At 38.0% G+C, this 72,089-nt stretch overlaps 1 protein-coding gene across 1 annotated transcript; it reads right to left on the bottom strand.

Moving 5' to 3' along the window:
* Positions 1-41,668: 41,668 nt before the first annotated feature.
* Positions 41,669-71,172, bottom strand: kctd8 (potassium channel tetramerization domain containing 8). Its single transcript, XM_084431217.1, has 2 exons — positions 70,037-71,172; positions 41,669-43,108 (listed from the first exon to the last, which is right to left on the bottom strand). The coding sequence occupies exons 1-2, from the start codon at positions 70,869-70,871 to the stop codon at positions 42,582-42,584; spliced, it is 1,362 nt and encodes a 453-aa protein (XP_084287343.1). The 5' UTR covers positions 70,872-71,172; the 3' UTR covers positions 41,669-42,581.
* Positions 71,173-72,089: the final 917 nt, after the last annotated feature.

Genomic DNA, 72,089 nt, shown 5'->3' with positions numbered 1-72,089 from the left:
CACGAACTAACAATGAACAAAACATTTGTTCAAGTTGTTCAAGTTTGTTCAATGTTAACTAATACAACCAATAAATGCTGAAGAAGTATTGTTCATTCTTAGTTCATGTTAACTAAGGTACTGTAGTTAACTAATGTTAACTAATGAACCTTATTGTAAAGTGTTCAATATGAAATCAGTTTCATGGGGAAAATATAGAGACAAAAAATTAGCATTTAAAAATGATTTGCACAATTGTTACATTTTTACACACACATACGCACATGCACACACACATGCACGCACGCACACACACACACACACACACACATGTCTGGTTTACTATCTTTGTTTAGGGACCCTAAACATGTCCATCACAGAAAACTTTTTCTATTTTCAAATTTAGTCTGATTTATATGCTGTTTTCCTCATGGGGACCAACATTTTTTTATCCCCATGAGGTCAACATTTACTAGTATTACTATACTTGTGGGGACACGTATGATAACTTCAATGCCACAAACTTGCAGAAACTTTTCCCAGCTGCATTTTTGACTAAACAGCCAGAAATGGCAGCATGTAACACAACACATTATCCAGTAAGTTGTCAAAAACTCTTTCTAAGTCTGTCTACCTGTATGCCAGTTGTTTTTTAAACATCTATAATAACCCCCAAAAAAGCTTTTTAGCATTCAAACTGTAACCTGAGAATGGGGGACAAAAAGTAAAAAAAGAAAAAAAAACCTACCTCACTGTTTGTGGATTGTATTCTGAAAGTAAAAGAGACTGTTAAACTGCATGATGCGACACCTCAGAGACGGTGGTGACACTCATGTCTCAATCTGATGCAAATAACAGCTGATTCTCCAGGCAATTGCAGACCCATCCTGCTAATTATCTGAATGCTCCTTAATGACCATGAAACGGCCCCCAAATCAGACAAGATGGCACTCGCTCCGTTCCTATAATCACAGGTCACAATCAACTTAAGAGTGTGTAATTATAGCACTCCGAGCATGCTCAAATTCAGCTGTCTCAATCACATACTGTCTCTAAGTTATTTATACGAGACGATTTCCACCTGTCTCTGTGACGAGCACAACAACATGAGCAATATATTTGGCAACATCCAAAATTCTGAGAACATTTTGAGATTCATTATTTAAAGAGTTATAACATTCAAAACACATTTTATCATTTAAAATAAAATTAAAGAGAAATATTTCAACATTATAAGTTTGTCCATTTAAGCTGAATAACATGTCCGAATAATGCTGGAGAACATGATCATGTAACAATTCACAATCAGGTCTCATTTGTTAACATTAACTTACTATGAGTATATATATATTTTACAGCGTTTATTATCCTTTGATTATGCTATAAAAATATATTTATTCGTTGTTTGTTCCTTTTTTTTAACAGTGAAATAAATAATGTTAACAGATACAACTTTAGGTTTTAATAATGTGTTAGTAAATGTAGAAATTAACATTAAATAAGATTAATAAATGCTGTAGAAGTATTGTTCATGGAGTTAGTTAATGTTAAAGTTGTCATGAAATGGAAGTTGTAACGTATATCCGAGTGAAACAGCTCCTTGAACAAGAAAAATAGTAGGGCGGGACTTGATTTTGTCCATGGAGAATTGATTGGATGGTTGTGGTTTGCTATTGGTGGATCTCATGTGAGTGACAGGTTGCCCCGCCCTCACGCCAGTAAACACATCATCAGAGAAGAGAAGAGATGTCGCTAAGTTATTTTGATTAAAGATTACGAGGGCACATGAATTTGAAACAAAAATTAAACGCACTGAAACAAATGAATGTTACAAATGAAACCGTGTTGTAAAGTGTTACCTTGTTTGATTCACGTCAGTTCCAGTGATGATGTCATCAAAGCAGAAAAGGAGAATAAAAATACTGAGACATTCTGATGATGATTTGTAAAGTTTACTATATTAGAAAAATAGAAGCATGTTTACTATAGTGGTCTCAGACCTTTGGACCCCACAGTTTATAAGAACTGTGTCTTTGGACTCCGAAGAGCAACATGACTATTGCACCAGGACTGTCTCTCTTTCTTATCAGAGATGGTTTGTCTACCTACGATGCTAAAGAGTTTCAATCTGCATTTGCCACACATTTTCCCATCCATAAAGCCTGAGGGGTGCTCTAAACAGGATGACAAACGACGGCGGGGCGGGCGGCCCATGTGTCCCGCTGTAGACTGCAAATGCCAGCTTCATTAGAAAGGGTTTTCAAGCATCCTGCTATCCCAGCTGCCAGGCCCTTTGTAGTCCCCCACCAATCGATACTTAACATTTTCACGCTCAGTGTGCGGCCCCTCTAAGCACTGCAAAAATGTTAAAGGGCAGAGAGTTTGGGGAGCAGAGATTACGGCTCTGGGAGACTGTAGATGCCACGCATGGAAAGGCCCGTGTGTATGTTTATTTACTCTTTCAGAGCCCGGGATGAATGGAAAAGCCACTGCTGGCATGTCTCTCCGAGGCACAAGACCTCAAAAGAACGGTGCAAAACATGCAAACTGTGCCGCTAATTGATTCTGGTTTTTTGCTTACGGTGTAAAATTCTATGTGGGCCCATTGTCACCGCATTACTATTGGCTTCTGGGAAACACAATCCACACACACTCATTTCGAGGCGTTTAGAAGCACTCCAGATGTGAAGGCTGTTCTAAAATGTATGCAACTTAATTATGCTGCCTTCTAAGATACCTCATTTTGACTTCTATAAATCTCTCTCATAAATGTGAGAGAGGTTATACTCATTCAGTACTGAAAAGTATCAATAAGGAAGAATTTTAAGTAATTATTACAATTTGGAATTTCAATTTGAAAAGGGTTTTGAATAAGTTAGCATGCGGCCTGTAATGTCCGTAGGCAGCAATGCAGAAAGTTGTGAACTTTAATTATACCTTATTTTTTAGCTGAGCTGATGCATCTATATATATACGCAATAAGGTGAAAGAAGTGCATCTCTGCTAGTGCCCTTGAACACTCAGCAGTGTCCTCCCTTCTCTCTCTCTCTCTCTCTCTCTCTCTCTCTCTCTGTCTCTCTCTCTCTCGCTCTCGCGCGCTGGAGTCAGGCCAGAGCAGGAATGGCAGCTTGCCCGTATAGGAAATGAAGCTGTGTCCATGTCTCTCTTCTTTCAAGATGAAAGGCTGAAAAGATACTTTAGGCCTATAACTGAAGAAGTTCAGAAAGCAATGGAGAAAATTCTCATTTGAGAATATGTTGAACGCAACATGTTGTGTTTTTATGATTTATGGGGACTTTCTGTACAAACTGTATATTCTATCCCCTTACACTAACCATACCCCTAAACCTACCCATCACACAAAACTTTCTGCATTTTTACATTTTCCAAAAGCATCACTATGGGATCAAATTCCCACCAAATATATAGCGGTCGCATATCAAAAAATAATAAGCGTCAATCAAAATTTTAAAAACACGTGGAAATATAACGCAAAAAAAATTAAAAATCAATGCAAAGTTAACCAGAATCTCAAAACAACGCGGTCACGGAAATAAAAATAATAAGCGTGAATCAAACATTTAAACAAGTTTAAAATGATATTGCTCAAAACTGAAACATGCATTCAAAATGATCTGAATCGCACACAAAATCATGGTTTCTGCTCTTATTTTCATTTTTTGTATGCCTGTGCTCTTTTCTCCTTTGCTCTTGTTTCCACATTCTGCGCTTGCGTTTCCAAAAGTTGCCGTTAGAGTTTCATGTAAATCAGGGGCGGTAAGTGGTTTTACGCACAAGGAACAAAAAGGGTTAAGACACACACACACACACACTCACTCACACTCACATTCACACTCACACACATTGATTGTACAAAATATATACAATTATTGTAGGTGTAATTAGTACAATTATTGGTAACATTTTACAATACGGTTGCACTAATATGCATTAATTCATGCTTAACTAATGCACAGATAATCATGTGTTAATCTATGACTCATGAAGAACTAAACCATTAATTAATGATTACTGCATCAGCAACTAATACAGATTCAATATGGTTAATATATTAAGTATTATATGAATTGTTATTAATTAAATGTGTCATAATGTATTCATTTCTTAATAACATATTTTATTAATTAATAGTGTCAATTAATGTGTTAATTACCACAATGGGTTGAAGTCATGTACTTCAACTTGTCTGCTTTAATTAAAGGGATAGTTCACCCAAAAATGAAAACGCTGTCATCATTTACTCTCCCTCAAGTTGTTCCAAACCTGTATGACTTTCTTTCTTCTGCTGAACACAAAAGAAGATATTTTGAAGAAAGTCGGTAACCAAACGACTGATGGACCCCATTGACTTCCATAGTAGGAAAAAAAAAAAATACTATGGAAGTCAATGGGGACCAGCAACTGTTTAATTACCAACCTTCTTTAAAATATCTTCTTTTGTGTTCAGCAGAAGAAAGGAAATCATACAGGTTTGGAACAACATGAGGGTGAGTAAATGAGGACAGCATTTTCATTTTTGGGTGAACTATCCCTTTAATCATTAGATAAAGATTTGCAAAATATCATTATGTTATGACTTTACTTGTTGAGGCACATGACTATTAACTAATTGTTAAGTAATATGCCATTTATGGGTTAGTGCACCCGTATCGTAAAGTGTTACCCAATTATTGTACTAATTTTCACATCTTCACCAAGGTATCTACAGTATAATCCATTTTATATCATTCTTTTTTATTCTAAGAAAACTATATACAAAAGCACAAAGATTTCAGTTGTCCCAGAGGCCGTAACAGAACGGAGAGACAATGCAGAAGAGCTGAAACCAGAGTGACAGGACATGTGGAAGAGTGGCCGTCTCATATCATTGAAACGTGAATTCAAATGTGAGTGATAGTTGAGCTATAGGGATCAACACTGACATGTGGTGTGCGTGTGTGTCTGCATGTGTTATGCTTATGGGGAGTTAATGATTGACTGAGTTATTACAGAGTGCGCCGGGCCATGCAGTAGGTGTGATTTTGAGACACCATTTTCCATTTCGCAGCCTTGTGTTCTATTGTTATTGACCATAAAATGATGGATGGTGAGAAATTGCTCTGTTTGTGCAATGATCAATGAGACTCAGGAGAGATAGAACAAAAAATAGAACAGAGAGAGAAAATAGACAGCAGAAAGCATCTAGTTGTCTTTGCGAAGCAAGAATAGTCAGGCCGCTGAGTGCAGAAGATACATTTTTTTTCCCCAGCACAGCTTTCTCGTCATATTGTAACAGTCTGCAATTGTCGACTTGTGTGGTAAAATACAGCCATTTTCGCAGTAAACTTATGTTTTAGACTTTTGAGAGCAGACTTCAATGCAGCAGTCGCAAAACTGACCTATAAATGAATTACCTGCAACATGAGCATCAAGTACAGAAAGAAAGACAACAGGCACTCTGGAAAACATGATAGATTTCAGAGAAAGTAATGCAACAGTCTGTCTGGAAAAAAACTTTTTCCGTTTTTCACCATACATCATCAGTTGACTAATTTTAAACTCCCAAAAACATTTTACCCTCCCATAAAATGTTTTTATAATATATATGTGTGTGTGTATATATATCACAAAACCATAATTTTTAACTCTATTACAGTAAACACACTGTCCAATTTTTTCACCATATTTCGTGGTATTTCTACATCCTTTTATAATTCCAATTAACAAATTTTTTTTAAACATTTAAACCGCAAGTTTAAAAGAGAGAACTTGAATCTGGCAGGATAATTGGTAAAGGCAAAGAACCAGTAAATGAGATGAGAAGAAGTGGAAGTAAGGAGGAAAGAAGAAGACAGTAAGTCTTGGAGCACATTTTCAGAAATCCTCACTTTCATGCCAAAAGTGTTGTCCAGCACTCAAGCTGCTGTCAATCATGACTTCCTAATCCTGAGCACATATACTGAGCTCTCTTTGGACCACAGGCCTGTGAAATCACTTTGGGAATACATGTATTTACTCACCCCTTGCTGGGTCAAAACTTCCAGAGAGAGAGAGACACAGAGAGAGAGAGAGAGAGAGAGAGAGAGAGAGAGAGAGAGAGAGATTGAGAAGAGTGAAAAGTTGAAATGTTTAGAAAGTCAGATTCTAAAATGCAAAAAAAAAAAAATTGTCGTTGTTGATGAATAAGCTGCCAAAACATAACCACATGACATTATGCACATTCAATTCAATTGGTTCTGAATTGATTGTCATAAGTTTAATAAATAAATAAAACAAAAAAAATATATATATTTAAAGTCCCCCTGTAGTCAATAATTGTATCCCTGAAAACTTATCTTTGATCACCAAAATGACATATTTAAAAGTTTTTTCCTTGAAAAAAATGCTTTAAAATAGCTTGAATGTACACCATTGCCTCATTTAGCATGCGCGGTTCTATGAATATGCAAATAAGCCCCACCTCCACTCACTCACTCAGCTCAGAGATCCACTTGTTGATGATCACACATTGACGTGATTGGTTACGTCAGAAACACCAGGGATTTCTAACCGCAATTTTGAGACTGTGTTCACTGCAGTTTTAAGGAGAAAATAATCAGCAATGGTGTTGATTTATGAATTTGCTCATGGTTTGTCTCAAAGCATATTAAAAACACCACAAAGACATATAAACAACATTAAAAACTTGATTTTCACCACAGGGGGACTTTAAAATGAAAGAAATATAAACTGTATAGCAGTTCATATAATTAACTAACCCCAAAATATCAAAACCTACAACTGCTTGGAGGATAGTTCACCCCAGTAATCTTCTTTAAACCCCCCACTGGAATGAGAATCACTCCAACGAGAATCACTGTAATATATCAATCATTAAATAGAGAGTGTAGTAATCTCAAGTGTGTCTCCTCTCTTTGGTTAAGATCTAAACATTGTCTCAAACAGCACCACTCACGGTTCAGAAGACTCTCCATAGGGTTCAATTCAACTACTGAAACGTGCCATCGGGGAAAAAAGAAACATTTTCACCTCAGATGTTCAATACCTGAATGGGTCTGTGACGTCCAATTATGATGTACTGTAACAAACACTGGATTATTAACAAACACTGTGATCTGTGAGACTGACAAAAGCATATTTGACGGTTCTGTAAATAGTCCCTGACTTCTGCTAATGTCCACAAAATGACAGATGGGGAAAAATTACTTAATGACTCTAAACAGGAGGCTTGTGAAGAAGATAAAAACACTGTTTTATTTTTAATTAACCATAATAAACCCGGCAACATCAGAATATTGAAACGTCAATTCATTCTGAACATTAACATTTCCAAAAGTAATTTGAGAGTGAAGACCGCAATGGTCATTTCAACGGGTGGTTTAACATAAATGAGTTTGGTAAAGAGGAACAAATTAGCACAGCAGTTTGACACAAAATGTCAGTCCAGCCTTTCTCCCTAATCACAACATACCAGAGGTGGACAAAGTACACAACTTCCTTACTTGAGTGAAAGTACAGATACTACTGGTCAAATATTACTCCGTCACAAGTAAAATTTGTAAAGACCGATTTTTACTAAAGTAAAAGTAAAGAAGTACTCGTTTTTTAAAAGTACTTAGGTATCAAAAGTAAAAAGGTTCTGACGTCAATCCAACTTTCATTTCCAACCAAAACCCAACGTCTGTCTGACGTCGGATGTTGACGTCAATCCAACGTCGGGTTCTGACGTCAATCCGACTTTCATTTCCAACCAAAATCTTTGATATCAATCCGACATCGGGTTCTGACGTCAACCCGACTTTAATTTCCAACCAAAATGCAACCCCATCCACTGACTGACTTTACTACTGTCACAGTGTCTGGTTTGTGTTCCCTGGGTAAACACTAGAGGTCCCCTTCCTTCCCTCACGGTGTCACTCACTCATGAACTGCAATTCCCACAATCCTGTCTGTACTCATCACTGTTCATTGCACCCAGCTGTTCCCCATTATCATTGTTAGTTTCTGTGTGTATAAAAACCCTGTCTGTGCTAGTGTTTGTTACGGAGTCCTTGTTTAGTTCACACCGCTTCCTGAGGTCAGTCTTGCGTGTTCCTGTTTGTTTCTTGTTTTTAGATTACTTATATGGCTATTGACCTATTGCCTGGACTGGATGTACGAATACGGATTACCCTAATAAAAGCTGCATTATTGGATCTACTTTTGTCTTCGTGTGTGCGATCGTGACAACTACTTTCTACTCGAGGACCTTGACAGAAATGTAGTGGAGTAAAAAGTACGATATTTGTCTTTCAAATGTAGTGAAGTTAAAGTAAAAAGTTTCCAGAAAAAATAATACTCAAGTAAAGTACATATACTCAAAAAGTGTACTTAAATACAATACTCAAATAAATGTACTTTGTTACTGTCCACCTCTGCAACATACATAAACTTTAATAAGCTACATACAGAATTGTTTGTAAAGTGATGTGTTTAAGAACTTCATGAACCTATCAGGAATGTCCAAAATGCACTGAAGTTGTATTGCATGTGTCCGTCCACTGTATTAGTATGGCTAGTCAGGACTTTCACATACTGCAGTGACACCCCGCCACATTCATTGTCACTGCAGATCCTTTGGTAAGATCACTTGTATATCATCCCACATGTCGATTAGTAGGGGTGTGCATTGGCACTGCCCTCACGATTCGATTCGATTACAATTCACCAGGTAACGATTCGATTCAATTCGATTCTACGATGCATTGCGATGCATCAAAATTCTACTGCACACAACAAGGCAAAATTTTCATCAGTCATGAGGCAATACAAGCAGTCAGATATTGAACAACAGATTTTATTGGCTGCTATGTGTGTATTATCACTCTCCTGTATCTTTGACATAAATGTCATTAAATAAAATAAAATTGATTGGTACAGGGTATTGGATATGGCATTTTCAAACCTGAAAAAGAAAGCATAAATCACTGCTTTCAGTGCTTTGAATGAGAAATGTTTCTCTTCTCTCTGCTTGAGAACCATTTGAAATTAAATTTCAACTTTATTGTCCAACTCAAGGCCAGAAAATAAACAGTGTAGGGTGTAACGGTTCACAAAATTCATGGTTCGGTTCAATACGATACACTTGTGTCACGGTTCGGTACGTTTTCGATACAGCACAAAGAAAGAAATGCCAGAGAAATTTCCCTGATTTTTTTTTTGTATTCTTTTTTTATTAGAACTAACATCATAAAGTATGACTTTTTTTTTTTCTTTGAGCAATGATGGAGCTATAATTGACTCTTCTTAGGAGCATATAAAACAAAACAGCTCCTTGGAAAAAATTAAATGTAATATTTTGTGCTTATAAACAAATGTTTATTTTAGTTCAGATTAACATTTGAGGGCAGCAATGTTATTCATAATGTCGAAATAAATCCGACATAACGTTACTTGAAAGCATTATAGCCTACTATTCCTGCCAAACTTCCAAAGTTGCAGTTAGTGTTACTACAGTAAATCCATGGTGAATGTTGCTGATCGGTGGACACTGGATAGTTCATTCATGTCACAATGTTTCTTCCTGGTTTCCACGTCAGCGCTGTTTGATCCGTTAATAACGGAGAAATGTGAATGTTTCTAACTAGATCTCGCAGCGATGTTATTACTTTAGTGGCGAGTTCAAATGCTTTCTTTACTGGATCTCTTAGCGTTGTGTAGTATAAGATCGGCTCGCGCTGCGTTGGTCCAAACTGATAAACAGTCCGTCACGAGTAGCTCAGTTTCGTTCCGCTTACATTGCGTTTGCCATTTGATGTTGTGGTCGCGCCAGCGTCTACATTATGAGCACGCTCGCGACACGCTTACATTTGAAATAACCGTTCGGTTTGAAAATGCGTGCCTTGTACCGAACGGTTTAGTACGAATACGCGTACCGTTACACCCCTAAAACAGTGACATAATCGATTATGGCACTTTGCCGCATCGATGCTGAATCGTGCATGCCCCGCATTGCGATGCATCGCCGAATCGATTATTGTTGACACCACTATCGATTAGCCTACACACACACAGCACACTTTAGACCAATTAGACCACGACTGGTATTCGCAGTAACATATCTGGCACACTAAAATGATGCAGCAACCATGTTTGGCCGTCAATGCCTGTTTCGACTCATTCTAATTATACGTTTGTATTGGGGAGGAACATTCAGTGTTCAATTGTGACATCACAACGTGTTCCAGGATGTTCTTCTGGCAGACAAAGTAAAGTGTTATCAAGGCAGAGCAGGTGTTTCGTGACTAATTCCCGTCATGCCCTTCAGAAGTACTGATTCCCCGAGTCATCTTGTTCCCCTGTGGTGAAGATGAGGATATGGATGTTAGCACAGCAGCCATATCAAATATTTAATCACTCGCTCCAGTTACATAAAGCATAGTGAAACCTGTATTGCTGGCCTGCCTGAGATATATACTGTATGTGCCCAGATTAATGATAACAATGGGAAACAAATATCTGTAATATAATTAAAGTGATTATATAGCGTGCTCATTTGTTCAAATGAGCGTGTGTAGTGGCTTGTAAACTTGTGATGTGCATAATTAGGACTATTTGTAATTCAAAACACATTTGCCAAGAGCAACCTGCCAAAATGTGTTAAAAGGGTTCATTATAATGGCAAGTTGTCTCACCTTGTTCTCGGTCTGAAAAGAATACTAAATTGTGTGGTGTGTTATGGAGGAAGGGGACAGCAGCTCAAACACCCAATGAGAAGTTGAGAAAAAAAAAGAAAAAAAAAATCACATCAACAAGATGCACTGAAGTCACTCAGCAATTGTCCTCAGACTACTTATTTTTGTTTGTGCACTAAATGTAAAAGGTCCCCTTCAGCCTGTTCTTATTCAGCCAATTCCCAATTAGCATTTAAAGGAAACTTTTGGAGGATTTGTCCTGTTGATTTATCCACATGCACAGACACAACGAAAGAGGTGGCATTATGAAAGACTTGTGCTTGCTTCTCAGGGATGCATCTTACATGAAAATGCTATTTAAAGGAACATTACACAAATAAGCTCAATTGACAGCATTCATGGGCAAAAAAACGGGCCATGCCCAAAATGGTTCCACGCTGAGCTTTTACTTGGCTTAAAGGTGCATTGTGTAATATTCAGGAGGATCTGTTGACAGAAATGCAATATCATATACATAACTATGTTTTCGGTGGTGTATAAAGACCTTACTTAATGAACACCGCGGGTCCCCTTACAGTGAAATGCGCCGACATGTTTCTACAGTAGCCCTAAACGGACAAACGTGTTTCGTCACTATGTTGTTCTTCGTGCAAAGAAGCTATAGCTAAAGTCAGCGAATAAAACATTTCGTTTTACTGAATAAAGTAAACCTAATTTCTTAATTTATCTTTGTACAGAAACCTACTCTCTGCTGTCTCAGACGACCACATCTTTTCCTGTCGGCCACCGTAACTTCTGTTGGTCGCAATTCGCAACCTCACCACTAGATACCGCAAAAAATTACACAGTGCACCTTTAACCAGAGATTATTAGTCAGGAAATTAGCAACATTTCAGCAAATGCACTACTTAAAAAGCCGTTGCTGTCTCAGAAAAACATCAAAGACAGAACTGAGTGTTTGGAAGAATATGGAAAGTTGTGTGTGGAGTGATGAATATCAATGAATGATGAATCAAGGGGTAATGCTTCAGAGGCGTGTCTTCAAAAAATCTGGTGAGAAATATGATAATAAATCCATCTCTAGCACAGTGAAGCATAGAGGAAGAGCCTAACCCTAACCCTAACCCTAACTGGGAGACGTTTTTCAACTGCTTATGAACTATATGAAGCCATCGACATTGAGTGGAACAACACTGACTCTTCTTCCTGTAAAAAGCTGTCTGCAAGTTTACCACACGGCTTAAATGTTTAAAGAAAATAAAGGGGAAGGCCATAATTTCCTGAACAGTGATTTGTGATTCAAATTGTTAAGAGTTAAGGCCATTAAAAGACCACTAAATATTTAGCCATTTATGGCTTGGCCCATTTTTTTCTTTTCTTTTTTTTTGCACAGGAGTGTAATGTTGATTACCACAAAAAATAGTTTTGACTTAAAATGATCATTTTGTCCCTTAAAAATCAAGTCACTTACAATGGAAGTAAATGAGAACAACTTTTGGAGATTTTAAAAACAAATTAGATGCTTATTTACAGTACATCCATTCTAAAACTGTATATTTAAGATTTTTTGTGGTAATCAGCATTATTGCCAAGTGCTGGATTTACCTGTAATATTAGTCACCATGAGATCAAAATCAATAATTCTTGTTTTTCTTTTCATGAAATATCATCTTTTTTTATTCATTCATGTGCCTCATAATCTTTAATCAAAATAACTTTCCCTCCCTTTTGCAGGGACATCTCTTCTCTCCTCTGATGACGTGTTTACAGACGCGAGGGCGGGGCAACCTGTCACTCACATGAGATCCACCAATAGCAAACCACAACCATTCAACCATGCAATCAATTCCCTATATGGATAAAATCCAGCCCTACATTTTTTCTTCTTTGAGAAGCCGTTTCACTTGGATATACGTCACAATAGGGAAGAACTGACTGACTTTAAGATTTTTTTTTTACACAGCACATCACACGTTTGAGAATCAGGCATAATTATAACTGGCAATTTACATCCTTAAGTATAACACCACATTTGTGCCGCGCTTCACTGGCACTCACCAGGTATAATGAGAGCTGGCCTTGTGTTTCATGCATCGCTGCTGCTATATCCAAATTCAATTGGTGCTCGGTGTTGATACAACTGAGAGCAGAATGCTCAATAATGCTTTACACACATAAGTGCTACCCTTTTAAAAATAAAGTTTCCATAAGGGGGTTTTCACAGCGATCCCATAAGAACCTTTTTTTTTTTTTTCACTATAAAGAACCCTTTGTGCAATGGAAAGGTTCCATGAATGTTAAAGTTCTTTATGCAACCACAGATGCCAATAAAAGAACCTTCATTTTTAAGAGTGTAGAAAATGGGACCAACAGTTTTAGGGCACTCATTGATTCACAGGAGTGTAGACGGTTGGTTCACTTTTGCATCTGGGTCACGCCACATCCTAGACAAATATATAAAAAAAATGACTATAAAAATAATTATTTAAGTATAATAAATACAACAGAGTTAATAGAAATTCCTTCATCTGCATCTCTGGCAACCCCAAGGTTGACAACCTCTGAACTAATGTTAAATAAGACCAAAATAAGTCACATTTCCCATCGTCTGTGATTCAGAAAATACGTTTCATCTGTGCATGCTAGTCAGGCTTGTTTTATGGAAAGTATGTTTTTGAATCATAAATAGATGACTTTGAAGTAGTAGTTTATTGTATAATATTGCATGTAACTAACTGAAAATAATGTTAAAAAAGCAACAACTATTTGTCTTTCTTACACCGAAGCCTCTGGTGAGAGCGGCAGAAGAGAGTCTGATTTTTTGCAGCAGAAAAGAACACGATCCCGTCTAGCAGTCTAGAACAGATTTTCTTGAGCCTGCGGAGGAGAGATTAGCCATCTCCCTTTAGCCGTGAAACAGCTCATAATCCCGACACCTTAATCTCATACGCCACACAGGACAGACCTTTATATATGCACCCTGTCAGGCAAAGCTCTCAGCTTCTGAAGATTCAAGACACGTCCTGCGAGGCGATGGATACCGCACATATTAAGGCATAAGATTCAATTGTGTGATATCAGATTTGCTTCAGTCACAAATTAAGTCATGAATGTTTGATATTATGCCATATCCGCAAATGCATTGTTACTTTGAGAAGACTTACATGGGTAACCATGGTAACTTGTGATTGCTTTTGTATTCTTGGAATGAAAGCACAAAGAAAGGGTCGTTATCTGAAGAATGCTCAACATGCGTACGCCTTAGAAAGACACACACACTTAGTTAAATTTTGCATTTGGTGAACAGGCTTTCAGGAAGATCTAAGTTAAAATGAGAGAGAAGGAGCGAGAAAAGAGAGAAACGAACACACAAGCCTCTCCGTATGTACAGAAAGAGCCCATTTGGCCCTATATGTGGCCAATTTCATGGAATGAGAAAAAAGAAATGTTCTTCTCTTCTGTTAAGCGCTGGCCCTACACCAGGGAGGAGCTCGATAAGGCAAACCATAATTGCTATTCCTTTTTTCTTTGAGGGGGGTGAGAAAACTACGACCACGGCATATGCAATTTTCTGCCAATTACTGCGGCAGATAAAAGTATAACTCTCAATCTGTGCCATAGAAATTAAGGTAATGTCTGTAGGAAGTTTGAGAGCGTTCACTCAAAAAAGAAGATAGCTTATTGAAAACATTTCAATGGCTTTGATTTAAAAATAAATAAATAAATGTATATACAGTGGGGCACAAAAAGTCTGCAACCTCTAAAAATGACTCTATAATACAGTTTTGATATTTTCAGAGCAATTTAAGTGAAAAGCTGATAAGAAATAGACCATTTGGAACATTTTGTTTTAGTGAAAGCTGCAGTCGAATTAAAAAATCTGACTGTCTGTATAAATGAATTCACATGCTCAATGTCACTAATTTTCTTGCATTTGATTAGTTACCAATGAATAATGCAGAATATTAAATGTATATAAATATTTATTACGTGTTGTTATTGTCAACTCAAACTATTAACATAATTTTCGTTAACTGAAATAAAGCAGATCTAAAATACATTCTAAGAAAAACTTTAGAAAATTTGAAATGTTGCTTTGAAATGAAATTGAAATAAACGGGTTCAAGTTGAAGTACTAAAATTACTTTATTATATATACTAATATTTAGAAAATAATAATAAATATTCATTTATGGTCTCAGACTGGGATAAGCTTTAAATCCAACGATACCTCCATCTAATCAGCCTTCTTGATAAACACAACTCTGAAATCGTAACTTTTCAGAGCTGAAGGTTCAATCTACATCCGAGGGTTAAGGATCGACTGACTCGGCGAGATGTTTTCTCAGAACCATTCAAATCTGTCCACCTGAGTATTGTTTGAGAAGATGAACAACCATCATATACCCTGTATCAACCACATAATCTAATAAAGCTGTGAGGGATGACCAGCTAGTGACAATAAAATTTTCATTTGCTCTCCTTTCAGTCAGGATGGCTGAGTTTGGTGAAGGTTCAGTGAGAGCAATGAATCATTTGCTAATCATGAACTTTTGCTAGAGAGGCAAAACAGAATATGATTGAGTGAGAGAGCCATTTTAGCCATTTTGCCAACAGTGTCTTTTCAACATCGGGTGTAACAGTTTTCTTCTCTTTTGTCCTTTCCAGTGGCAATGGGCTATCAACAGTTATACTGCAGGGATGTAGAATGCTTGAATCTGATTGGTTGACAAACGTTACTGTACAATTATTTTCAGCCTTAAATACCTTAAATGTCCTTACAGCCGTGAACAGCAAAATAAGTCAAGTCAAGTCAAGTATATTTGTATAGCGCTTTTCACAATACAGATTGTATCAAAGCAGCTTCACAGTATTAAATTAAAATAATACAACACGGTTTGTTTCTAGTGGAATTTATTGATTGATCAAATTAAATTAAATATCCCCAAAATACCCCCAACTGAGCAAGCCAAAGGCAACAGTGGCAAGGAACCGAAAAAACTCCATCAAGTGACCTAATGGAGAAGAAAAAACCTTGGGAGAACCCAGGCTCAGTCGGGGGCCAGTTCTCCTCTGGTGTTTATGAACTAGAGACAGGATTTAACTGTAAGATTAAAAATATTATATGAATGCCTGGCTGAAGAGATGCGACTTTAATCTAGTTTTAAATTGGGCGAGCGAGTCTGAGCAACGAACAGTATCAGGAAGGCCATTCCAGAGTTTTGGAGCTAAATGTGAAAATGCTCTCCCTCCTTTGGTGGATCTGGATATCCTAGGTATGACCAAAAGCCTTGAATTTAGTGATCTTAAAGAGCGCGATGGATTATAGGGCGATAGAAGATCCGTTAAATAGACTGGAGCTAAGCCGTTTAGGGCTTTATAAGTCAGTAGCAATACCTTGTAATTAATACGGGACTTTATAACCAATGTAGTGATGTTAAAATCGGTGTTATATGATCATATTTTCTTGATCTAGTAAGAACTAAATAAATAATAACAAAATAACCAAACCCACAACGACACCGGTCAAGCAAATAAATATAGTAAACAATAGGATAAAAACGATAAATTACTTCCATGTCTTTTGCAACAAAATTACGATTTAATTATGTACGGAAAGCAAGTACTCTTTTTCTCCAACTTAAAACACACACACATACAGTACGGACACACACTCACGCACAGAAACGGGTTGTCAGCGCTGCTCGGATGGTTTTAACAGTAAAATATTTTATCAACTTAAAAGCCACATATTTGTCACTGGCGAGGTAATAACACAGCTGTTCTTGAAGCAGATAAACTTACAGTTTCGCTATTAGTAGAGACGCTGCTGCCGAACACTGTTGAGAGACGCACAGCCTCAGGTAATTCATACAAGCTTAATCTCTCTCTCTCTCTCTCATACAGTAGTTGCATTAATAACTGCATTAGACTGCCATCAATGGCTCAAGCCTCCATTATTAGCTCTAAAATAACGTTCTGGAATTAGCAACGGACTCTGAGACATGGGATGAGATGTGTAAGAAATTAGTCCTACACACAATAGAGAGTTTTAAGGACAGAAACCTGACAAATGTCTTGAAATATAACATATGAACAATGTCTTGAGGTGTGAGAACTGTAGTAAAAGCGGAATAATTGACTCCGGTCGGTTGAATTATTAGAAAATAATGCACACCAGAGGTGTAACTCTCCTTATCGGTTACTCCACAAAACAATATTCATACAATTCAAGTCTCAGTATCAAAAGTGACGGTAAAGACATCTATAATGTTACAAAAGATTTCCATTTCTAATTGATGCTGTTCTTCCTGTTAAATAAGGATCCTGAAAAATGTATCATGGTTTCCACAAAAAATATGAAGCAGTTTTCAACATTGATAATAATAAATGTTTCCCGAGCAGCAAATCATCATATTAGAATGATTTCTGAAGGATCATGTGACACTGAAGACTGGAGTAATGATGCTGGAAATTCAGCTTTGATCACAGGAATAAATGACATTTTAAAATATATTACAATAGAAAACATTCTATGTTATTTCAACTTGTAATAATATTTCACAATATTACTGTTTTTACTGTATTTTTGATCAAATAAATGCAGCCTTGGTGAGCAGAAGACTTATTTGTAGAACATAAAAAAAAAAAACTTACCGACCCCAAACTTTTGAACGGTAGTGTTTATGCATATGAGATTGATAATCAGTCAATGTACATGGATGGATACTATCACTGTACCGCGGAGATTTTACACATAATGAATTGAATTGAGAATTTTCAGACTTCTTGCCATTTGTCATCAAACAGAAACACGAATGGGTTTAAAAGAGGATGGTGATTAATGCAGATGAGACTCTTGTTGTTTGATATGAGGCTGTTTGCTTGTGTGGTTCAGTGCGATGAGTGTGCTCGTCTCCGGAGAGAGAACCACTACTCACCGTCAGATTATACCAACACGCTCTGCATCCTGAGCAGAGGATGTGACACTAATACTTTGCAGGATCTCAACATCCCATCCAGGCGCTGGAGAACAGCATCCGCGTCTGAGCATCCTGCGAGAAAGACAAAATGAAATGCACTGCCATGCAAAGAGATATTTGAGTTTCTACAACTGAATGCTTAAGATGCAGAGAGTTTGAGCAAGACTTTAGATGAAATCTAAAGAGCTCTGTTGACTTGAACAATCCTTTTTAAAGTGCAGGTCATAGTGATTTTGTCAAAGTGAAATCTGTTGAATTGCAGTCAGGGTTTGTGGGTTGATTGAATCATTTCTGCTTGAATATCTAATTCACTTTTCAGATCTTTAAACTTTATATGAACCCTATAGCACATATAACTGATGGTTATTTGATACTTATCATGTCTACCAATTTTGCAACATTCATCTAGTCTTTTTTAATTACATTCATCTACATACTACCGTTCATTCGTTTTTTTTTTTTTAAAGAAATGAATACGTCATTCAGAATTCTAGAGAGTTATAAAGAATTCTTATAATCAGCATATTCGAATATTCGAATATTATAATAAGCAAATCAGCATATTAGAATGATTTCTGAAGGATCGTGTGACACTGAAGACTGGAGTAATGATGCTTAAATTCAGCTTTGATCACAGGAATAAATTACATTTTTAAATATATACAAATAGAAAACAGTTATTTATTATTTTACAATATTATCTTACTATTAATCACAAAATAAATGCAGAAACATTCAAAAAAAATCTTACTGACCCCAAACATTTGAGCAGTAGTTTATATAATACTCCTAAACGTTGCCAAAATTCACTTTAAGCACATAAACACATTTAAAATGAATATTTACCGACTTTGTCTTCCAAGAAAATTTAGCAAAATATTCATGACTCATCCTGCACCACACAGAATATTGTCCAATCATACGCTCTCTAGTGATGGCCTGCAACTGACTAGTAAGTTGAAAATCATTGCTTTGACATATAAAAACAAACAAACAGAAAAGCCCTTCAAAATGTTCCTTCCAAAACTTCCTGTTTCAAAAGCAAATATATCAATACAGGAAATAAAGACCTGTCAAATAATATGAAAAAATATATTTTTATGCAAATGAGCATCACTGCAATACTGTGATTACCAATGGGAGTGAAGACACTGGAGCTCATGTGATCCATCTTGTGATGGAGAAGATACTGTGAGCTATTTTTTACTGTTCTAAATAATACAGACAAGGTATTAATATAGAAATCGATGCATGAAAAAAAAAAAGAGTTTGATTCATGCATTGATAATCATTCATCTTGTTCCTGATATATTGCCTGCTGCAGCAATTGATATACGTCTTCCAGAATGTTTAATAGCTAAAGGTGCTGTGTGTGTGAACGAGGCATTAGAACCATGGTATTGAGGTGTCGTCTCAATTGTGTGTTGTCTCTAAGTATTGACACAACGTAGATCAATAGATCATTTGAGCCTCAATTGCCCAAAAATGATTAAAATTCTTCATGCTCACTTTATTTAAGAGATCATTAACCAATTACTGTGTGAGACTTCAAACTCTAAGACATCAGAAACAACAGATCTATACCAACTCTTTGCCCTTCAGTGAGACTTTGCCTTCAAAGCTTCAGAGCTTTAGCCAAACAGAGATTCTCTCTTCAAAATGTAGCGTGCCGTAAGCTACGGCTAAGCTCCGGTTAATAAAGCCAGTCAATGATGCTCATGACTAATGGAGTCAGTGTTCTGGCTAAACCCCAGAGTGCCACTATAAAAACATTCTGTGTCTGGAGCTTCTGGTTGACGTAATCCGGTCAACAAGCAGACAATAATTAGTGCAATAATTAGTGAACATAATTAGTGCAATTTCTGCACTAATTATGATATTTTCAATTATGTGAATGACTCTAATGTGTTTCTGTACAGGTGAGACAGCGTATGATGCATTATAAGCGCTGGGGGCACAAGATGAAGCTGACAAAACTATTAAAACAAGAATAAATATCTGCCAAATGGGTCAGAAAAATGTATTTATTTCAAAGGGAGAACAAGATTTTTTTTTTTTTTTTTTAAAGGGGTGGTTGATTATGATTTCACTTTTCTAACTCAAGTTAGTGTGTAATGTTGCTGTTCGAGCATAAACAACATCTGCAAAGTTACGACACTCAAAGTTCAAAGCAAAGGGAGAAATCTGAAATAGTTTTTTAAGGACTACAACAAACAACTGGTAGGGACTACACGAGCTTCCTCCCGGGTAAGTGACATCACTAACCCTAAAATTTACATAGACCCCGAGAACACTCAACAAAGGGGGTGAGTCCATGTTGAGAAGAGGTAATAGGAGCTTCAACACACGAGCTTTTGAAGCTCCACCCTCTGTGCCGGGAGTAGCAGCTCATCTGCATTTAAAGGGACACACACAAAACAACGTGTTTTTGATCACCCTCAAAAATGATCTGTGGGGTATTTTGAGCTAAAATTTCACATACAAACTCTGGGGACATCAGAGACTTATTTTACATCTTGTAAAAAGGGGCATTATACCACCCCTTTAAAGGAGAACTCGGTAACTCTAGCGAACTCTAGTCACTTCTTCGCTGATTTTCCCTTTTGTTGTCGCATGTTTTCCCCACGAGCTCCCCCTACAGCTGTGGGGCGTATATTTCACAACACGGTCGTAAAAAACTCACTTGCGGCGGCCTCCTCCCCCTCTCTACCGCTGCTCATGTGCGTTTGTTTTGATCGGAGCAAGCCAATATCGTGTGGAGCTATGTCTACCGAGGTGGGTAATCTGGTAATACATCATGCATGCGTGTTTGTTTATGTCGAATTGCCGTAAAGCAATTTGTGTTTCGCGCTCGTTCTCATTCTCGTTCTCGCTTCTCACGAGACTTCCAATTTCTATCTTGCCGGGACGGTAGTCCCCAAGTTGCAAGGTTGATTTTCCGCCTGGGAACGCTGGGGGGAGCGGGGAAAGTCACCAATATCACCAGAACAGGTTGTTTAACCATCCAAATGATTTCTAGACAGTTTTATTACGTTAAAAAAGTTACCAAGTTCTCCTTTAAAGAGGACATATTATGCCCTTTTTCCAAAATCTTGATTTTGTTTTTGGCGCCTACTAGAAGAACGTTCATGCTTGAACGCCTTATTTTTCTCATCCCAGTCTGTCAGTAAAGCTCTGTTTAGTTCCTGTCTCTATGAAGCCCCTCCCTCTGAAAGCACAATGTGCTCTGATTGGTTGGCTGGACCAGTGTGTTGTGATTGGTCAACTGCTTCAAGCGTGTTTTGGAAATGTCACGCCCCTTACCATAACTATGAGTTTCAACACACTACTAACTCAACTCAACCAGGCCTCGCCCCTTTATTTTGCATATGCCTTCGGCGGGAATTATTTAAATGAGGGATATTGTGGCGTGTCCATTCAAGACTACAGTCAAGGTGTTTCAGGGAGTTCAGAAACAGTGCGCACTGATATAGAGAATAACTCGCTTTGGAGTGACTTTGTGCTTTGTAACTTTGTAGACCTTTTTCATGCTCATTCAGCAACATTACACCCTAAAGAAAGTAAAAAAAATAAAATAAAACATAATAGTTAGTTAATATAATTTTATTATATAAACAGTTAATATATAAAAAATATATAAATAACAGTAAATATATATAAAAATATTTTTACATTTTACTTTATGATTTAAGAATGTTTAGATATTTGTACTGGAAATTCAGAAATGTATCTTTTTTTCTTTTTTTTAAAACCATTTGTTTCCTAAATTGTTGTCTACAAAATCACACACTAATCCAATGATTCTCCCTGAGGAACATATTAACATAAAATATAAGCAGCTTATTTTGTGAAAACACACACACACACACACAAAAAAGTAGTTTTGTCCATTGTCCTGCAGCAGTGAGTCAAAAAAAGATCTAAAAAGCTTCGGTCTCTCACCTGAGCCGCTTAGGGTTATTTATGATTCATCTTATGCGAAGGCAGAACTGCAGGGTCAGGAATTCTAGCAAACAAACACAAACAGAATACAACAAACCGAGATTTAAATATATACTACTAATTAAGGATTATGTTGCACTGAATATTAGTATTAGTATTCAGTCTCATGCTGATATTATAAGAAAAGCACAATTGAGTCTCAATAAACAGTATATTTACAATCAAGTTTGTCAGCCTGTCAAAAGCAGTTTTAAGGGCCGTTCACACAAGACTTATTCTTGCTTTCCGTCTGGGCTGTTTTTCATAGTTTGCTTCTTGCACCAGATGGACATCTTTGGTTTTTGCGTCACGCTTCACTGTTTATTCAGCGTCTTGCATCATAAATGCCATGTTTTTAAGATGCCATGTCAAGCTATAAGTGGTTCAGTTTTGAAAAATGCATCTTGCAGTCTGTTCCATTGTGTTGCACTCTGTCCAGCTTTTTTTTTTAATGCATGAGCGCGTCATGTGTGAATGTGAATGGCTCCGTCTGCTCTCAGTGGTTTGATGAAGCATGTTGCCTGTAGCAGTAGAGTCTGAACTGACAGCAGAATTCACGAAACATGCTTTGCATTTATGTGGCTATTATATACTGTATATCGTAAAAAAAAAAAAAAAAAAAAAAAAAAAAAATATATATATATATATATATATATATATATATATGTATCTGGGATCTATTTATTTTTTTGAAAGAAATTAATACTTTTTATTCAGTAAGGACGCATTAGACTGATCAAAAGTGACAGTAAAGATGAGAGTAAAACATTTTATGAAAGATTTCTATTAAAAAAAAAGCTATTCTTTTGAACTTTCTATTCATCAGAGGATCCTGAAACAAAAGAAGTATCAGAGTTTCCCCAAAAATATTAAGCAGCACAACTGTTTTCAACACTGATAATATTAAGAAAAGTTTCTTGAGCAGCAAATAAGCGTATTAGAATGCTGATTTTGCCTATGAAAAAAGTTTCTCAATTAACCTGAAGATATATATGAACTCTCTGAACAATACACTATAAAAATGTATGTAATAAATATTGCACTTAACTTATTCAAGCAAACAAAGGTAACAAGTAAACTTCCAAATTTAAGTTCACTCAACTTTAGATTTATAACTATGAATCAATAACCTTAAGTTGTTTACAAAACTATAGTTTATAACAATTATCTAAGAGATCTACATGGACATGGCAAAAAGTATGGAGCTATATTATAAGAGTTCTAATAACATACAGTATAATATATATATTAACATGCTATAAAAAATATCTGTGGGGTATTCTGAGCTAAAATTTCACTAAAATACTGAGTTAAAATACACTATTTCGAGCTAAAATTTTCATGCATTCATATATATAGCCTATATATACACTGCTCAAAAAAATAAAGGGAACACTTAAACAACACAATGTAACTCCAAGTCAATCACACTTCTGTGAAATCAAACTGTCCACTTAGGAAGCAACACTGATTGACAATCAATTTCACATGCTGTTGTGCAAATGGAATAGACAATAGGTGGAAGTTATAGGCAATTAGCAAGACACCTCCAATAAAGGAGTGGTTCTGCAGGTGGTGACTACAGACCACTTCTCAGTTCCTATGCTTTCTGGCTGATGTTTTGGTCACTTTTGAATGCTGGCGGTGCTTTCACTCTAGTGGTAGCATGAGACGGAGTCTACAACCCACACAAGTGGCTCAGGTAGTGCAGCTCATCCAGAATGGCACATCAATGCGAGCTGTGGCAAGAAGGTTTGCTGTGTCTGTCAGCGTAGTGTCCAGAGCATGGAGGCGCTACCAGGAGACAGGCCAGTACATCAGGAGACGTGGAGGAGGCCGTAGGAGGGCAACCATCCAGCAGCAGGACCGCTACCTCCGCCTTTGTGCAAGGAGGAGCAGGAGGTACACTGCCAGAGCCCTGCAAAATGACCTCCAGCAGGCATTTGCCATAGAACACCAAGATTGGCAAATTCGCCACTGGCGCCCTGTGCTCTTCACAGATGTTGCAGGCAGCAGAACGTTCTCCACGGCGTCTCCAGACTCTGTCACGTCTGTCACATGTGCTCAGTGTGAACCTGCTTTCATCTGTGAAGAGCACAGGGCGCCAGTGGCGAATTTGCCAATCTTGGTGTTCTATGGCAAATGCCAAGCGTCCTGCACGGTGTTGGGCTGTAAGCACAACCCCCACCTGTGGACATTGGGCCCTCATACCACCCTCATGGAGTCTGTTTCTGACCGTTTGAGCAGACACATGCACATTTGTGGCCTGCTGGAGGTCATTTTGCAGGGCTCTGGCAGTGTTCCTCCTGCTCCTCCTTGCACAAAGGCAGAGGTAGCGGTCCTGCTGCTGGATGGTTGCCCTCCTACGGCCTCCTCCACGTCTCCTGATGTACTGGCCTGTCTCCTGGTAGCGCCTCCATGCTCTGGACACTACGCTGACAGACACAGCAAACCTTCTTGCCACAGCTCGCATTGATGTGCCATTCTGGATGAGCTGCACTACCTGAGCCACTTGTGTGGGTTGTAGACTCCATCTCATGCTACCACTAGAGTGAAAGCACCGCCAGCATTCAAAAGTGACCAAAACATCAGCCAGAAAGCATAGGAACTGAGAAGTGGTCTGTGGTCACCACCTGCAGAACCACTCCTTTATTGGGGGTGTCTTGCTAATTGCCTATAACTTCCACCTATTGTCTATTCCATTTGCACAACAGCATGTGAAATTGATTGTCAATCAGTGTTGCTTCCTAAGTGGACAGTTTGATTTCACAGAAGTGCGATCGACTTGGAGTTACATTGTGTTGTTTAAGTGTTCCCTTTATTTTTTTGAGCAGTGTATATATAAATGCATGGTGGTGGTCTTAAAAAACTTGTTAATGTGAATCAGTTGTTGACTGTAAAGGAGGGCCTTACACACCTGTCTGTGTGTTTAGGTATGTTCTGTGTCTCCTCCACAGGAGCGGGGAAAGCAGTTCGAGGGTATATGTCGCTCTGTCAGACAATGATAACGGTACAATCATTACTCAAGACGCCACAGGCTCACACTGAGAAGAGAAGCCGAACGCAACAGCAGATGTTTGACTCTCGCTGTGTCTCTGGATGCCGTTCCACATGGTGGATGTCCCGCAGCTCCCAGGCGAGGGATTTTCTCAAGGCACAAGGCGTAAAGAAATAATGTAGACTGATAAAAAACAGAGAAAATGAAATGGGGAGGGAATGGGAAGCTGTGTGTGGGGGTTTGTGTACTCGTGAACGCTTGAGGCAATAAGTGAAATGCATCCATTATGTCATGCTGTTTCAAGCTACTGCAGTGAATGATCTGAAAAATACTCATGTCTCATGATTTATGATTTCTTCTATTAGTGTCTTTGTCATGTTGTTGTTTACCTAGTACAGATGGGCCGAATATCTTGCCATCTTTCTCTACCGAAATAGTAGGCCTATCACATGCAAGGTGCCATGACTCATGGGTAATGTTGACGTGATATACCTCGAATGTCTGCGCCCAAAATAAATTCCAGCTTGATGCTAATTATTTCCAAAAATAAAATCATTTTAAAGGAACAGTTCAACGAAAACTAAAAGTTCTGCTTTATTTACTCATCTTCATGTTGGTCAAAATCTTGTTGACTATCATCTACGGAAAACTAAATTTCTCATTAAAACTGCATTTTAGAATGAATTTCATTTAAATATTGTATCCAATATTTGCATGTGCTTTGTATTTGTCTATAATACCATTAAATAAAACATTTCAGAAATAAAAATATTACTTTTATTCAGCAAGGACGCATTAAATTGATCAAAAGTGACAGAAAAAATAAAAAATGTATATAAGAATCCTGAAAAAATATGCATCATGGCTTCCACAAAAATATGAAGCAGCACAACTCTTTTCAACATGTTTCAAATGTTTCTTCAGCAGCAAATCAGCATATCAGAAGGATTTCTGAAGGATCATGTGACACTGAGAACTGGAGCAATCAGCTTTTATTGAAACCAAACTCCGAAAACAACTAGTTTCGGATTTTGTCACATTATTACGTAATTATTTCGTGACCTGCAGAAAAAGATCAACACCTACTTCTACATCATTGCCTCTTTAGCCCTGCCCACTGCACGCATGTCATGTAGGCTAGTGGTAAATACAAGAGTGAAGCAAACACAGAATTAAACCATAGAGATGCCACGAGGATTACAAGACGTTTGGCAGTCCCAAGTTGTGGAAAAACAGTCATTGCATTGCCTTCCTTGTGATCCTAAGCATGGATGAACTTTATTATTAAGAAAAGCGTCAGTACACTGTTCGTTTGTTAGCTTCATTTTACTGCGGATTCATTTTTAAACAAGACACAGTATGACGCAGGCTTTTCAGAGAGACTGAAAATAAAAGATGATGCATGTTCTGAATATATTGCGACTGACAGTAATGTTGCAGCATACAAGTGTGGGTAACAATGTTTTTACAATGCTTTGTCTGTTACAGATTGTTTGATCACTTTACTTTCACTTTAATGAAAATGATAAACGATGAATAAAAGAACGACAGTGCGACAAACGATAATACATTCATTCATAATTCGTTTACATGAAACAACACAAGTTATCCTGTCAACTATAACTGTGGCAACTCTAAGTAATTCAACTTTATTTGCCACAACTAAGATTTATAAAGCATATGTAATGCAGATAAAAGTTTCACAGTTTGCAAACGTTTCAAATATGCAACGAGATAAACACCTTTCAATAGTGTGTTTGTTTCAACACTAATATAATGTAATAAAATACAATACTACCTCACAAATACATAAGGAATAAATATAAATAATATTAATAAAAATAAATAAAGATGAATAATTACCAAGCTGTCGCAGACTGGAGCATCCTTGGTTTTTGAGGTGTAGGTTTATCTTCTGATTCTGGATCAGACTCTGTCTCAAACAAAAAAGTGTTTTAAAGAGAGGGTCAAAAACATGATAGAAAATAGCCTTTTGCTTCTAAATTAGGATGGTTTTTTTTATGTAAAATCTTGTTAACATTATAAGTGGACAAAGAATATTATAACATTTTAAAAAAAATGCAGTTCATGACTACTTTAAAATAAATGTGTATTTGCAGACGCAGTATGTGTGAAACAGGCCTATCGAACCTCTCTCTCTCTCTTTTCTGGTGGCAGAATAAATGCACATCAGTGTGGGAACACTGTGATAACCAAATGTTCATATTTGTAGGGGCGTATTTTTCACACATCAGTTCAATGGATGCAAAATGACACAAAGATTCTTTTCACACCAAACCCCACCATCAGCAGAACTAATCAAGTGAAGACGATTCAGCAGTCCAGGTGTGGGCACATCACTGCAACCATAATGCTCGTGTTTCTGCTTCAAAAGCCACAAAATAGAACCAAATATGCATTCATGGTGATATTACAGCCCCTGATTTTATGAATATCAGGATGATTGCCCTTTAACAGGTCCTTCCTCGCACAGGAGCAGCGCTGCCATGGTGAAATAATGGATTGTGGCTTTGAAGTAGCGTAGTGAATCTAATCAGCTGTCTCTTCATTTTCCCTAAACAATCTGCTGAAAGAAAAAGGCCTTCCAGGGGAGCGACATTCAGGCGATAATTAGTTATGTAAGCATAATTACTGACTGGTTGAGTAAATGGTCGGGCTAAATACTGGCAAACACTACAGCGCTCTAGGAACCGAACGGCGGATGGTTTCCAGCAGTGGACTTCATTGTTTAAAACGTGATATCATAATCGCTTGGACATCTTGCCGAGTGCATTAAACATTTTCGCAATTTCTCTCCTTCCATCTCCCACTGTTTCTCTCACAAACATACTCAGCTCAAACTGAAGCACTAACTTAAGCACAGTCGCTTCACTAATAAAAATGCTTTCACTAATGAAAAACTATTGAACGCTGCAATATGTGAGAAACAATACAATTTTAATCGTTAGTAGGCTACTCTATGAATCGTATGATAGCTCTCATGGTTAACACGTTCATGAGAGAACTAGAGATGTCTGTTTCGTGAACTATAATCATTCTTTTCAATGAATCAACTGATCCAATTCACAAATTGGCCTGAATGATTCATTCACAACTTAAACTGATCCATTTCTTGAGTTCAACTCACTGACTCACTGATTTGTTTACAGAAGTTAAAAGGTAATTACACTCAGAAATGAAAATTCTGTCGTTACTTACTCACCCTCCACAATCCATGTGACTTCAGTGGTTTAAACTCAATTTTATGAAGCGACGCGAGTGCTTTGTTTGCGCAAAAAAACATAATTTACCAAATATTAATCTCCAGCACCCTTTCACGAATCACCACGATACATGCGTGTTGTGACTACGTGAGAGCAGACGTTGTTACGTGAATGCACACTGGAGATAAAAAAAAAAATAAAAAAAAAAGAATGTGGTAAATTACGTTTGTCTCTTTTTCAAATATGAACTTTTGACCCTCAATAATCTGAAAAATCTGTTGCACTCTTTCATATTCAGTAGTAACTCCCTTTTTTAAAAAATGCAATATGGCCCCATTTACACTTAGTATTAACATCTGTCTCTAGTCATCCAATCACAAGTGGTTAGCTATAAAAACAGATAGAATTGGGGTCCTCTTTTGGAGCAGTTTAGGGATGCATATGGTAACTTCCAACTTGTAGGGTATAATGCATCCTGGTGAGTCAGGCTGTCTACTCACCTATAACACATATTCACTGCATCAAAACAAGAGTTTAACACTTTACCAGCTATTGCTGCCTACAAGTCCTCCCGGGAAGATCCTACTTACGGGGTCGGAAAGCAGGGATTACAATGCGCCTTTTGAGATTATTTTGGTCAAAATAAAATAGACACGTTGAACAATTTAACATTACATTCTTTCCCCACTTATTGTCATCTTTATTTATAGCGTTTTATTCAACACAGATTTTCAAAGCAGCGTCACACTAATAAACAGGAAAGCAACAGAATCAATGATGCAAGCTTCATCGAATATGAGACAAATTTATATTCTGATGTAAAGCAGCTCTGAAAAGACAATAGTGTAATTGTTCAGCTCAAGTCAGTTCAGTGTTGATTCAGTTCAGTTTAAAGGCACAATATGTAACTTTTTGGCTTTAAAAATAGCAAAAATCACTATATCCATGTTATATATTTTTTTTTGTTGTGTACTTACATTATCCCGACTGTTTCCAACAACTTTCAAACCAGGAGAAATTTGTAATTTAATTCGAAGACACGTCCCGTTTCTTTATTTCCGTTTTGTCGCCGTCAATGGCGTCATATCCGCGTTGTCCCTGGTTTCCGCTCGTACTGCCATAGCAACCAGAGCTATGAACCAGAGCCCTCTGATAGTAACCAAGGCGACAGACGTGGACCACTGTGTAGTTCGTAATGTCTATTTGCACGCTGATGTTGTTTCGTTCAAACATTATGGACCATGGCAAGCAGACTTTGGATAAAAAAGGAGAACTAAAACGAGAATCAATATCAGCGCGGTGTTTTCGAGATGCCTAGTGCTCCCATAGACAGTATATAAACGAGAGCTCCACGTCCGAGACTTCGACCGCTCCTACATGTAGCCTAACAGGTGAGCACATTTACATAACACTAATCAATGTTATATAGTTCAACAATGATACAATGTTAGAATATGATCTGTATGTTCAATCAAAGAGAAGGTTCTCTGCGCTTCTGTAATCCACAAACAATCCGGTGCAACCAGGGCAGGACAATACAACCAGACAAAAGGAATCGCCGGTGCAGCACAGATGTCTACTAATTAAAAATATTTATTTAAGGTGCATAACAATAAATGACTAACGTTTCGATGTAATGTTACATCTTCATCAGAGTCCTTGGAGAGAATGAGCAATGAAGCCATTAATAAAGATCATCAACAGGTGTGATTAAGGGGGCGTTGGCCACCCAAAAATACACCCCTCTAAACCAAGGTGTCACACTCACACATCAATCATTAAAGGGCAAGTACCCACATACAGATAAAAAAAAAAAAAACAGTTCACAATACAATGGGAATAAAAGTATATTCATCTTAGGTACTGTATTTTAATATGCTTAAATGTTTAGAGAAAGCATGTTAAACTCAATTCTTCATTTAGACCAAAAGGTTCTCGAGTGTTAAGTGTATGTATCCAGAACGCTTCCCTGCATAGAAGTTTATTGATAATATCACCACCTCTGGGTGGGGGTGTGATTTTCTCAATTCCCCAAAACTTCAATGATGCAGGGGAACCATGATTAGCCTGCTTATAGTGCCTCGCCATGGCATATGTTAAGTTCTGGGTACGAATTGCTGTTTTGTGTTCAGCTATCCTTAATTTAAGTTGACGTTTTGTTTGACCTATGTACACCAGTCCACAGGGACACTTTAGAAGGTATACTACGTGAGTACTGTTACAGTTAATGAATGAAGAAATAGAATATTTCTTACCAGTGCGGGCCTGCGGGGATGTGAAAAGTCTTTCGCATTGGTCGAATTAGAGCATTGCGCACAATTGCCACATTTATAGAAACCCAGAGGTGGGCTGGGAAGCCAAGTAGTAGAGGGTGAAATAATCATATCTGAGTGGACCAATCGGTCGCGAATATTGCGGGCGCGTCTGAAAATAAACCTGGGCGGCTCAGCGCAGATGTCTTTGAGTGTCGGGTCACTGTTAAGAACGTGCCAATGTTTGCGAATGATGTTCTTTATTCTTCCTGCTGCTGGAGTGTAGCTAGTGGAAAAAAATACTCTGGATGTCATGTGAGGCTTACATTTTTTCTTTAACAATGAGGCACGGTCTGTATTCAAAGCCCTATCCCATGCTTTAGAAATATCAGATTTATCATAACCTCTTTGATCGAAAAGACGCGCTAGGTGGGCTGCTTTTGACATAAATTCACTTGTAGTACTACAATTTCTTCTGACTCGTAGGAGCTGGCCTACTGGTATATTGCGAATCAGATGAGGCGAATGATTACTGTCTGCTCTTAACAGGTATTCCTGCTAAGAGGTTTACGGTAGATAGTAGATTGTAAGATATTATTTGTGTCCTTAGAAATAGTAAGGTCTAAGAAATCAATGGACTGCTTATTAAATTCCATAGTAAAAGACAAATAATCAGTAGTAGAATTTACATAAGTCAAAAAATGATTTAACTCACTAGGTGTGCCCTTCCATATTAATAGAATATCGTCTATATATCTGCGCCAAAATGATATTTTAGAATGGAACGGGTTATTTTCAGTATTCTGTATATATTTTTCTTCCCATAGACCCATCACCAAACAAGCATATGAGGGTGCAAACGAGGACCCCATTGCAGTCCCCTGAAGTTGTAAATAGAATTTGTCATAGTATTTGAAAAAATTGTTAGATAAAATGATCTCGACAAGATTAACAAGAAATTCTGATGGAGGCAAAACATCAGTGGGCCGTTTGGTAAGGTAATACAATATGGCTTGTAGACCTATATGGTGGGGTATGCATGTATAGAGACTTTGTACATCCAACGTTACAAGAACATCATTGCTTTCGCACTTCCAATTATGAATCAGATTTAAAACATCAGTTGTATCCCCAAGGTATGATGGTAAACTGTGAACATATTGTCTTAAAAAGAAATCAACAAATTGTGAGAGAGGCTCGGTTAAGCTTCCTATGCTAGATACAATAGGACGCAAAGGAGGATCATCAAGTCGTTTGTGAATTTTGGGTAGACCATAGAATACTGGACATCGAGGATGGTCAATAAGCAGAAAAGCCTTTTCCTTATCAGTAATCCAGCCTTTTTTATGAGATGTATCAATAAATTCATTAATCATATTTTTTGTGCAGATTTATGATCTGTATGTTATTTTAATGTTGATCTAGCTTACTGCTAGTCTCATACAGACAAACTAACACATTAATTTCAACACATTCAAATGCAGTTTAGTGTGATAGTGTAATGTTAGACCAAGTGAAACAGCGCTGCGTTACCTCACAAGTTTAATTTGTCTAATAAACTGACCTGTGAGTAGTAATTCTGCACTTGGGTGTAGTTCGGTAGAATGAATTCCTTTTATATCCGCGGGACTCGCTTCGCGTGTGGAGCTGATAGCTGTCTCTTAGCAATCCCGAACTACTTCATATCACAGTCATGATAAAAACATTGATGTATTCAGTCATCCATAAACATTATTAGATCGGTCGGCTTGACGCTGACGACAAGATCCATAATTCTTAGCAAATGTTGCGTCATCAAACTACGCCTTTGTTATTGTAAAGAGGTTAGCGACCCCTAGCGGCGAAAAAATCCATACTGTACGTTTAAAAACTGTAAAGATCATCAATGAATGAGGTCAATTCAGCTATAAGCAGCTCTACAGAAGACAATAATGTGTTATTATTCAGCTGGTTTATTCCAGTCAGTTTTGATAAAATATTTAAACATGTATTTTATTATTATGCCACTAATAATTGCAGCTGTTTCTTAATAAAGAAGCTAAATAAGCCATGAACATGATTTACTAATTACTGCTGTTCTAGAAAGATTTGATTGGAGAATAATTTGTATACACCCCTGAGCAGGAGATGATGTCATCAATATTTTTGGTTTATTTTCCTGCAGAGAAAAAGGCCAAGAACACACCCAGAACAGTAACTAAAAAGATAACTATAACGATAACATTATCACAGCAATGCACAATATTGTTCTGTTTATTATAAGCGCACAGCAGTTTTGTCGTCTGCCGCTTTAAATGCTCAAGCTCTATAAAGCAGGATGGCTTCTGATTGGCTGTAAATGTTTTTATCATTCATCAGATGGAAAAAATCATTCTGAAAGTGATTCCAACGATATTGTTCCTCTATGTCATTATTGTTATAGTTGCGGTGTGGACTGTGCTATTATTTTATATTTAGAATTACTTTTAGAACTATATCTGTATTGTTAATAGTTATTGTCCTTGGTGTGAACGGGCCAAAGATCAAGTCAATTGTACCTGCATATACGGATCTGCTCAAATATAAATATTGTGTCAACTCTTAGGAGTACACTAGTGTAAATGACCTCAAAGAGACAAGCCACAAAACTCTCATTTAGATTTCCATATAAACAGGCCCTATGAAACAAACATCATTTCAGGATAACAGCGCTGACTCTCACACCTAAAAGCTCTTGATTAAAGTATCGTTGAGCAGAGGGATATCAATTCAGCAAGACTCATGTTTTTTCTTCCTGGCCTTTATTGCTTACTGATGCAGAATACTCAAAACTGCTGAGGTTGTTTTACTTCAAAACTCCCCCTTCCAAGATTTACAGTATGTTTAGAGGACACATTTACCGCGTTTTCACCTCCAGATCAAGTGATTCACAACTTGCAAGTTGCTCAGCTTTTTTATAAATTCCAAAGTAAACATCAGACTGGAATAAATAGGCCAGAGATTTATTATTAATTAATCTTATATTCTGTCAGAACAAAAACCGCTACAAACCATGCTAAGCAATCTGGGATATTTGGCTGTAGGAGTGTTTTATCTGAGGCTAAATCGCTAAGAACTGGGACTTTAGATCTGAGATATCACTCTTCCCTAGAGAGCGAGTTTAGCGAGTTTAAAACTGTTATGTGTGAGGGAGTGTTGCAAAACAACATAAATTGTGTTTCAGCAGGCTTGACTGTAATAAAAAGATTTGTTTTGTTAAGATCTAGTTCCTGGGAAGTGCAGTCAAAAGTGCTGGACAAAGCATATGTGCTTCATTTGCACATATTACCATAATATGCAAGTCTGTAAGGCAGAAATGCACCAATCAGCAAGTCCAATTGAATGAGCTACCTCTAGCAGGTGCAAGCATGCCATTTTGAAATGTTCGACAGCAGCTGCAATCAAAGAAAGCTTTAAATCCTGCGTTTACTTTGAAGACAGATGTGTTGCTTCCCGCTGTTGCATCTCTGCACCATTACTAGAGCATCAGCTGGGAAAACGTCAGCCAATCAGAAGGCACGGAAGCTATTGATGATTTTTCAGCAGCTCCATTGTCATTCCAATCATAGCTCTATCAGTAACATCCCTTGCACTAAACACAGCTGACAATCGCCTGCGAGCTATTGCCGTCCCATGCGACGAAGACCTGAGACCGAGATGAATCCGTGAGCATGCTGCAAGCCTAAAATCTGTCAATTATTTTCTTGATTGAAAAGCTCTCATGATCGCTGTATTCCCAAACTCCATGTTAAACAGCAGAATAGTGACATCTCTGTCCTTGAGCATAATAAATACCGCAATTAAAAAACATGGTGCAGAACAATCATTTCTCTCAGGGACACACACACAAACACTTGTCTTCGTAATGTTTCTGTACATTGTTCAAACGTGGCAGGTGCTCAAGGTGGTTTTGAATGATCCTTGACACAATGGATAAAATATTCATGAAAATGATAGTTCCTGAAAAGTATTCATGGACAACTGTAGCTGTAAGGCAGCCTAGGCGTTTCTAGTCTTATCCACTATAGGATAGGTGATGTTTCAAGATTCTTATATTCTGTTAAGACCTGTTGTGCTCATTTTTTAAACACACTTCTGTAAAAGACTGTCACCATGTTCACACCACTGCTCACTTTCTAGTATAGGAAAAATGAATCAAAGCATGCCGTTTGTCTGTGGTGAGAGTGCTGGGTTTACACACAGAATGAATCAACACATGATCTCAGACACATTGTGTTCCACATGTATTTATAAAATATAAGAATATTTTACAAATTATTATTAAATATATTTTTATTATAATATAATATGCAACATGATCTCAGACATGTTACTTTTAATATAAAAACTAATTATTTAATTATAAACTGACTTTTTAAAATCTAAAATGTAATATAGCCATTATAATATTTAGCCTATTATATAATCATTTATTTATTTACCTTTATTTAACCAGGAGAAAAGACTCACTGAGATAAAAAACTTCTGGCCAACACAGGCAGCCGAGTTTGCATATACAATTATACAACAAAGATGCAACATACAATACTAAATCCAACATAAAACATACAACCAGATAAAAACATTTACACACCATTAGGTCACTCTCTAGGTTAGCCTACATAGTAAAATTTTCAAATGACTAAGACACCAACACTGCGTCCGAAATGGAATACTTCCCTACTATATAGTATGCGAAAAGGAATATGTCCGAATACATAAGGTGTGTCCCAATTTGTGAATTTATGCACTATTCTATGACGTTTTTAAGGATAAATAGTGCGAGTCGTCTGTTCTCACTGAAAATTCAAAAAAGAAAAGGTGCACTTTAAATACCCGGATCACATGATGCAATAAAACTTCATGCATTCCACTGTTGCAACTTTAATTATGTAGCGGAGGGGGAGGGGCATCAGACTCCGATGTTCAATGACAAAAATAACCGTATAAAATTCACACACTACACGGATGAGTATATTGTGCATAAGTAAATAGAGTTTAAGTGCATAATGTATGACCTAGCTGGATGACATAGCTACTACTTCCGGCGAGATTCTGAAGTGCACATTCGATCATAGATATCCATATAAAGGCTAGATGTCTTAAGGCGGAGTCACTTCCGGCATCACCGGCGGCCATCTTACCACAGGGAAGCTGTGAATTAAGGTGAGTGATCAGCACGCACACAAATCCTCTTATCTCGCTGAAATCTTGACGGATTTACAAACGGTTTGGTTTCTTACAAACGTTATTAAAGTGGCTATAATTCTTTCATATGGAAGTCCATTGTTATAATTATTCATATGTATGCAGTATCATAACTACATCTCTGACGTTAATAACAAACCAAACCGTTTGAAAATCGGTAGAAAATTGAGCAAGTTATGGTTATTTAAAAGTACATGCACCATGTTACGAGTGAGCGAGCACCCTGTGGTAATGGTGCCTTCACGTGCTATGGTAATTATGGTAAATACCAAAAGCCGACGTGGAAAATGCACATGAACACCCCCTCATGTGGTATTTTCCACTGGGCAACTCGTAGAATATTTTGATGCACGAGTTGCCGAGATGAGATAACCTTTGACCTTTTCAAAATGGCGGAGAGCAACGCAAGAGTCGTGAATAGTAAGCATTGTACACAACTAAACGTTTTTTGCTACTGTTAGCGGATAGTTTTTGTAGCCTATACAATGTTGTGTCATTAACAATTGTAATATAATGCGTTAACACTCAGTGTCAGTTTTAAAAATACCGTTATGGTCTGCTGTTACCTACCCAGAGCAGATGCTAGCTAGCAGTCAATAAGAGCCTCCTAGTAATGAAACTACATTACGACAACAAAAGCACTTGAACACAACACACTGGTAAATACCAGTTCACAAGTGGAAAATATCATCTTTTCCATAGCACGTGAAGGCACCATAAGATGGCCGCCGTGTGCGGGCGTCGACCTCCATTGGCCAGCAGCGCGCACGAGACATCTAGCCTTTATTATATGATATCTATGCATTCCATGGACACTTTTACTATCCCATGAGGCCACGGGAGAGGATTTATGAATGGACGTGAAACGACGCAACTGACGCTGGTAGGTTACATGATAAAGACAACATGGCTGATGTAGTATGTCCAGACTACACACATTCAAATATACAGTAGAACTTTTTTTTAACGGTCCCTAAGTAAGTTCAAATTCAGATGTAGTACAGTAGCCTACGTGATTTCGGACGCATCGCAAGCCTGTAAGTCATCTACGTCTGGAGAAGATTCCAATCTGAGGTGGCGGCATATTTGAAGGAAGTTTTACCAAGCTCAGTTCTGACAAGGGGCACACAATTTTTTTATTTTTTATTAATAAGTGACATACTCTGGAAATTGCTCAGTACAAGATTTAAATTCATCTTGTGAACACTCAACTACAGTATCTGAAAGGAAATGGATCACGTGAGCTCCACTGTCATCACTACCATTGGTAGTCCTCACATCAATTCGCTCTGCATAAAGTTAAACTTTTCTCAACTTTGTCAGAACACACTACACTACAGCATGTTTGTTCATGTCACCGGAAGTCGCAACCTTATTATGCCGGGCTTTCCTAAAAACGATTGATCGACAACTCAGTTTTGAAAATATGTACTTTTGCACATCCCTACTATATAGGGTTAGATGTAGGGGAGCACGGGGCTAGTTGTAACACACTTGTTTTAAATACTTCCACACATGCTAGCATGACAAAACTTGGTGTATTTACTAGTTGCCATATCAACACTATATAGAGAAAAAATTGCGCCAGAATTAAAAACATTTTTGGAAGATATCCATAGACATTTATTAAACCATAGCAAAAGTACATTTCTTACTTAAGTTAATTTTTATTTAAAATTAGACAAATCTGATATTATTTTAATCTCCAATATGTTATTTAACAGTTGAGATAGTTCTTTAATGCTTCGCTAACTAGCAGAAGACACTAGCCAGGTTTAACTCCCAGTTGTGCAGGCGGGGCATGTTGTCACACTGCGTTACAATGAGCCCCTATTAGAAATATGCTATTATATTCTATACTTTTATTATTTTTATTGAGAAAACATGAGAAAAAGGTGAATAAAGGCTGAGAGTCAATGTTCAGAAATGACTAATTATTTATTTGTTTTGAACTATGCTGTATAGCTGTGTTTTCCTGTGTTCGTAGTCAAAACTCAAAAATGAGTTTATATTTAATTATTAAAAAATGCCATTATTTTATACGAAAAAGTTAACAATTGTATTTTATTTAGAAAATATTTTAGTTTGTCGTGTATATTTTTTTTATTAGCTCAGATAACATTTTAAGCTGTCATATGGTCATGTTACAATGTGCCCCTCACATGTTACAATGTACCCCACCTATGGGGCATGTTGTCACATTTCACTTCCATTCTTTCGGGGTATATCAAGAAAAAAGTATATACTGTATTAATAAAACAAAACCACATAATTGTACTAGACATGTGGGAAATTAATGTGGGGAAAAATAAATACTCTGAACCATAAGGAGATTTACACAAACTGAGAAAGTCAAAAAGCGTTACTTTGTGCCCCGCTCTCCCCTAATTCTCATAGTGAAAGCCACTTATTATTTTTATAAATTACAATATCAAGTGGTGCATGCGCAGTCAGGTAGTGAACAGTATAAAAGGCCGCTTGAAATTTTCCATGTGGAAATTTTGCCCGTGCTGTGATGGATTGTTGAGTGCCTCCTCGTAATTGCGGTTGTCATTTTCTCTCTATACCCTACCGTAGACGCATGACAGGCGGCAACGCTGATGCAAGCATTTTAATGTGAAACATAATGTATGCGTCTCCAAGCTTGGACAACAGCTTTCTAAAACAGGTGAGGGGAAGCCACTTATTCTGAAGTTGCCATGGAGATATTAGAGCACAATGATGCTAATTCTTCGTTTTCTATTCAAACCAATTTAAATTTTCTATCAATAAGTGCTTTCCTTTTGTGAGGAAAGAGGACAGCGAGAGAGGGCTTGCTTAGCTGGGAAAATGTTCCTTCTCGAGGGGTTCTTGGAGAACATATCAGCATATCTGATCTGAGAGAACAGGACGGCAGCATTTTAAACGTTGAGTGTTTGCATTTAGATTGGTGTGGGTGTGCGCTTCTATACGGGTGATATTCATGATAATGGGATATACTACTGATGTGTGTCACGGCTTTAATTCACATAGAACATCATATTCATTCTCTCAGTGGCTGTATTTAATGGAAGCTGGAGCGCTCAGCCTTTCCATTAACTGTTTCTCTAACCTTAACTTTATAATGCAAGACTCAATGAGAGTTTTGTAATCTGTCTTTTTAATTTCCATTTGGCATAACATTTAGTTTCTCCATTAACACATTTCCGTTAGTCAAACTTTTGATTGTTTGAATTCTTTGAAAGCTGAGAATTAGTATGTCCATTTCATTTCCAGAGTCAGAATAGGCTGCTACTTTTGAATGGATGTCAGTGTTGAAAGACACATTTTGGGTCTATGGTGTCATAAATAACCAGTTAAATAGCCGAACTACCCATCAACATTTTTGTTTTCGCCTAAATTAATGATAAACCACTCAAACCAAACTACAAAAACACTTTAAGGAAAGAGCTTTGGAAAGACAAAAACAATGACTCACTATAAATCACTGATTACATATTGTATCTCAAATACGCAAGACAGATGTCATTTTGACAGGTATGAATAAACTATGTGAGATCTGCCTGATTGATTACATGACTAAAACTATGAGCGCTTTTATTACAAGCATCACTTCAGATGTCTGAAATGATTACACCAAGCTGAAGAGAAAAGTCTTGGGTGGCAAAGTTAAAACTCAACGTAAATGAAGTCTCTACTCAAATGAATAATAAAACATCCTTCTGACTCAAAATAATTATGCTCTTGAAGACTTACCAGCCATCTAAGACAGGTGAAGTGCCATGAAGTCTTTAAGAAATCGCTGCCAAAAACCAGCTTAAGGTGGTAGGTGTGTTTTGAAAAATGGCAGCTGGTTTCTAGCTGGTCCAAACCGGTCTGGATTAATCTGTGCAACATGTTTAGAGGAAATTTTTTGTTGTTGTTGTTAATGCAACCACCTTAGACAATATGTGTTACCTGTCAAATACAATATTTCCCACAAACACTGACAAAACTAGGATTTAAGAATTGAGAAAGCATCTAAAACACGTTGACATTCAGTTGTGACAGAAAATATGTGCTAGCATGATTACTTAAAAAACAAACTCACAAAAAGTTTGTGTAGCCTTGTTGCAGGAGAAATATGGAAAGAAGACCTTTTGGATCATGGCTGCCCTTGATATTGCCTGATTTTATAAATGTTTTCAAAAATATCTGACTTTGTAAGGAGACAACTTATAAAAGAGATGCATTTCAGCCCCTTCTGACCACACAGATCTTGCAAGAAAAACATACTGATAAAAAGCTAAACTATAACTTGTTGCAAATAATTTCTAACCCTTTTACAAATAGCATTAAAATGTTATATACAAAATACATACAACTGGCTCTCTAGATCAATGAATAAATCTCTCAGGAAAGGAAAAAGCATGCATTTATCCACCATTGGAGTGAGGAGGCACTAGAAGAGGCAGAAACATGGGACGAAAGGAGAAACAAACTTTACATTATGTAGAGTGTGGAGGTTTGACAGCCATCAAGGACCAGCCCCATACACAAAAGAAATATATTTGAAATATATTTTCAGTATATATTTTGGAATATGCAAATATTTGAAATTGGCCCAATAAATATATTTCACACTTAACATCATATATTTTTGTTATATTTCAGAATATAATTTCAATGTATTTTTTTTCTGTATGGGTCCCCAAAAGTGTCAAAATATATGTGGCATATATTCCAAATACATTGAAATATATTTCAATGACTGTCCATATATATTGGAAATATATATATGACATATATATGTTTCATACATATATGAAATATATTCCAAATGTGTGACTATTCTGAAAATAAGCAAATTAAACGCTACTGTCTTGATGAAAAACAAGCCCAAAATAGCTTATAAGAGCAGATGGCAACACTTTTCTGTCAGAATGAATAGCGGGGACCTGCTTTGTTGTCTGAAAAATATATATATTTCAGTGAACAGATTTTAAATGTTTAAGTGCCTGGAACAGGCTGGTATTGACATTTTCTTCAGTAAAAAAGAGAGAGAATAAAAGCGCTGAAAGGTAAATTACCAAGAGGTTGAAAAGAAAGAAAAACAAGAAAAAAATCAGTTCAAATGAAATGAGAGGAAAAAAATGCACATTAAATCACCCATAACATGATACTTTTATTACAGGACACTGAGGCAAATCAACAAATAACAACTTTACAAATTTTGGAGCATTTCAGATTTCACAGCAGACTAACACTAAGCCCTGATTTAAACCCATTAAACATTATATTTCTAGGATGACAGAGTCGACTGTGCCTTGTGCTTTTCAAACCTGTGTCCTGGATTGAGACCATGTTACGTCTCAAACCGGCGTTTACAGAATATTGTGCTTTAAACATATGCAGAACACCGTACACATCAATTGGAGGGCGATCATCAAACATCTCTCAAATACAAGTCTTTATGGAGATGGAAATGCACAATGCTCACTGACATTTGATACACAGCCTACGGCAGATGGAAAGATCATTCCCCGAGTCTGGGATGACGCACCGCCATAAACAATATCTTGGAACCGTTTTCAGCACGTGGATTAAACTGCTGGCTTAACGCCATGGCTATTTCCATTTTTAAAATAAATCTTGCTCGGCTCAGACTTAAACTAGAATTAATTTGTGTCACGAAGATCAATTCTTAAAGATGATTTCACATTAATGTTTTGAAAACTGTGAGGGAAACAACGAGGGCCGGATCATCTTTGGGAGGTCAATCTGCACTGTATTAGTTAAGGGCCCTGGTGTTCCTCTTCATCTCCTTTGGCCCTGGAACCAACAATATGTTTCTATGAATAATTTGTAGCAACACACTTCCTTGTTTTTCCTTCTCTTTTTTTTGATTCCAAATCAAAATGTCCTTCACAAATTGCTCTATAGAAATGTACATGAAAGAAAAGAGTGTGTGCACACATACAGACATAAGCACACACACAAAAACACTTTAGAAAATGAATGGCACATAACAAAATGTCATAGCAAAAGTGGCCCAGACAATTTCTATGCATCATTCTGAGAAACCTCACATACACAAGAACCAGTGCAGAGATGATGTTTATAGTGGCCCATCATATAAATGCAACAATTAGTTCATTTAAAGGGATGGAATGAGAAGAAAATGTATCTATTATATTGTATATCTGTTACTCATTTTACTCTTATATTTCAGTTAGGATTTTAGATTGTGTACTGTATTCATCGTACCTTTCAATTCTAGCTTCATGATTTTTTAGCAAATATAAGGTTATATTTGAAATATTTAAATCTATGTATATATATATATATATTGTGTCTGTCAATTTAACAATCATTTAGCAATCACCACACTTACCAAAGAGCAAGCAGCACAGAATGAGCAAAGAGCCGCTCACAAAGGACGTGTTTTTTGCCTTCAAGATGGAGCAACTGAATGGAAGCGAATGAAATACACATAAAACGTGATTGTGACAGTTTTGAAGAATTGACAGATAAAGACATAATGCAAAGCCCAAGGACATCAATCTAGAACAAGTTTACATAAACCAAACGATAAGTAATGGCGCATACGCAACACAAGTGTCCTATGTGAACGGCCTACACTTGGGGGCTTTTCTTAGCAAATACTGATATATGTAACTGCAATTTGATGAATTAATCAGCATATGATCATTTGATTACAATTTTTAATTGTTTGATAGCCCTAATATGTGTATATAAAAGACCATTTCATCTACATCTAGAGTCACCTCTGAAACAAAGGTAGGTAGAGACAACTGCATTTACATTAAATCTGCATTGCTTTTAACCAAACTGAACAACTAGTTAATGCACAGTGACGCTTCTCTCTTTTGAACACCACAAGGATTTATTTGTACTTCCACTTTGGCTAGATCACCAAAGATAGTCGGTCAGTTCAGCAGTTTAAAGAGATATAGTGCTGAGCCCTGTTTGCAGACCTTCTGGATAATGGAAAGGTTTATTTAAATGACTGTAGATGGAATGGCTCTTTGTCAAAAAGTTCTCCATCACCACTTTTTGGAAAGTTGATAAGGTCTAGTTCAAAGATATCAATGGTGCTGTCAATCTGAACAAAAATGGAACAAAGTGGAACATGTTTTGTTGGCTCAAGTTTTCCGATACTCAGTTGTTTGGTTTCTCAGTGTGAATCAAGACCTTTAAGGACTTCAAAGTCTGATGGACAATCTACTGTGTGAGATTGAGAATAGGTTGGATGGTTTGAAACAGTTCCCTATCCTGAGTTTCCCTTATAGGCCGTATTTTTGAAGTAGTTCTGACTGCCACTGCCGTTTGCGCTCTGGGAACGCCGGGGGGATCTTGATCTTTCGGAAATCTCGGATACACTCTTTCATTTCCTCCTCTGCATTGGGCCTCTCCAGAGTCTTTCTCCGGGTTAGACCGCTTCCCCCACCTTCCCGCGGACCCACTCCACTGGTCAGGGACTGAAACAGCTCACTGTTTCTCCTCTTATCCGGCAGCTCCATCCACTGCACGGAGGAACCTTTCTTGGGCGGTCGGCCGAGAGTAAGAGTGCTCGGAGGCCGAGATACGGAGTGCAGGGCGCCACATGGGGCCAGGGAGCCCCCCACGACCTCACCACGTGACACCAGGATGGGGCCTCCGTCCTGGGGAGACGTGGCCTCTGAGTGGGTCTCGGAGCTGGATGTGGAGAGCTCGTTCAACGAGGCTCCGCTCTCACTGGCCTTATCCAGCAGTTTCTCAGACTTGGGCTCCTCGCGCTCCAGTTTAGGGGATGCTGACTTGCAGGCAGGTCCTGGTGGATAGATAAAGAAAAAAAATTAGCTGATTAAACAATCGAAACCTCTAGAGGCCAATGGCAAAGTCTCACAGAGTGAATTGATGATATGCTAAGCTCCTTTGTGTTAGCGTATGCAATAAATCACACTAGTTTCATTGCTTCTACTCTTTACATTGGTTTTGGTATACTGTACATACACTGCTAAAAAATGTCTTATGCAGTAAAGATATCCAAACATTCTTAAAACAAGGTATGTTAACTTGACAAGCAAAAATTGCATCAGGACTTGTTTTAAAAAATATATATATCAAAAAGTTTGGCAATGGGATAAAAATAAACTTAAAAATCTATTTTCTATCAAATCTATCTTTTCTATAAAATTTCTATCTATCTGTCTATCTGAAAAAAAATATTTTCTGGAAAACAAGTAAAACAACAAATGTACAAATTTGAGCAGAAAGGCACCATTACTCAAATTAAAGGTGCTGTATGTAACTTTTTTTATAAAATGAATCCTTTTTTTATTGCCCGTCTGTGAAGGGGTTGTAATCACACATTACAATGATCCACTTTTCGCGTTTTGCTATTACCTCTGAAGGGCAGTATTCCTATTTTTATGTGAAGTCTCCGGGTCGGATTTTCTGCGAAATCCACCGGATGTGACGTGCATGCGCGCTCCCGAGCCTCTCCGTTTTATATACAGTCTATTGCGACGGCACTGCAGCTAACGACATGGAGTCTGATAACACCAAAAAACGACCTGCCTCCAGCACAACACAGACTCCAACACAAACTCCAAAAAAAAATAAAAAACATTTTTTATCTGCTGAAGCTCGTCAGGCCAAACGTCAATCGGATCGACTCAGGACGAAAACACGGATCAACATTGGCAGAGCGTTTGAATTATGGAGAGACCTCCGCTTTGCTTTAGGTTTAAAGGTGCAATGTGTGATATTTCTGAGGATCTATTGACAGAAATGCAATATAAGATCCATAACTATGTTTTCAGTGGTGTATAAAGACCTTACTTAATGAACCGTTATGTTTTTATTACCTTAGAATAAGTCATTTATATGTACATAACCGCGGCCACCCCTTCTATGAAGGTCGCCATATCGTGACGTCATGTTTCTACCGTAGCCGACAGCGAACAGACAGCGCTACAGAGCGCGTTTCATCACTAACTTGAATGAGAAGCAGCAGGAAAAGACGCGGCTTCCTACGTCGGCCACCGTAGCCTCTCATTCGAGTTTGAAATTTCAAGGAAAGGCCGCGAATTATTGACCGATTGCAATTCGCAAATCTCACCACTAGATGCCGCTAAAAATCACACACTGCACCTTTAAAGGGATACTCCACTTTTTTCGGAAATATGCTCATTTTACATCTCCCCCAGAGTTAAACAGTTGAGTTTTACCGTTTTAGAATCCATTCAGCCGAACTCCGGGTCTGACGGTACCACTTTTAGCATAGCTTAGCACAGATCATTGATTCTGATGAGTCCAGTAGCATTTCTTTCAAAATGACCAAAGAGTTTCAATATTTTTCCTATTTAAAACTTGACTCTTCTGTAGTTAAACCGTGTACTAAGATCGACGGAAAATGAAAAGTTGCGATTTTCTAAGCCTATATGACTAGGAACTACTCTCATTCCGGCGTAATAATCAAGGAACTGTGCGGCTGTACCATGAGTGCAGCAGGCGTAATGATATGACGCAGCGCCTGAAAATAGGTCTAATAGGTTAGACAAACTTAGTCCCGGTCACGTTGGAAGAAGTTACCGAGCTGGGGACTATTTTCAGGCGCTGCGTCATATCATTACGCCTGCTGCACCCATGGTACAGCCGCACAGTTCCTTGATTATTACGCTGGAATGAGAGTAGTTCCTAGCCATATAGGCTTAGAAAATCGCAACTTTTCATTTTCCGTCGATCTTAGTACACGGTTTAACTACAGAAGAGTCAAGTTTTAAATAGGAAAAATATTGAAACTCTTTGGTCATTTTGAAAGAAATGCTACTGGACTCATCAGAATCAATGATCTGTGCTAAGCTATGCTAAAAGTGGTACCGTCAGACCCGGAGATCGGCTGAATGGATTCTAAAACGGTAAAACTCAACTGTTTAACTCTGGGGGAGATGTAAAATGAGCTTATTTCCGAAAAAAGTGGAGTATCCCTTTAAAAACAGACCCTGAGTTGGCTTTCATCCTTTTGGACAGGTAAGCTAACAATACTTCAAAGCATGTAAAATATATTGTGATTTTGTGCTTTAGTTGGCTCAAGTTAGACATCATTAGTTCGCCAGCTAACGCCGACCATTTGCTAACGTTATCTGATGTGAAAGACTACAGTTGTAACTTTATTGCTTTTCACGAGCAGGAGCGCTGTTGTTGCAATCTGAAACATCACCGCTAGAGGCCGCTGGATCCTACATTCAGCACCTTTAAAGCTACAATATGCAATAATTTTTTGCCGCTAGAGGGCGCTACATTCCAAACAACAACAACGGCGTAGCTTGATGACGATATGAAGGAGCGTGGAATGATGGGAACTGTCGTTTTAAACTCCACCGTGGATGTAAATCAGTCAGACGGGAATCGAAAAATCATGTTCATGGATGAGGCTAAGTTCTTTTTTTATAATGACATGCTTTTTGTGGCGAGGGGGGCGTGGTTCAGCGCGGTCTGTAATGAGAGAGAGAAGAGACGAGCGTCCCGCAAGTAGGTCAAGTGCAAATGACGAACACCTGTGTCTTATTGCTGTGATCCGCGTGGAGAGACCGCTTATAAGCCGCGCTGGAACGAGAGAGAGACTGAAGAGAAAATTGGACGCAGAGAAAGAAAACCGATGGATCCGAGCTCTCATTTTGTGTCGTCGCGGTTGCCACGGTGAATGCGCGTTGTGCACGACTTTTGTTTGTTTTGCTTTATTTTAATAAAGTACGAGTCCCAGTCACGCCGACCCCGTCTTCTTCCTTCCTGACTCTTGAACCTCATCACACTTTTATTTCATTAAAATGAATTAACCGCAAGAAAAGTAAGGTTTAATACTAAATTGGTTATCATAGATGTTACTGTATGTCGAATTCATTGTTGTGATAACGCGGCGCAGTTTTACGTGTTCTAAACAATTGTTGTAAAAGTACATTCGATCATACCCACATCATTTGCCAAAATACTGATTAATCTTTATGTATAACACATGCTATATTTATTTACATGGCCATAAACACCAGATGTGATAAACAATGTCAATAAACTAAACACAAACCTAAAGCAATAATACTTCCCTTACATAAACATAACTATTACCGAATGCTACATTTGGAAAATATTAAATTAAGCATGCTTTGTCGACAGAACCAGCTGCAATCGGTAAAGAATAATTGTGTTCCTGCACGAAACAAGCTAACGTTTGTTGCTTGATAGACGCTACAACTACAACTTTCGCATTTGTCCAGGACTCCACGCAGTACGAGCGGAAACCGAGGGTAACGCGGATATGACGCAATTGACTAGGGACTCCCAGCTCCCCCCTGCTCTAACGCCCCGTTTCCTTGGTTAAAATCGCAATTTTCTCACGATTTAAAAATAGTTGGAAACATTTGGGATATTGTAAGTAATCAACTTAACAAAATATATAACACTGGCCTTGAGATTATGGGATATTTTAATGCAAAATTATTGCATATTGTACCTTTAACTAAAGAACGAATGGTTCTGTTCCAAAATCTAGTGAGAAGCTTAGCTGCCTACATACTAAATGAAATGTAACGTGCTGCAAGGTAATGGCATGATGCACAAAGCATAAAATACACTACACACAAAAAAGGGTACATTTTAATTAGATACAATTAAACAGAGTTTAATTTTTAATTCGAATTAAAAGTATGTACATTGCTTTTGCTTCATTTGTTATCTTTTTCCACTGAGATTTTTCCTTCCCCGTACAAGAATACATGAGATGTTACCTTCGGCCAAACAAGATATCTTAAAACGTTGCTGCCTCCTTTTTGAAACACACTGTTGGGATTGTGATTATGATGCCATGGCATGTTGTCTAGGAATGCAGCTCACAAAGTAAACAGAACAGAATATGACTCTTTTTAAAAATAGATTGCTATCCTCTTACAGAAATGTGTAGCATTTCAATACAATGTTGTTAAAGGCTCGTTTTTCAAAGCATTATGTCTTATCATCCCACAAAAATTGAGTCATTCAATATGGATATCTGTTGTAATTCACAACACAGCCCTTGCTGCGTTCCCTCTTAACCACAGATTTATATAGCCTGTGAGAGGATGGCATGCAATGTATTGAGATAGAGGGGTTCTCAGTTACATAATTCAGCCTCAAGCAAACACCAAAGCACTTGGGTCAAAAACATGGAAATGTGGTCCATAAATGGCAACTGACTGCACTTCAATGCAATATCAAGGCCTCGGTGATGATTACACACATAAGAAATATGTTCAGAGGATATGAAAGTTCTTTACACTGTACAGATTAAGACAAGTCTTAAAGTGAACGTCTTAATTCGCCCATAGGAAGTCTTTGCTGTCCAGGCTTCAAAGTTCTTTGAGACAGCTTTTGATTTTCTGGTTCTGCAAAAGAAAATTCAACTCATTTTGAAATTGAAAATGAAGCTTTATAACTGGCCAACACAGCTAACTCAACTAACTACATCTAACCTTTTGTCTATTATCTCTGTATTGTCTCATAATGATGAAATAATAGTTTTTTTTTCTTTTTTTCAGAGAATCAGGAGCCAGCTGTAACTGCACGCTTCAGCAAGTCTCTTAATGTGTTGCAGAGGAGTTGCTAATTGGTGATTAAACGTGGATATGCAGGCGTAGCTGAAAACAGACTTCATCAGTCGCTGTTCAGGACACAGATCATTGAAGGAGACCCACTGAGAACAGGACACCTGACACATTGGTTGGACACAGATCCCTAACCATCAGACCTTTGGGACAAGGAGGCACAAAACTAAACGCACTAAACGTATGAATTTCACACTCACAAAAATAAAAATAGTTAAAATAGCAAATATTCAAGTGTAATCAACAACATCGACATGTACAAAATTTCTTATGAATCTTTTCTAGCTATTTTTTACTAGCCTTTTGTAAAGTATATCCAATTTTAATAGCGACTTTGTTGATATAAAAACCCCAAAAACTTTACACATAAGGAAAAAAAAGTGTGAGACAGTGAGAAACAGGAGGCAAAAAACAAAACAAAACAGTAAGCCAAGCATTACTATAACTTTTGTAGGCCCTCATGAACACAGCCAATCAGAAGCCATCCTGCTTTATAGAGCTCGAGCATTTAAAGCGGCAGACGACAAAACTGCAGCACGCGCTTATAATAAACAGAACGAAATCTTGCGCTGATGTGGATGCTATATAGATATCGTTATGGTTATCTTTATAGTCATGGTTCTGGGTGTGAATGGGGCTTTAGAGTTAAGTAGAGTTTAATACTTGTAAAAACAAGTAAAGTATGAAAAATAAAAAGCATCCTCCACCAATTGTTCTAAACGCATGAATGATTGTCAAGACGTGTGCTATTGCTTTACTATAGTAGGTGATTGATTAGACTTTTTTAGGTGATAGGATTTGTTTAATAATAAGAAAAAGTTCTTCTGGTAAAAAGACCAGAACAAAACCTTAGGAGAGGCTCTTTTGACGTGGCCCTGTATGCAACCACCCAGAACATCAGCTGGATAACAGTACTCACATTTTCTTTGGAAACAATTAAATGATAATTAAGTTTCAAAGATATGTTAAAAACCTGAAATTGTTGAGTAAGCCCACTCAATAATCGACCGTCAGAGGACCACATACAACCTTCATGCTGTAAATTGCATAGCTGCGTATCTGAAGCAGCAGTGTATCCATTAGCTGAGGTCAAGGGGCCTCAGATGCAGCTGTAGAGAGCTCAGCATGACCTTATTAAACCCAACAGATGTTACCTCTACACTCTCCTGCCGTTCTGAATTAGCTTGAGTGCTGGAACGTTCCGGAACGTCCTCCAATTTTCGCCATTCCAGGTTTCATCGGCCTTTGTGAACTCATTCTGTGTGATTGGATGGTTTTAAAAAGAATATCCTGCTATTAAATAACATATGGTGAGTTGATCATTAAGGCACATGTGGCGAGTTGGAGGCATTTTAACAGTCTGCTCATCCTATTTCTCCTGTTGCTTCATAATCTCTACAACAGCAATAACCATCAGGGCCGCCAGCAAACAAGCTAGTCGGGCTAATGAATGGCTTCAAAATGCACACACACTTCCCATCTCTCTTACAAAACAATTACACATGTAGATCCACAGATTAGCTCTTACTGGTGTGTCTAGCGCATGTGCGGCTCGAAGGAAAACAGTAATAGCTTCTCTCCTTTGAGTAAATACAGTCTATATTAAATTGTCATTGGGTTAATGAAATGCATAAAAACACTTAAATAAGAGGTGATACCTGTGCTGGCACTACAGGCGGGAAAACGTCCTATTATAAAACATCTCCAAACTAGGCAGTGAGATGTGACACATGGAGGTCAGACCTACAAATAATGGAAGTTAAAGTACTAAAACCCATAACAAACAGTTCCGGCATTCAAGAATGCAACTTCTAAGTTTGAAATCGCTAACTTTATTTAAAACCTATTATTTTTCATTTTAAGTATACCCAGCATACCCAGTAGACCCAGTATCTTCAAACACGCTGGATTTGGAATAGCACAATATGGAATAGGGTAAAAGGGTAAAAGCCGCGGACTTGCATGCAAAATTTCTTCGGACACTGCAAGTGTGATAGGACATTGTTTGCGGTCTGACACATTCGTTTGCATATGAATGGAATTCAATGGAACATAAAGTTTAGTGTGAATGCCCCTTTAAGGCTACAATGAGATGAGCTTCCTCTTTAAAGTGTTAAATAGAATGTCATGCAATAGTTTCAATTTATGTGTTGCCTAGCAACAACCTACACAACCCAGCACAAATGCTCCCGGTAAATTATTTGTTATTAAAGTGAATATGTTCACAAACCACAACTAGCCTATTATTTAAACAGAAAAGCAAGCATACTGTATGCGTGATTTGGTATGGCAGCCAATTCGAATAATAAATAGCCTATCAATGAGCCTTGGGCGCCAAAAACCCTTTCACCGGTTTGTGGTTTGTCTCTCTTCGGACCACAGTTGGTAAATTCTCACCACTGCTGAACGAAAGCAACACACAAGCCGTGCCGTTTCAGAGATGCTCTGGTCCGGTCGCCTTGCCCTAAAAATTTGGCCCTTGTCAAAGTTGCCCAGATCTTCATTCCTGCCCATTTCTCCTGCATCCAACATGTTGATTACAAGAACTGATTGTTTGCTTACCATCTAATCTCCCATCTAATATATGTGGTCTTGTTAGGAGATGATCAACGATATTCGCTTCACCTGTGACTGGTCTTATAAATTGCCCCACATAGGTCATCATGTATTATTATTAATATTTTTTTAAATAATTTTAATTCATTTTTGTAACCAAGACTTCTGTCTATACAGAAACTGACTTTCAAAAGTAAACAAACTCTGAGGGATATTCATTGGAATAAAAAGTATGACAACCAGCGCTCGGTCACTCCGTCACTCATATAAATAACATAATAAATATAAATAACATAATAATCATTAAAAACTAAACAAATGCTCCTAGAACTAATGTAAAAAACCACACACAGTAAGGTTGGATAATGACTGCTAGAAAATGTTAATTATCCTCTCAGCTGTCAGAATGCTGTTGGCAGAGAGACACAGGTTTATCCCTCATTCTGCCCTCATGAAATAAAGACCAATTAGCTCTGGCAGAGACATGAACCGCTTTAGAAGGATCCTTTGTTTTTAGAAGGATTCTGACGACTCATTCAGCTCTCATAATGGACAGTTATTCCAATATGTCGAGTGAAGTTGCATTCTTGAATTACTGGGCGAAAGAGAATTCAATTCAGAAATCTCTCTCTGAGAGATGATTTTCGTACATAAAGCTGCTTCTCAAACAGCTCACGTGAACAGAATTGAGTTCTTTCTCGGATCTTATTGTGCCTAAAAGGTCAAATACACAGAGTATTATGTCAAAATACCCATCTTGGCGAGTATTCAATTAAACAGTTGGTTATGCCTTAAGTAACACAAACAGTTGAGAAAACGCATGTGTATCAGTATACTGGATCAGTGCATTCTGTCTTAACTTGACAGCAGCCTAATATACCTGCTTCTGTCTGTGTTAATCAAAAAACAAAAGAAAGAAAATCACATATATAGATGTCACCCCTCCGGATCCTACTCTACCCCTCTCTGTGCGGGCCTCGAACCTGGGTCTTCGGCATGGGTGCTCTAACAAGAAGGCTAAAGACCGCATTCTCTAGCATCAGTTGCTAGAGCACCTCCTGAGATCAGGGGAGTGAGGTTTACTCGCACAGTTCTTACTAGCTAGCCTCCGTTACACTCACCCCCCTTAACCTCACTCACATCCGGGTCACGGCACCAATGTCACCCCTCCGGTTCCTAATCGCCCCGCTCTGTGCGGGCTTCAAACCCGGGTGTCCGGCGTGAGAGGCTGGCGCTCTAACAAGGAGGCTAAAGATTGCTAAAGCGCCATTTGAGATCAGGGGAGTGAGGTTTACTCGCACAGAAAATTTGCATTTATTAGTCTGAGACTAATGTAAAAGCATTCCAGGGATGCCAGACAAATTTTTAGCAATTGCTGGAAGATTTCAGACTCGAGGAATGAAACTCCACCCCTCCCTGTATGCATCTGTTTAGCATTTTTCGCCGGTACCCGGCCGCCACAACTGAACGCACCCTGACCTTTGCCTGGGGAGAATGGATTATTGGAAAGAGAGAGAGAGACAAGGGGGAAAAAACAGACAAGTTGAACACATGGCTGATATATCATTGAGATGCACAAAGCATTTCTGCAGAAGGAATAGAAAAGGATTGAAAAGAAGCAAAAATCTGATAGGGATTTCAATAAGGCCATAATCCTACTGGGGAAACACAAGATCACAGGAGTCTAGCCGTCAGCTGCAAGGCCAAACAGCAGGGCATGAGAACTACAGAAAGTGACCTTCAGGAATGACTCACACAGATAAAAGTATGTTTAGGTGGTGATAATGCAATAGATTGGCGTATGTTATGATATAATCGTGATGACTATGATAAAACGATCCAATCAGACTCTGTTCCACTGGAAGCAGGAAACAGATTGTGCTTTATCTTGATGTCATTGTGAAGCTGATAATGTTAGAGGGACTGGGACAAAATATATGGTAATTAAAATTCCATGCAATAAAATGCTCAATTTATTCTACTATAATGGCAAGGCAAACATCACTATCACATTTACTATGTAAAAGTAATAAGGGATATAAGGGATTTAAACAACCCTCTAAAACTACATATTGGACTGTAACCAACTTTACAATGCCATAGCAACCTCCTGAAATAGCAACAGGCTAAAAACCATTTAGAACACTTTAAAAACTGCTTAGTAACACCCTGGCAACCATCCAAAACATTCTAGCTTCATGGAAGTGACTTTTGCACGGACACACACTATACTTTAGATTAATTTGAATGCATTTATAAGCTACAAAGTTAATGCGCCATTAAAAAACTCTATGCAAATGTACTTTCAAACATCACTACAATTTACATTATAACCTGCACTGAGAAGCAGCAGATGTCCTCACATGCAATGTCTCTGGGGACCAAACCATGTCCTGGAAACAATTAGCATGAAACCATTGTAAACATATTGTGTGTGCTCATTTTTCCACCACAATCACTGTCATATAAATCTCTCCATCCTCTCTGTACATTTACTCTCATTTTCTCTTGCAAACCTCAAAGGAGAGAAGCGTTTATTTCTGATGAGATATTTTGGTTGACACAGATGCCCATGATTTACGCTTTTCAGTTTCATTTGCCTCGCTAAGCATGATGGAACAAACTGTAAATAATACAACTATGGCGTCTGGTTTTCACTTTCTTTTTATAACAGGACATTGCAACGACTCTAATGCCTGAAATGAATATAATAGGATGAAGTTTGAGTTCACTCACACAGATCCTGTAAGTTCTGATCAGTCAGCAGGGAAAAAACAATGCTAAATGCAAATAATAAAAAAGATGGCAGATAACCATATGACTGTACGTAGAGAAGAGACCAGAATAAATATGGTCATTAACTTCAACTATCAAACAATCAAACTATATTTTTGTGCAAATTCATGTCACTTGATGGAAATACACAAAAATCCCCAAAACCAAGCAATGTTATTTAACATTTTGCTATACTGAAATACATTCCACAGAATTCTGCTGATTTCACCACAAAATTCACTACATTAGATTCAGTGCTAGAGAAAGTTTGAAACACACATTCAAAAGCGTTTTTCATCTCTCTAAGCCGCTGTGGATACAACAGTTTTGACTAATAGTAATATATATTATGCATATGAGGCATATTATGCCTTGTTCCCACAATAAACCGATTTAAATTAACTTTTTCAAAACCATTAAATATTACCTCATCATTTTTCTTATTGTAAGGATTGCAGCCAGCATCAGTTAATGCCAGCTTCAAGCAAGACTGAAACAAGAAAGATGAAAAACAGGAAACACAACTCATCCATCTGATCCGTCCCCATGACTTCGCACAGAAATGAAGGGGGAATTTACAAGGACTCAAATTTAATTGACAGCCATCTGGACAACATTGCAGAGTCTGTAAAGCAAATTTACTATCAACAATTAATGAAAGTAAAGAAATGAAACAGAAGGACTTTGAAATTGCTGTTGGGGATGTCTGGTATAATTGTCTGGTATAATAGTGCAAACACTCCATAGCAGACACTCCCTTGCCTGTTTGAGTTTGGCAACAGAGCTATAAAATAATCAATATCTCATTCAATATATATCTTGGAATTTATCATGAATAATTTATCATTTTATCAGAGGTTCTATCATTTTGATCAAACAGCCATTGTTATCAAGTAAACTCAGAATGCAAGATACAAAATAAAGCAAACATTTTTTTTTTCAACTCTGTTTCATAAAATGAACAGATTTTAAAAAAATCATTTATAACATATATACAATATTACATTTAGTGTTGTCAAACGTATCGGTACTACCGTTACCAAAAAAAAAAAAAAGAGAAAAAATTAAGCATTTCTGCAGTACTGGTAGTACAGAGTACCGGATATATTTGGTACCCGCTAATAAACACTGCTTGTTCGTGTTTGTTTGAGCACTCTCTGGGCGTCAAAGGTTTCTATTTATACACTCACCTAAAGGATTATTAGGAACACCATACTAATACTGTGTTTGACCCCCTTTCGCCTTCAGAACTGCCTTAATTCTATGTGGCATTGATTCAACAAGGTGCTGAAAGCATTCTTTAGAAATGTTGGCCCATATTGATAGGATAGCATCTTGCAGTTGATGGAGATTTGTGGGATGCACATCCAGGGCACGAAGCTCCCGTTCCACCACATCCCAAAGATGCTCTATTGGGTTGAGATCTGGTGACTGTGGGGGCCATTTTAGTACAGTGAACTCATTGTCATGTTCAAGAAACCAATTTGAAATGATTCGAACTTTGTGACATGGTGCATTATCCTGCTGGAAGTAGCCATCAGAGGATGGGTACATGGTGGTCATAAAGGGATGGACATAGTCAGAAACAATGCTCAGGTAGGCCGTGGCATTTAAACGATGCCCAATTGGCACTAAGGAGCCTAAAGTGTGCCAAGAAAACATCCCCCACACCATTACACCACCACCACCAGCCTGCACAGTGGTAACAAGGCATGATGGATCCATGTTCTCATTCTGTTTACGCCAAATTCTGACTCTACCATCTGAATGTCTCAACAGAAATCGAGACTCATCAGACCAGGCAACATTTTCAACCAGTCTTCAACTGTCCAATTTTGGTGAGCTCGTGCAAATTGTAGCCTCTTTTTCCTATTTGTAGTGGAGATGAGTGGTACCTGGTGGGGTCTTCTGCTGTTGTAGCCCATCCGCCTCAAGGTTGTGCGTGTTGTGGCTTCACAAATGCTTTGCTGCATACCTCGGTTGTAACGAGTGGTTATTTCAGTCAAAGTTGCTCTTCTATCAGCTTGAATCAGTCGGCCCATTCTCCTCTGACCTCTAGCATCAACAAGGCATTTTCGCCCACAGGACTGCCGCATACTGGATGTTTTTCCCTTTTCAATGAGAAATTGAACAGGTGTTCCTAATAATCCTTCAGGATTATTGCACTGCACGGCAGTCAAAATGCGTTAAAAACGGACATAACCAAGAAGACTCAACCGGAGTATTATATCATCAATCCGCGACACATTCAGTGATGTGCAGCTGCATTTACATGCGGTATAGAAATGGTGGCTAGCAAACAAAAACGTTAATTTTGATCATGGCTTCTCTTGAAAAGAAAACTGGAAAAAAACTAAGACTATGTGTGTGGAGCAAGTGGTGGTATATTGTTGTCTCACTAATTGCGTTAGTCAGGTAACTGCGTAATCAGGTTCTGCCCTACCATTCTTGTTACCTAGAGTGAGAACCACAAAATGTGACTGTATTGATGCCGAATACTGAAATTTAGTACCGTGAAAACCCTAATTGAATAATTTACCAACATATACAGGGAGTCCAGCAATTTGAGACCATTTTGTCTTCTCCAATATATTTTAATTTATTGTATTATTTCCAGGTTTAAATTAGATTCAATGCGTTTTCAGACTTTCGGACCCCAATGTATGAATACTTAAACATTTAATATGTGAAAATGCCAGCAAACACTCAAATCTGTAGAAACACTCTACAAGACAGAAACTCATCACTCTCAGACTCACAGTGGCTTGTTTTGTGGCATGTCGGAGCGCACACAATTCAAAACAACGCCACCCTCGATGGAAGCTACAATTCCAGAATTCATTCTCACGCAAACTCATGCACACAGAAACAGAGGAGTTTATTCTTGACATGTCAAAGAGCTTGCAGCCGTGTTTATACAGATTCACAGAGAATAGGGAGTAAAAAGAAAAACATAGATGAGACTGTGCTTGGGGAAATGTGCAGAGCAGTTTGATGTTTTTTATTTACTGTTTTTTTGCACTTTCACTCTCTAGCCATTTCATTACTGCTCTCTCAACTGACAAGACAGTGTGCATACAAGACTAGATTTCAAACAGGTTTAAACATGTTAAAATAAAATTATCGCAGATATATATATAATTATTTATTTATTTTTATTTTTTAGATCAATATCTGTGCAAAATTGTACCTTGCATACCTGATACCTCCTTCGACAGCTAGCAAAATTACACAAACTACTCAAAACAAGTCAAGGCCTGGTTGAGTCAGTAATACACAGCAGGAGCAGCAGATTCTCTCCATCTCATTCTTCACCTTGGCAAGAACATACAACGATTGAGCATTTCCAGGGAAAAAGATAGTGCGGCCCTATCTAGTGGAAAGCATTACATATGTTTCAGCAGCCTGGTTCTTCTTTACTTAGAGACGAGATAACGGCCTGCGGTAGTCAGATAAATGAGTGATGGTCCTGCCATATCTTCTATCCCAAGGGAAAATGTTCCTTTGTGAGATTTGCAGCAGTAACTTCCACTGGAATGACATTCCATTATCGGTTTGAGAAAGTTTTTACATTCTTACCACAGAAGTGATTGTGAATGTTTCATGGAGTGGACATACAAAACAGATTAGAGCTAAACGGTAGGCGCAGACTGTCCTTTTTTCTGTGTGAGGTTCCTTTTCTTTCCCAAATGACTTCAATTGAGCAAATTTATTGCTGCCCAGAAGCTTTTTACAATTTAGCCAGTGGGTTGAAAGAGAGGCGGTGCTTCTTATCTCTGTTCTGTTAATTAGAACCAGCGGGAGGAGCTCGGCTGCCTTTATTATAAAACCTTTTTTCCTCATTGTAATTTATGGGCTATGCCTATAATTGAAAGGGTAGTAGAGGTAGACAGGAAAGTAGAGGATGTGGGGAATGAGATCAGGACATGACACGAACCTGCATCCCTATGAACCGCACGAATGTAAAGTACAAAAGGCTGTGCATTATTGTTAGGCATGATGCATAGTGGAAAAATATTTTGTCCGAGCAATAACAAGGGGAAGTGCATGAAAAACCTGTCTGGAAAACATTCATTACTTTTGTTGTGCAGAAATATAATATAAACAAGACATAAATATCAAGATTTTTACATAATCAGAATTAAATATCAATGCTTCCAAAGGAGCTGTAATGGAGCTTTGCTGATTTTTCTCAGTTTCTTATTACATTATATTATGCCTATAAATCAAGGTGGATATTCTGTGTGCTGTTTTTATTAAGTGGCTGTTAAATGTGAAATAATCAGTAAATAAAGTAGAAAAAAAGCAAAATTTTTAGGCATGATGCATTGTGGTAAAATATTTTCTTTAATAAAATTCCAGCATTATGATAAAAAAAAAAAAAAATGTTAAAAACAATTTTTGTCTGTGTTAAAAATCTTTTTTTTGGAAGAAGAAGAATGAATCAACACCTATGATCAACACTCATTCAGTGTGCGTGCCGAATAAAATGTATTTTCTCCTTACTTACAGTACACAGTTTCTAAAGCCGTAGTGCTCCGGATCATGCACCTAATAACATCATAATGCAGAAATATCATCATAACTCAGTTCTGAAGTACAGCAGAATTACTAGACACACACTGTGAGAAAAACCTACTATATATTAAGAAAGCGCTGAATTTTACGGCACAATGTTCTTTTTAGGCCATTTATGGCTCCTCCATTGAGAGAAGAACACAGTTCATCACCTGCAGGGCAGCAGGGTGTACCTTATCATCTGCATTGTGTCAAAGAGCTTTCTTTTTCCATTTCTTTCATTCTGAATATTCTTATTCACCCTGAGGATTAGAAATAGAGAGAGCTTTTATAAGTTCACCAGCAGATAGATGAAACTTGAGTGGGTTTTCTGAAACTGCTAGATGAAAGTCACAGTTATCTGTAGGTTCAGAGGTCTGAACTGTAAAAACTTTACTGGAATTTTATTTTCTATGGAAGCCTGATTTAGTCTCAGAGTAAAAAATGTAATGTTAATGAGAGATACAATTTAAATGTAATTTAAAATAAAAAATATACATTGTGAAATATACATTGCAATTATGATAAATAAGTCACAGTTACTTCAAATAAATTGGCAGTTATGAGAAACTAAATAAAAATTATTAGGATGTAAAGTCCAATTATAAAATATAAAGTTGCAACTTCAAGAAATACAGTCATAATTATGAGAGTCACAATTAGGGTAGAGTGGGGGAAAACGCCCCCCTTAAGGAAAATGTGACATTACAGTGAAACAAAACATAAATGTGACTAGAATTGCCATCCCGGTTTTGAGTGACTATGGCAGGAGTTATTCACCAAATATTAAAATTGCTCAGCCTTCATAATTAATTAGTATTTTCACTGAAAATCTTTTTGTACAAAGGGGGCGTTTTGCCCCAGCGGTGGGGTAAAACGCCCTCCAAGGTGGGGTAAAATGCCCCCTTTCTTACCAACCAGTTTGCTTCATAGATCAACAGCAAAATTAACATACAATAGTTTTTAATCTCTAAAGGTAAAAGGCAAGTAATGTATCAACATGTATATATATTAATATTTATTTCAGCAATGTCCAAAATAGCCAAATTTAACTACCTTCCATCAGTGAGCTAACTTTGCTAGCAAGCTAGCTAGTTAATGCTCACTTGAGGTAATTTTTTCATGTTTTGTTCAAATATTTAGATTTTACCACCTAGTTATACTGCATTAAGTGTAAAACAAAGGATTTGATAGACAGAAATATTTTATTATGGTAATTATGATAGAGAAACTATGCCCCCAGGGGGGGCGTTTTACCCCTCAGCGTAGGGGGCGTTTTACCCCACAAGCTATGAGTTTTTAAAAAAATGCTTAATTTTTAAAATATAATTATATTCCTTATAAATAATATATGATCTCAAACTACAGACTTCACTATTCATCTATCATACATCACTGCGATATCCTGCAGAACAATATTCTCTTAAACACTTATTTACTAATATCTGAAAATTATAGCATTTACCCTGTAATCCTCTTCTCTTCAAATGTGTCGCTGGTGTCAGCTTCTCCATAGAGATTTGTATATCCCCGTTATCAACGTAGTGCATAGCAACAGTAAAAATGTATCTTGACTACTTTTAGTGGTTATTTTGGGAAAAACAGGTGGGGGGCGTTTTACCCCAGGGGGGCGTTTTCCCCCACTCTACCCTACAACAAAAAAAGTCACAGTTGTGGAATATGAAGATATAAATATCTTGATATTTATAAAACAGAAAAGCGCAATTACGAGAAATCAATTACACAGAAATAGTTAAAATTGTGATATATAAAAGACATAATGGTGACATATAAAGTCACAGTTTTATATATATATTTTTTTACTTTGAGGCAGAAAAGGGCTTCCATAGTTCTTAGAGCAACACAATAAAACCAATAAAGCAAGCAATAAAGATAAGAACAACAATAAGCTGCAAACAGCAATTATCGGGGTTCAAGTGCTTTAAGGCCTTTAAAGCACATGCATAAAAAGGCATAATGTTTTCTTTAACAAGTCTGTAACCACCAAGATCATAGATGGAAAAGACTATTTACAGCCAATCCAGGTAATTTAAAGCAGAACTCGGCAACTCTAGTCACTTCTTCGCTGATTTTCCCTTTTGTTGTCGCATGTTTTCCCCACGAGCTCCCCCTACAGCTGTGGGGCGTATATTTCCCAACACTGTCGTAATAAACTCACTTGCGGCGGCCTCCTCCCCCTCTCTACCGCTGCTCATGTGCGTTTGTTATGATCGGAGCAAGCCAACTGTATCGTGTGGAGCTATGTCTACCGAGGCGGGTAATACATCATACATGCGTGTATGTTTATGTCGAATCGCCGGAAAAGCAATTCGTGTTTCGCGCTCGTTCTCGCTTCTCACGAGACTTCCAATTTCTATCTTGCCGGGACGGTAGTCCCCAAGTTGCAAGGTTGGTTTTCCGCCTGGGAACACTGGGGGGAGCGGGGAAAGTCACCAATATCACCAGAACAGGTTGTTTAACCATCCAAATGATTTCTAGACAGTTTTATTAAGTTAAAAAAGTTACCAAGTTCTGCTTTAAAGCAACACCAAGTAGCTTTTGCTCTCGGGGTCCCCCTACAGTTGGGAAACAGTATTGTCTTCTACTGCGGTCGTAAAATCTGTCATGGTAACACCAGGGGATACACGTGCATTTGTTGACAAGCACCCCGAACTCTGCAGAAGGAGTTCTCACGTCTTGGGCAGACTGCCTGCGTTGCGTGTGAAATGTCTTCATCCCAGGTACAGTGGCATATATTTCAGCATGTCATATGAATATAATTTCATGGGTTTTATTTTTTACAAACGGCAAAAGATCGCATAGCTCACGTTTACAAGCCAGCATCATTATAGTAGCCTATTGGCTACTGTTTTACAGAATGCTAATTCAATTCAATGTTTGTGTGGTATAGTAATAGCCATCGTCAATATTATAATATCAAGCTACCATAGATGAATCTGCAAAGTTGAAAAATCGATTTGCATTATAGCCTGAGGCAAGACACTTTCACCAGAAAAATAAATAAACAAACATGACTATCAGCCTGCAGTCATTAGGCTACTTAGCCTTAAAGATAATTTTGTCAGTCTAATCATGTATTATTTACTTGCAAGAATGTAGCCCCTACCAAACTTGTACACGCCGTTTAGACATAGGCTTTTTTTTGTCCGTTGCTGCTTTGACCATGACAAAAACATACGCACGAAAGCCGTAAAACAAATGCTGGTTGGCCTCTCACGTCCAAATTTGAGGAAGTGGTGGGGGAAGTGACGTATGCCGTAAAGCAGTCGAATTTTGTAGTTCTTTTTGTGCTCGGGTTACTACCCGAACCCCGAAGTTACATAGTGCCAGTAAAAGCGATACAGACCCCGTCAGGCTATGGCAGACGTGTCATTCAACCTATTGTAAGTTGATGCACCATCACAAGGGTCTTGGAAATATATTATGAAGGTTGAAAAGCTACATAGTGTTGCTTTAATATATAGTTGCTTTTTAACAGTTATAGCGCCAGCTATGGTCCGATCTCCATAAAAGTCTGCATGCTTGTTTAGAATCATAAGTTGCATATGCTCACCTTATGTCGTGAAGTTTTGCATTTTTGTTAAGGATTTATAGGCTTTAGGGTATATTTTCCTGAGCCCATTTTTAAAGGACCCTGTTATAGCTGTCCAAAGGGTAAAGTAATTAATTAATTTTTTTATAATTATTGACCTAAAGAGTCAAGACCTAAACAGACTTGTTCGTAAAAGTAGGTTTTTAAAATAATCACAAATATTTAACGAACAATTTGATTGACAGCAGTAGTTCTTGAGCCAAATTGGTTCAGAATGAGGAGATCTAACATATGATATGAATATCATATGTGTGAAACTTAACGTGAGGCATAAAACTCGTTAGCGCCACCTGGTGGTCGATTTCTTCTAGGGCCATGAGTCAAACTGGCCTAGCGAGTTTCATTCTGATTGGCCTCCATTAACCTTGTCCGACAGGTGCTCAAACTTCATTGTCCGGCGACCACCGTGTTTATCGAGATACGCTAATGTCCTCATAAACATTCACGGAACCTTGTACCAAGACACCACATATCAGTTTTCAAGTCAATCAGAATGATTGTTGCATAGCTATAGCAGTTTTCGTTTTTTTTTATTTTTTATTTTTTATGCCACCAAGTGGCCAGTCGCTTCGTCCTTTTTCACGTGACCACAGACAGACTAAGCCCGTACATTGGTGTCGAGTCTGGTGAAATGATCTCATTCCGTTCAAGAGTAATAGCCATTTTAGGAAAAGTGGCCATACCTACTTCGAACGTTTTGGGTGAAAAACCTATAGGACTAGTTTTAACTGTTTAGGAGTTCTGTGTGATTTCATACTTTTGATCACTGTAGCGCCATCGTCAGGCCGATTGGGATGACCCTTAGTGATGCTTCGATTTGAGGCAATTTAAAACAGTGTTTGCTGGCATTTTCACATATTAAATGTTTAAGTATTCATACATTGGGGTCCGAAAGTCTGAAAACACATTGAATCTAATTTAAACCTGGAAATAATACAATAAATGAAATTATATTGGAGAAGACAAAATAGTCTCAAATTGCTGGACTCCCTGTATAGGTTTCAAAGTTTCAAGCCTTTACGACTTACGGTTTTGGCCTGCCCGATCACTTTTATCACTTTATTTTACAGTCCTATTCTGCATTTACATACTATGTACTTATTATAGCAATTACAATAACTGGGTTATAACTAGTTACTAACCCTGAACCAACCTCTAAACCTACCCTTAACCCTACTTACCTTTTATTACCAGTCATTTCTTGGGTAATTACACTGTAAGTACACGTACTGTAAAATAAAGTGTAACCAAAAATCCTAATAATTACAATAGGATTTCAGCGCTGAGCTCTTGAACCCATAAAAAGATGTGACAACTCTCATCCTGATAATGAAAATGCAGCTATTGTTCTCCTTACTTTTGTCATCCTTTCACAGTATGAATTCATACTCAAGTTATTTAGTGAGTGTAATCTCTCATCCCCAGCAGTAATTTGTTTACATAATGTGACAAACCATTCAAACCATCCAAACACACCGACAGAACATCATCAGTGTTTACACACCACAACAACCCTGTGCTGTGACAAAGACAAACGAGCGGCCGTAATGGAGCTTTGGTAAGCTTTCTTGGTTTCTAATTACATTATATTATTTACCTATAAATCAAGACGGACATTGTGACTGCTGTTTTTTTAAATGGTTTTTAAATGTGAACATCAGGATTGGGATTATGAATGATTACTTTGTAAGACAAGTCTGTTTGACAAGTTCACATTTACATTTATTTATTTATTTGGCAGATGAATTTATCCAAATCAACCTATTACTGTAAGTGAGCAATGGTATATCATAAGCGATTAATCATGTACGGAAGCAATCTAGTTAAGAGACATAAAAAAAATGTGCACAGTGATTTTATGTTTTCATGACCTTAAGATCTAAAGGTATAGGCATAAGTGTGTGAAATTACTTTAGTGCACAAATATAAATTGTGTGAAAACTTAAGATTTTGTAATGGATGAGTTGGAATGGATAGATAGGAAAAAAAACCTAAACCTAAAATTCCATAGAAGAAATAAAAAGACATAGACAAAAGAAATAAGACAATTACTATAGGAATACATAATACTTTAAATGTAGATAACCTAGCTCAGATCATTTGGTCTCTAAAGAACTGAATGAAAAATATTTGAGTTTATATTGCAAACTCTTACCTTCGCTGTCTTTGCACACTGAGAGATATTGTTTAGATCTCCTCTAAAACAACAGAGAAGAAACATACGTGTGTCTCAGGAGAAAAAACCTAAGCTGCAAGAGACTCAAGCAAAACCCTCCATTTGCTTTTTTTTTTAAAGTGTAGTCTCGTTGCTTTTGGAGAGACAACTGAAAGATTAAAAAGATTAAGATAAATTCACTGTGCAAATTTTTTATGTGTCTCATATCTAGATTCCTTCCTTACATGAGTAATCGCTTGTTATACCGTTTCCCTATGGGCGAACAGATAATAGTACCCCAAAAATGAATATTCTGTCATTTACTCACTCTCATGTGGTTATTTCTTCTGTGGAATACAAAAAAAATGACAGAATGGGTGACTAACCATTTAAGCGTCAAATGTCTGCGGCCTGTTCATGCACTTCAGGCTACAAACGTGTTATGGAGATGTTGAGCGCCAGAATGTAAAGATACGTCCCTGGTTATTGGATCCATCTCTGGTTTCACTGTATATGTCTCTCACAATCTCTGTTTAAACTCTTGTTAATAATTGCTGAACATGTGAATCGATTTGCATAAATATTCATGCGTGTCAGATCCATACACTCAACCTTGACCTGCTCATTCTCCCTTTTCTTTGCTTCCCTCACTAACACAGACAAGGCATTGATCTAACCATGTTACGCTGTTCTGAGTTTTAAAAAAACATCCATGGATGCCAGTCTGAGCCTGAGATGTAACTCAGCATCCACAACACTGTCAAAATTACAACATTTTCCACAATTTCCTGTGCGGAGGCACCAGATTACAAGACTCAGAAGAAAATTTTACATTTCAGTTTGTTTTGACGGCCTGGGGAGTTTGGCCATAATGAAAACTCAAAGAGAAAGATGAAAACAGACCAAGCAATTTTCTTTCGAGCTTGTTTACTTTGCTTGAGTGCAGCGGTTCATGGGAAGAGTGACTGGCTTTAGTTCCTTCATCCAGAGGTTTGGAGGACACCAAGAGATCGACGGCAGACAGATGACAGAGATTTATTTGTGTCCTCTGAGTGAGTTAAGGCCATCATGGCATGCAATCAGAGGTTTGATTTGTCCTTCGACAGAGTGTGAACCACCCGCACACTCGCATCACAACAGCAGCGAATTAGGATGTGTGGAGAAACACACACACACACACATTCACAACACACCCACACTTAAACATACTGACAAGCGCAAACATGCATGATCAAATTCAGCCCACAGCTAATCTGAACGCTGGTCTATATTAAACCATGGATCATCACAATCGTACCAGTGTGAGTCCACAAACACAGTATAAGTCTTTTACTTAAAGTGAACTTGAAATCAAAATCGACAGTTTACTTTCTTACATATTCATGGTCCTCTGAAACAACTTTTCTATACCCAACAAGTAAAAACCATTTTATTTATATATGAAGAGTACAGATGCAAAAGCCTCTAAGTGCCATCTGAAAATTTCATCATTGATCATTTTTATCCAGCTCGTATATTTAAGTTCAATAATTTCACTTAAATGGCAATGCAAATTACCTATTAATTGTCATTTAAGTGAAATTACTTAACTTAAATATACAAGCTTTATAAAAATGATCATTCTAGAAGAAAATTTCAGATGGCACTTAGAGGCTTTTACATCTGAACTCTTCATATACACTATTTTGTAAAAAATAAGTCTCTATAATTTTCTGGTCTGAATATATGACTCTGGACCCTTGTTTAATGAAAGTCTAAGAGTAAAATAAGTACAAATCTTAAGTCTGATCATTTAGTAAAGTAAGAGTACTCCTCTCCTCAACAAGTTATACACCAAAGATTAATACTTACACTCTCAGAAAAAAAGGTACAAAAGCTGTGCCATTTGTGCCATATGTACCATTTAAGTACTAATATGTACACGTTTGGTACCAATATGTACCTTTGAGGGACTTATATGCACTCTTTAGGTACAAAGATGTACCTTTTGAAAAGGTATCGCCACAGTGACAGCTTTTGTACCTTTTTTTCTGAGAGTGTATGGTTAATGGGTTGTTCAAATCCCCAACTATGAGCAATAATATAAAAGTGACGCTTATCTGTGTAAATATTACTAATCATGTGTTATTGTCCCTGCATGACAAGTGTTAGACTCATGTATAATGGTGGGGGGTCTGCTATATTGTTAACTAGCAACCATTGTACTGTAAGCCCCTCTGGCACGTTGATGCATGTCCGCGTCCTTCATCGGAGACTCCAGAGCTGTGATTAGCATCCAGACAGAGATAAGGAGCCGACGTTGATGCTCCTGCGGGGCGGACACACATCACGCTAAGCTTGAACGACAGCCCCGCTACAGTCGGGACCGCTGGTGACCGTTCCACCCCCTCACCCTCATTCTCTCTCACTTATTACTTCTCGCCTTCTTTCCTCTGGCTCTCCATCACTTCTCCCTCTGCAATCATATACGCAAATTATAAACTGACAGGAGTGTGTCCAAAATTTAAAAAGAGAGACAGATAGACAGAGAGAGAAAGGCACACTTTCTCCATTGCTATACTAAATACATTTGAAATAAAAATCTATCTATCTATCTATCTATCTATACACACTAAAGTTTGATGATAAAATTAATGCGTTTTTCTAAATGTGCATGTAATTGCAGTTATAAATGATTTTTAACATAAGTCAACCTATAAAGTCTCAAAGTCCTAAAAATCAATAAGGTTTAAGTTCTTGTGCACAGTTTAGTATAGTATACTAGAGATACACAGTCAGTCTGGATACTAGATGACTGGTGTTTTTGTTGTTTAGTCCCCAATGAACAATATTATACATGAAGTAAAGAAGCGTAAAAGTAAAGTTCAGCTAAAGTCACTTGAAGGCAAAGCCTGCAATCTTAGCCGAAAAAAGCTAAATGCCTGCTAACGCTTCGCTACTCAGGGAAGGAGCTCAGAGGTCTTTTGAAAAAAGGATCTCAATGGAAGAGAGGCTTCACTACGCTGAATAAACTAAATTAATTTACATTGAAAAAAAAAATGCTGTTTTATAAGAGAAGTCACAAACAATTGCGCGACAGGTAGGAGGTTATGGCACTTCTCATTAATTTCTATGGTGTCCGCAAACATCGACTGACTGTTGCACAACTCTGAACGAAATTCAGTGACGTCAAGGCTGTAACGTGATTGGTTATCAAGGCACACGTGATACAAGGATTTCCCCATAGGCTTTTTGATTATCACTAAAAACAAGCTCTGTGATCAACAAAAGTTTATGATACTTGCACGTTTTGTCTATCAAGATAATTATCACAGATGAACACAACTTTTATGAATTTTGAAGCCTAAATGCAGTCGCCAGGAGTAAAAAGCTAAAGGTAGACCATAAACGAACTACAGCACGGTCCCACGAATTCAACGTCACCATCACTAAGCTTCCGACAACTCTTTCAGTTTTTATCTAAAAAAAAGCAGCAGAAAGTCGTCTATTAGACATTGAATAGACGTAACTCTTCAACGTCTAATTACGACTTTTCAACGTTGAAAACAGGTCGATCTTCAACGTCTTGATGGAGTATGTAAAACTCTTTAAATTTATTTGAGATAATAATGAACATGGTTTGGTAGTTTGTTTTTCTCCGTTATTTGAGCATTTATAACAGACTTATCCTGTCTTTGATGATCAGTTGAAAACATGTAGTCAAACAGTCCGGCCGAAACTACTTAGTTGAAATCACGTCGTAAACCAGTCCAAGGCGGACTGACTTATTTTCAACGTTGAAAGACGGTAATTGTTTACTGGGATGCCCCCGACAGCCTCTGTAGTCCCATTTAGCCACTTGTTAGCAACCTCTTTTTCAAGACACCATCCAGAGTGGGGTAATATTGATGTATTTTATGTCGTAGAATAAAACGTGAAAGTGTCTTGAGCTTGTTTTCACCACAGCCACTTAACCAAAACCCCATTCAAAAAACCCATTGACCTCAGGACGATAGAACCGGAAGTGCTAAAATGCTAACTCGCTTCTGCGTTTTGGCCTACAAAGTGATGTCATACTTACACCACTCAATGGCTGCATCCAAAATCGCATACTTCCCTATTATATAGCAGGTGAAAAACAGTATTACAGTAGTACGTCCAGATTACATTCATACTACACACGTTCATACTAGAGCATACTTTTTCACACTGTCGCTAAAGTTAATCAAAGAACAAAGGGAACAGAGAAAAACACTCACTGCTCTTGACTAAAGAACTTTTTTCTTTAGGCAGATTATCACTAATCTGTGTGTGCATTTATTTTCCTTGAGAACCAAGCAAGTTGACTCATGAAACCATTTGTTTATTGTATCGCAAATCGCAATCGCATATTGACCTCAATTATCGCAATATGACATTTTCCCCAAATCGTGCAGCCCTACTTTGGACGCAGCCAGTCTCTGGTTCAGCAAACTATACTTTTCACTTGTGTTTCTAGCTGATTCAACTGATATTTTCTCCACACTGCCACCCATTGATTTGGAGGACAATCCACCATATTGACTACAACAGCTTCTCAGCGCTTCTGAAGTGCTCAAGCAACTCAAGTCTAAGAAACTATTGCTTATATTTGTCTCTGTATAATAATGTAACCATATATTCAAGATGAGAGGGGAGTGAATGTAAGTTTAAGAATTTAAGAATTGGTCACTGAAAAAACCCACTTAAATATTGGAAATGTGTCTCCTGCAGTGTCTTTATATTAAGCTGGAGCAGGATAATGTATTTAACATTGAAATACTGACACACATCACCTTTAAACCTTAAATAAAGTATATGGCGGCTTCACAGAGTGGACATCTCGTCTAGGACATCTAGACATTAACTTAAATCCTAACCGGACACACATTGAAAGACTCACTCATTCATTCATTCATTCATTCATTCATTCATTCATTCATTCATTCATTCATTCACTCATTCACTCATTCATTCATTCACTCACTCACTCACTCACTCACTCTCTCTCTCTCTCTCACACACACAGCCTCATTATCTGCGACATGCAGCGGTAGGATTAGCTCTTGAAGTTCCATTACCTCGCTTAAGTCTACCAAAGTGAGATTTTTCTTCCTCCTACCTAGACGGTCCTTTTCCTTATCACCGTGTTTTCACACTTCTCTACCTGTCCACGCAGCTTTGCCTTATCTCAGCTTAAATGTGCACAAGCACAAAACCCGCTACAACATGCTTAAATGTTTCAAGCAGTTTTAAGGACCGTACAAATTCAATAAAAGACCGTTTTTAAAACAAACACCATTAATCAGCTACCAATCAATCACAAATCAATCAAACCAGCTTGCCAGCGATTTGGCCCGACCACAATCACATCAGCTCAGTGAGAGACTGCCCTGCATGTTAAGACCTTGTAAAAGTGAACTCGCAGCTACTGCAGTGTGAAAGCATCAGCCTGCAGTGGATTAGCGCTTGTCCGTACAACTTAAGAATGACAAACCTGAGGTGGCCAATAAGAATGAACTAATCAGCAATCATTTAATCCAACTCTGATTTACATTGGCTAATGAGGAAGCTTTGATCTGCTTGGCTTCTTTATGATTGGACACAAGTGGTGCGTGGGATTTCATAGTGTGTACTATCCTCTCTATTCAGTACTTGAGGCCCAAGGCTCTTGCTGTCCCAGTTATGACACACATTTACATGAACTGCAATGAATTACAGCATCAAAGTCGCTACATTTTGAAGAGGAGCGAGCAGGAGAAAGAGTGTGTGTATGGGTAGTTAGGTGTTTGAAAGAGAGCGAGAGAGAGAAAAAAGCATGTGATTGTGAGACAAGCTAAAGGAACGACATTGGATTGCAGAGTGCGGATTGCAGATGAGCAGCGAAAGAGAAGGAAAGAGTGGGAAAGAAAAGAAAGAGAGATTTCCCAACCTGGGGGTCATCAAGTATACTTGATTTTAAAGCCGTTATCTTTCTTGCTGCAGTAAAAAAATAAAAAAAAATAAAAATGACAGGGTCAATATCTGTCAAACCTAAATAGCTTTAAAAAAATTCTTGGAAATTTGATTAAAATGAAGCCATGCAAAAGACTGGAATCATTCCTTCTTGACGACCCTGCAATAATAAACAAACTGTGCAAAGATGCCAAGTACTTCAAATTTATCTTCAAGTACACTTAGATTTACTTCGCATGCCGTGAGCAGAAAGAGAAATGCACCCAAGTCACACCTGTTTTTACAAAGGTATGATTTAAAAAAAATTTAAAACATGCATTCTTGCATGCACACATAAAATGAAGTGCATGTTTTCCTTTTTTTTTTTTTGGTGGTTGGGGGGTGAGGGCTGAGGACTGAGCTGTGAAATATGTCCTTCTATCTCTTGGGAATAAGGTTGGGAATACTCGGATACATGAAAAGGAAATTAGAGTGCAGCGCAGGCAGGTTTGCAAGAGCTGCTCTGTCACTTACTGAAGAAAATGTACTCGGTATAGCTGCTCCAAATCTTGTCGTCTCTGTACTGGTTAACAAACGCAGCTGTTCCGGTTGAGTTGCAGGCCACCATCTGGAACCCAGCCTCGCTCAATCTGTCGAACGCTTGCTCAAGGTAGGTGAACTTCAGGTAGAAGCGCGAGGTGTATTTCTCTGGTGGACGGTCAGGATCCCGACTTTCATTTAGAGTGTCCCCGAACACCTCCTTCGCCAAAGCGATACGCCCACAGACCATGATCCGTGCCACTCGCCTAAACTTAGCATCGGCTTGGTTATCCCTCACCATCGTGTAGGATCCCCGATAACCAATCGTAATGAACCCTGACCTCTTGTCCAGGGTGGAAGAGGAAGTTGCATAGTTGGTGGCGCTGTTTCCAGTTCGAGTCACCAACTCGCTACTCTGTGAACTTTCCTCAATGTCACTCTGGCAGCCTTCGTCGTTGAGCGAGCCTTGCTTGGCTACACGCGGGCTCAGAAGTCTCAGAAGTTCCCCCAACTGGAAGTGCTCGGCCTCTCGTTGAAGACGTTCCCGCTCCGGGAAGTGATCAGGTAGCACTAGCTGGCGGTCCCGTAGAAAGTCCAGCACGTATCGGAACAAGAAGCCATCGCGGTCGATGAAGAAGCGTCCTCTGCTGTCGCGGGGCAACTCGTGCGGGTTGCACCGCGTGAACATGGTGTGAAGGGTGGTGTCAGGTATGCTGACCAGAGTGGAGCGCTTGGTGACATACACCTGGCCGCCCACATTGAGTTCCACGACCTCCGGGTACGGACTTGACACCTCGCTGATAGGGAGTATAGTTTCCTTCATGGCCATGATCCAAACACACCAAAGCGACAAGGTAAACACAAGACGAATGAAGAGAGGCGACTCTGGAAAGATCTCAAAAAGAAGCAGGCAACGAATCCATAGAGGTCCAGGAATGATGGATGTCAGTCAAGGCTTCACTGCCAAACAGCTGTTAAAGTTTGAGAAAGGACTACATCGCTGCTGGAGAATGAGAGAGGGATAGAGAGAAGAAGAGGGATATTAAGAAAAAGGGAAGAGGAGAAGAGAAGGGGATGGAGTGCTATCAAGTTTCCTCAGCTGCTGTCCCTCTGTTGATGAAGAGAGCAGTGGAGTGCGAGATGGAGACACTGAGGTGGGGGAGAGAGAGTGAGAGAGAGGAGGTGGGAAAGAGGAGGAACGCCAAACAGAGACCCACATCATTTGTCCAAGGTCTAAGGGAAGCCACAGTGACATCATCTACAGAGTGAGAGAGGGAGTGGAGGTGTAACCACACGGTCCTGCCTTTTAAAGAGACAGCTGCCCAATAATTCACACACTAAAAGAGCAAGAATATTAATTAATTACCATCAAAGGATATGATCAAGAATATGGTATAAACCCATATAAAAAGATAACGAGAAATGCAATTTTGGTTTGTTCTTTCAGCTGTGTGCATATGTATGCTGTTGTGTGGAATAATGGTCTCTCTAAATGACTATCTGGTGTAATTGAGTTGGACTCCAATGTCTGCATGTTGTGGCACAGTGAATAATGAACAGGCACACAATGTGATTGTCACATGGGAATAAACACAGATTAGCTGTAATTCTCACATTATCTCTGCCAGACCATTAAAACGGAGGGAGAAAGAGAGAGCCAGAGAGAGAAGCACTAGGTTAATCACCCAGAAGACTATATCGCCACCTAGGGGCCATATGTATGTACAATCAGCCAGGTTTGTCATTGAAAGTGAAAAAGACAATCTTAAAATTAAATTGGTTTGTATTTCTGAATAAACAACAGATTGCAATTCAGAGTGAGATTTTTAATGATCAATTTTTAAAGGTTACTTGGTATTATTTTGTAGTAAAAGCTTGATAGAAATGCTGAATTTATAAACTTTTTTTGAACATAATTCAGAATTTTCCTCATTGCATTTGGTTATCACTGATTCATACTCTGTTCCTCAGATTAGTATGATTCAGACTGTCAACCAGGTCAGACAATCTAAACTTAACTAGCAAATGGAAAATATTCCAAATGGTG

This window comes from Rutilus rutilus, assembly GCF_951802725.1.
Source record: "Rutilus rutilus genome assembly, chromosome: 14".
In the NCBI taxonomy this organism is placed as follows: domain Eukaryota; kingdom Metazoa; phylum Chordata; class Actinopteri; order Cypriniformes; family Leuciscidae; genus Rutilus; species Rutilus rutilus.
The sequence above is the reverse complement of the archived record's forward strand: the minus strand, read 5'-3'. Positions and strand labels throughout refer to the sequence as shown.

Coding starts and splice junctions, on each gene's coding strand:
- kctd8 (XM_084431217.1), bottom strand. CDS start 70,871: ATGGCCATGAAGGAAACTATACTCCCTATCAGCGAGGTGTCAAGTCCG. Junction 43,109..70,036: donor TACCGAGTACATTTTCTTCA/GTAAGTGACAGA, acceptor TCTATCCACCAG/GACCTGCCTGCAAGTCAGCA.